Source organism: Siniperca chuatsi, linkage group LG24 (genome assembly GCF_020085105.1).
Source record: "Siniperca chuatsi isolate FFG_IHB_CAS linkage group LG24, ASM2008510v1, whole genome shotgun sequence".
NCBI lineage: Eukaryota > Metazoa > Chordata > Actinopteri > Centrarchiformes > Sinipercidae > Siniperca > Siniperca chuatsi.
The window spans coordinates 18,998,963-19,071,051 of record NC_058065.1 but is presented as its reverse complement, the minus strand read 5'-3'; the positions used below and the strand labels follow the sequence as shown (position 1 = coordinate 19,071,051).

General features: G+C 41.8%; 2 protein-coding genes across 4 annotated transcripts; both read right to left on the bottom strand.

The window, feature by feature from the left end:
- Positions 1–4,231: 4,231 nt before the first annotated feature.
- LOC122872093 lies at positions 4,232–5,928 on the bottom strand. 2 transcript variants are annotated; one of them, XM_044187802.1, is made up of 4 exons: positions 5,727–5,928; positions 5,320–5,568; positions 4,821–5,156; positions 4,232–4,700 (listed from the first exon to the last, which is right to left on the bottom strand). In XM_044187802.1, the coding sequence occupies exons 1-4, from the start codon at positions 5,841–5,843 to the stop codon at positions 4,515–4,517; spliced, it is 888 nt and encodes a 295-aa protein (XP_044043737.1). In that variant the 5' UTR covers positions 5,844–5,928; the 3' UTR covers positions 4,232–4,514. The 2 variants fall into 2 exon arrangements, with proteins under 2 accessions (XP_044043737.1, XP_044043736.1); XM_044187801.1 differs by having other exon boundaries at positions 4,234–4,700; positions 5,673–5,928.
- Positions 5,929–57,704: 51,776 nt separating this feature from the next.
- On the bottom strand, positions 57,705–70,732 carry LOC122872314 (protein downstream neighbor of son homolog). Of its 2 annotated transcripts, none has more exons than XM_044188393.1 (12): positions 70,183–70,732; positions 69,718–69,792; positions 69,422–69,622; positions 69,102–69,280; positions 67,935–68,010; positions 67,647–67,749; positions 65,959–66,067; positions 65,347–65,499; positions 64,994–65,192; positions 63,935–64,004; positions 63,627–63,757; positions 57,705–58,336 (listed from the first exon to the last, which is right to left on the bottom strand). In XM_044188393.1, the coding sequence occupies exons 1-12, from the start codon at positions 70,585–70,587 to the stop codon at positions 58,196–58,198; spliced, it is 1,842 nt and encodes a 613-aa protein (XP_044044328.1). In that variant the 5' UTR covers positions 70,588–70,732; the 3' UTR covers positions 57,705–58,195. The 2 variants fall into 2 exon arrangements, with proteins under 2 accessions (XP_044044328.1, XP_044044329.1); XM_044188394.1 differs by having other exon boundaries at positions 70,147–70,731.
- Positions 70,733–72,089: the final 1,357 nt, after the last annotated feature.

The following is a 72,089-nucleotide window of genomic DNA, read 5'->3' as shown; positions in this document are numbered from 1 at the left end:
AGGGCGAGTGACTTAGGACAACTCACGTGTGCGGACACGGCAGTGCGTATGTCAATGAAGCTGGGTCTTCCGGTAAGCCCATCTCCGCCCAGGCCCCTGCATATATCGAACCATGTTTTTGGCGGGACCTTTGCCCGTGAAAAAAAACCAGATTGTTTGGGGGTCACATTTCTCCCGGATCTCCAGCCAGGTTTCGAGCCAGTTAAACTCTTCTGGCTCAAAGTAGATCTGGGCCGCCCCGAAGTCTCGGTTTGTTTTGTGCTCGCTGACCTGCAAAACACAGAAAACAAACAAATGCCCTGACCCGGTCGGCTCAAACACTTCCAATAAAACTCAAATTATAACCACACATCAGTCAAGACTTTCATTCTTACAGAGAGGACAAAACCAGAGGTGGAGGACTGTCGGGCGTTCTTGGCAGCGTTTACCTCATCCACCGTCATGTTGGTCAGAACCCCTGTGCGGTGACCATAAATGCAGGCCACAAAGGCTGAAAAATAGCCATAAAAACGATACCGGAGCTGCTGGGTATCATCATGCTTCATTTCATCTGAGAGGAGGACATGGCAAACGAAAGAACACAAAAATCAATTCAGCACCTTGGAGAGAGACGCAAACACATGCACACACACACGCACGCACACACACGCACACACACGCACACACACACACACAGTCCATTATGCACACTTACGCAGCAGCTCTCGGATTTTTATTTTGGCCATCTCCCTGCACTTCTTCAGGGTCTCCCTGGAGATGACCTTGGCCAGTTTGTCAGCCTTCACCTTAATTTGGTGAAGGACAACCTTTTTGGTTATGTTGGCCAGGGATCCTCTCACAGCCCTGACTACCCCAGTCATCTGGGCCTTAGTGAGGCGACAGAGGCTTGGTGGGGTCTCCTTTAGGTATTTTACAAACTGATATACATTGCGTAAGTAAAAATTTGCAGTGGTTATTGTTTTGCCGGTAGACTGCAGGTGGCTTGCCCATCTGCAAAAGCACAAGGTTGGACATATTCACTGTTCACAGGCTTGTGTCATAACCGCTCAATAACAATGAATTAGGAAAGCCACACTTACTTTCTCACTTTGTCCGGATTGTCCAAAAATCTCCAGGTGTGCAAATCTTTGCTACCGAAAGCCATGAAAAAAAAAAAGGACTTCACTCGGCTGACATTCGAAAAAGCGTTTTCCAACTGCTTCTGGGAAGAGCAGCTTCCCTCCTGGAAACGCTGGTATTCTTTCAGGTATGTTTCTGTGAATACACATAGAAAACCAATTCCAATTGTCCATTTCAGAAACCACCCCATTCATTTAGAAAACTATGTGAGTAACATTTCTACTTTTTTTCTTACCAATTGAGCCTGGGAAGATTAGGTTTTTCGTCCCAACCAATCGCCCGCTTTTGTTGAACAGCCGACGCGAGACAGCCTGCTGTTCCTTTTTGGTCAGGGATGGCCGGCTTGGCCCTGCTTGTTCCTGCTTAGTTCCAGCCGCCTTATTCTCCTCCTCCTCCTCTCCCTCCTCCTCCTCGTCGTCGTCCTCCTTCTCCTCCTCCTCCTCCTCCTCAGCCGACCGTGCTGCCGCCTCAGGCCCCGGTGCCTGCTGCTGAGATGCCACCTCTTCTTCAGCCTCTCCAGACCCAGACTCCTCCTCTTCCTCAGCCTGTTCTCCTGGACCTTGCTTTGGTTGTCAAAAAAAACCCACAGAAAGAATTCATTTGACCTGAAATTAATTTCAATAAAACAACAGAAAACACGCAGGCCTAGAGCTATCCAGCTTCACTCACCAATCCAGCTGCCTTGGACAGGCATCTATGTTTTGTGGTGAGGCGCTTGTATCTCCTCCGCAAGATGGTCAACTCTTTCTCCAGGTTTTTGTTTTTTTCTTTAAGACACCTGTTGGCATCATACCAGCTTTGCAGCCGCCGGATGCATTCGGGATCCGCACAAGTGGACTCCTCCTCCTGTGGTTCCCCACCCATGTGTACATCGTCCCCCTCTTCTTCTGCCTCCAGATCGAGAGCTGAAACCATGGGTGGTACTGGGTTGCTGGCCCTCAGACCGGCAAGGAGAGCAATAGTTTTTGTTCTCCTGACCGCATCAAGGTAGTTACTTGCCTCTGCTGGGGTCAGCTCTGGGTGGCTGTCAATTAGGTGCCTATCCAGTCTAGTACTTTTATAAGTACAACCAAGGACTGGACAGGCATGATGCCGGATGTTGACCCTGTTAGTTGCCAGGTTAAGCAGGATCCTCCGCTCCTCCACATTTGATATGGAGTGGGATCTGCGCAGGTGGTTCGACATGGCCAAAAAAATTTTGCAGCACAAAGGGCAGTAGTGACTCCCCTTTGGCAGAGTCATGTCTGAAGGAAGAAAAAAAACAACAACAGAAAAACAAAATATTATTTACAGAGACCCAAAAATTCCTACAAGGAGCAAGCACATGTGGAAAGAAAAACTCGTTTTTAACAGGCGGAAAGACACTGGGTAGGAAGCCATCTCCACATGACCTTTAAAATAGATTAGATTACATTTGGGTTTCCAAATGTCAGTTTGACATTCGAGAACATTTTTGACACGGCGTGCTGTCCAAAAGGTAACCCTGACTGACCCATTCTGAGGTATGGCAAATGTGAAAACATGAGGCCATTTCTTACATTTTGACATTTGGCACACTTCTGAATGGGGTTTTGTGGGTTGCCAAATGTCAGTGTGACAAACAAGAACATTTTTGACACGGTGTGCTGTCCACGCTAGATAAATAAAATTGATTTGAATTGAATTCAAATTGAAAATGTGACAGTTGTATTTGTCTGTTTACTTTCAGCTTTGTAACACTTTTTACAGGGGCTTCAAGCAAGTACAAATTCGGGGTCCTCCACCCCCCTTCCCAAAATCATGTTTTGTTTTGTTTTTTAACTAAAAACTATGCATTTTCACATAATTTCTGAAAGACTATTTTCTTCAAAAAACACAGAATCCTTTACATGTTCATTTCAAATTGTGTTCCAATTGATGACAGTTTAAAAAACATATATGCAAGAATATTTTCTTCAGAAACTTTTTATTTTTCTATATACACTGAATATAAACATCATTTAAAGTCCTCTATGCTGCTTAACTGTCCTACCTGTATTCACACATAAATGTATGCCTAAAACACAATTTCCAGGCAAAGAAAGTGTTGAAAAGAGAAAAGGGACTTACTTTCAGAGTGTCTTTAACCAAGGGAAATCAGAAAATCAGCTGTCTTGTGTGGATGACTTCTTGCTGCTATCTGATGAGTTCTACCTACCTTCAACCTGGAGTGAGATTCTTGCTGCTCTGTGATTGGCTCAGAGGCATAGCAACCGGTGCAGATATTTTGTTTGCTCTGTGATTGGCTCAGAGTCTTCTGTTACTCCTGAGGTCAGGGAGAGGACACAAGACACGATGTCACCGCTTGTTAAGAGGTCAAAAAGGCACTGTCAGCTCCTACACTGGTCCAAAATACATATATACTGTCATTGATCCAAATTTTGTGGAGTATACCCTTGTATTTTGACATTTAGCGCACTATGGAATGGGATGTTCAGGATAATACATATATGCTATCATGGATAAAGTTCTTTCCCACAGGTCCTGGGCACAAGAACTCTGTCCAAATATTGTGGAGTATACCGTTGTATTTTGACATTTAGCACACTATGGAATGGGATGTTCAGGATAATACATATATGCTATCATGGATAAAGTTCTTTCCCACAGGTCCTGGGCACAAGAACTTTGTACAAATTTTGTGGAGTATACCCTTATATTTTGACATTTAGCACACTTTTGAATGGGGTTTTGGGGTTTGCCAAATGTCAGTGTGACAAAGAGGAACATTTTTGACACGTCAAAACTTGGTGTCCAAAGGGGGACATTTTTGACACAGCGGGGTGTCCAAAAGGTTACACTGATTGCTCTATTCTGAGGGGTGCCAAATTTCAAATTTTGAGGAATATACCTCTATATTTTGACATTTGACTTAGAATGGGTTGATCAGGTTATCCAAAATGTTAACAGCTAACATGACAAATATATATATTTTTTAAAAGCTGGAAACTATTAAGATTTGTGTAACAAATGTCAATTCATTTTTTCAGTCATCTCGGTATCGTGTGTGCAATCTTGTGTCAATGCATTACGAGGGTAGGTATAAGTGAATAACCAGGAGATCACTGTGATTAAAACAGTAATAAATATTTATTCGAAGAACCACACAGCAATGTTTTTGAACAATCAAATCCAAAATATAAGTTATCAAAATAGATCTTAAATGTCTTATATCTTAATCTTGTTATTAAGGAAGTAAAAATGTAATCTTTTATAAAAAATCTTTTAAAAAACACCTTCAAACTTCAACCATTTCCAGCAAAATATAAATTCTCTTTTGAACATAAAAAAATACCAAAATATTAAATACTTTAAAGAGGTAGTCAAACTATTTACAAAACAGAGGGTGTGTGCATGTGTGTGTACATGTGTGTGGGTCAGTCCTCTTCAGTGGGGCTTTTGGGCTCCTTCTCTGGTGTGCTGCTCCTTTTTAGTTCTCTGAGCGCTTCCCTCTTTGCTCGCGTTGTTGCCCTCTGGGCAGCCTTCAGTTTTTCCCCCAGTGGGCTGAGTTTCACCATTACTTTGGCATATTGTTTATATGCACTGCAATGTTTTTCGGGTGTCTGGTGAGGAAACAAAACAAACGCTGAGTGTCTGGAATACTTTTCAGGCCTCAACTTTCAACAGGACGCAATCAGAATTTTCTTTTTTTTGTTGACAGGGACTGGCACAAATGTACTTACACTTTCAGTCGCTTGTGAATGGGCTCCCTCCTCCTCCTCCTCCTCCTCCTCGTGTTCCTGCTTGTTGTCAGAAGGGGGTGTGCGTTTCCTCTTCCTGGAGCGGGGCGTGGAGCTGGAGGAGGCTGCGGAGGTGGAAGCGGCTGCAGAGGTGGTGGCGGCTGCAGAGGGGGATGCAGTGGTGGTGGAGGAAGATGTGACACCCTCGAAAAGGCGTCGCATCTCATATGACTGCTGCGTGTCCAAGTTCAAAGCATAGAACTTGTCGGCGGTGGAGGTGTTATGGCACATGAAAGTAGCCATCCTCGACCGCACCTTTGCAGCGTGGACATTCTTTGCCTGGAGACAGTAGAAGAGAGGGACACGGAAAGAATGCTACTGTTAGTAAAGCCAAAAGAGTTTTAATGCCATTACTGCGGCAGATGTCAGAATATGAGGAAGTGACCCTTAAATGTTGACATTTGGCAGTGTGTATTAGGGCGAGTGACTTAGGACAACTCACGTGTGCGGACACGGCAGTGCGTATGTCAATGAAGCTGGGTCTTCCCGGTAAGCCCATCTCCGCCCAGGCCCCCTGCATATATCGAACCATGTTTTTGGCGGGACCTTTGCCCGCCGTGAAAAAAACCAGATTGTTTGGGGGGTCACATTTCTCCCGGATCTCCAGCCAGGTTTCGAGCCAGTTAAACTCTTCTGGCTCAAAGTAGATCTGGGCCGCCCCGAAGTCTCGGTTTGTTTTGTGCTCGCTGACCTGCAAAACACAGAAAACAAACAAATGCCCTGACCCGGTCGGCTCAAACACTTCCAATAAAACTCAAATTATAACCACACATCAGTCAAGACTTTCATTCTTACAGAGAGGACAAAACCAGAGGTGGAGGACTGTCGGGCGTTCTTGGCAGCGTTTACCTCATCCACCGTCATGTTGGTCAGAACCCCTGTGCGGTGACCATAAATGCAGGCCACAAAGGCTGAAAAATAGCCATAAAAACGATACCGGAGCTGCTGGGTATCATCATGCTTCATTTCATCTGAGAGGAGGACATGGCAAACGAAAGAACACAAAAATCAATTCAGCACCTTGGAGAGAGACGCAAACACACGCACACACACGCACACGCAAGTACATGGGAGTACACTTGGATAATAAACTGGACTGGACCAAGAACACTCAAGCTCTGTACAGGCAGGGCCAGAGCCGCCTCTATTTTCTGAGGAGGCTTAGGTCCTTCAACATCTGCCGGACAATGCTGAAGATGTTTTATGAATCTGTGGTGGCCAGTGCTATCCTGTATGCCGTTGCATGCTGGGGCAGCAGGCTGAGGGTAGCGGACGCTAACAGACTCAACAAACTGATCCGTAAGGCCGGTGACATTGTGGGGGTGGAGCTGGACTGGCGGTGGTGTCAGAGAGGAGGATGCTGGCCAAACTACATGCCATCTTGGACAGTGTCTCCCACCCGCTCCATGACGTGCTGGTCAAACAAAGGAGTACCTTCAGCCGAAGACTCATCCCACCAAAAAGCACCACAGAGCGCCACAGGAAGTCATTCCTGCCTGTGGCCATCAAACTCTTTAACTCCTCCCTCTAGTGTTAGTCTGTATGACCCTAGGTAATTAAACTGGACATTGATCTTTACATCTCTGCCATACTTGAATATTTGTGCAATATTCTGTGCAATATTTAGTTTTCCTATGTTAGTTTTTCCTATTTATTGATATTGATATTATATATCTTCATTACTGCTGTGCAATATCTTAATAATCTCAATAAGCTACACTTAACTCGACAGTACATGCACCACTACTTATTACTTATTACTTATATTATTACATTGTATTATTATACTGTATTATCATCATCAACCGGTAAACCCACTTGGTACTTCACACTTATTTTATCTTATACTTATACCCACCTGGTACTTAATTTATTTTCTGACCTGTTTTTATAGTGTATTGTATTATATTTTTTGCTAGTACTTTCTCCTGTGTGCACTGACGTAAAGGCGAGCTGCTGTAACAAAGAGTTTCCCTTCGGGGATCAATAAAGTATTTCTGATTCTGATTCTGAACTGCAATATTGCATATCATCAAGACTGACTGGAAATCCACTTGAAAAGCACAGAAGTTTCCCTTTAAGAGTAACCCACTGTCTCGTCAGAGTTTACGAACAGACTGCACAACGCTTGAGGTTGGCAGATTTATGGTGTTTCATTTGGAGCTGTGGACATAGTCTTATTTACAAGGCCAACTTTTCAGTTTGTACCAGGAAAGTTAATACACATGGACAACCTCACAGTGGGAGATACCCCGATTACTAAAGTGCCATGTAAACGCAGTCTGTCCAGTACCTAACTTTACTGTCGACAGAACAGACAACTGCTGCTGTGTGTCCATTTTAAAATAAGCTACTCAGTCTCAGCTTTAATTGACCAAGGTGTATTTATTCTCCTGTTAGAAACTGAACAGTAGACCTAGTAATAAGACTTCCACAGCTGAACATATCAAATTCAACAGCTCAGTAAAACCTGCCCACCTCAAGAGCTGTGCAGTCTGTTCATAAACTCTGGCAGGACAGTACTTTTAATATGACAGGATTTATAAACGTGGAAATAACTTATTGACTTAAATCCACTTGAAAAGTGGTTGGCTGAAAATAATTATATATGGTAGGCAGAAGAGAAATCGGACTTTTGTGCAACTGCGAGTTAACATCAGATTTTTAGAGTCTCAGTAGCTTAGTAGTACATGGACCAGTAGTAGTACATGGACCCTAATATTCCACTAATAATTGGAATAATAGCCCAATCAGATTAAAATTCCTCATGTAACCACCTCAATTGGAAGAGACTGGCCGATTGGAAGAATTTTCACTCGGGTTGAGAGGGGTGGTGTAAACCTTTGATAATCTGTTCAATAGGAAATATTAGTGTCTAACAACCATGTAAATGCTTAATCTGATATTCTCTCTGGTTGGAATAAATATATTCTTTCTGCATGTTTTCCCCACGTGGGGGTAACATTAGGTGACATGAACAAGTTTCTGGGAGGGACAGAAACATGGTGGTAGCTAAACAAAACCGGTCTGTGGCTGATACGTCTTAGCTGGACTGTGCTGCATTCACATGGGATTCAGGCAGATGGACAACACCTTCTGGATGGCACGGCAAAAACAAAACACGCATGATGATATGTTGCTATGGTGATGTCGGCTACACAAAGTTAATAGCTAGCCAGATAGCTCGCTAAGCTAATATAGCATAACACACTCAGCTCTGTGCTGATCACCTAATTTGAACGTCTCGTCCAGTAAAATGATGTCCGGTTTGCCGCCTACCGTCTGCCTGAATCCATGTGAATGCAGCAAGGATTGAAACAGAAAATAAACAGCAGAACTTCTGTTATATTTCTGGCCAATTAGATGCTTCACAGCGGGCGGAACCGAAAAGTTATATTCTTATAAAATGCTTTGGGGCAGGTAAACGCACATCTTATCGGATCACTTTATTTAGCGTCCATGTAAACAGTTAAGTTGGAATCTCTAATCAGGGTTGAAGAAATATTGTCCATGTGGCTAGAATGCACAGGCCCTCATTGCACAAGTGAATGAGTGTCAGATCAAACTGGGCGGTAATAAAGAATTAAAGACTAATAAAGCCATAAACAAGACAAGGTAGAATGTTAGAACGCTACCATATTATTCTTTTAATTCCACCATTTTTGTAAAAACAGGTAACTAACAAATAGCAAGGAGTGCATTTAGTGTGTGAAATACCTGCTTAAGGGTCACCACTGTCAGACTCGGGTCGCTGTCTTTCCTTAGATCTTGAGGGTCCTGTTAAAATAATGAATGAGTATATCAATAAAAGAAATAGACAGCTAACTGGCAACACACCTTCACTGTTAGAATGAAAGCCATCTCTAACAAGACTTAAAAACATAATCTCATCATTCTAACTGTACAGTGCATAAGATTTTGTTATACATTTACATTTACACATTTGGCAGATGCCTTTATCCAAAATGACTTGCACATCTGGAGGTACAGTAGGCCAGGAATCAAACCCCAGTCTCTCAGCAGAAATCTTAACCACTACACTATCAGTCACTTAATTGGTTGCACTGAGAAAGAAAGCACTGCACATCATTAATACTTAAGTTTTCTTAAAATTGCTAAAACGCAATGTACAGACAGTGTCTTTCTCTGATGATAAAAGTGATACTGAGCATTTCTGCAGCTTAGAAATAAAAGTATCATATGAGGGTGAGAAAGCTGCCATTCAGAGCTTGTTTTAATAGTGCCAGTTTAGCTGTTCTGTGCCACTCTATTGTCACCCATTCTATTATAAATCATCAAAAACTGTACTATAACTAACCAAAATATAATCCCCTGACTTTGTATGCAAATTAGGCTGTCAATCAAATGTCTGTGCGTGGAGTCAGTCAACTGGGAGTCTCTGGAGTGCTTGGCAGAGCCGCTGCATGACGCAGCAAAAATTGAAGGAATGAGATGATAGAGTAAGGTGCTTCATGCTCCTCTGATTTTACCAGTTTCTCATTCTTTCATGGTTTTGTGTTGTGGTCAAATTGTGGTCACCGCTACAAGTGTCTGTAATTAGTAGACTGGACTCCATACCGTACCAAATGCAGACACTGTGGGATCAATTATCACTTTTTCCTCCACATTTTTATATTTTTCAGTCTTTGCATGAACTTATTGCACCTACCTATTACTTATTATTACATTGTATTATTATACCATACATACTTATCAACTTCTAAATCCACTTTGGTACTTTAGACTTATTTTAGCTTTTATACTTTATATCTGTGTTGTACTTAATTTATCTTACCTGTATTATAGTGTATTATATTTTGATTTGCTTAGTACTTCTATTCCTGTGTGCACTGATGTGATAGTGAGCAGCTGTAACAAGAGTTTCCCCTCGTGATCAATAAAGTATTTTGGAACTAATTCAGTTATCATTATAAATTAACTTTGTGCACAGATGAATCATTATATTATAATATTTTAGTGGATAGTGGAATAGTTTTAGAACTGAATTAATTTATGCAAACACTAAGAAAATAAACAAAATTTTACATATTAAATTATTGCTGAAAAAGCAAGACCAGAACTTAACAACTACCAATGTGTGGTGCAGCAGTTAAGTGTGGAGTCCAGTCCACTACAGTCAGATACGTGTAACGGTGACCACACATGACTACAACCCGATCAAAGAATCAGAAACAGATAAAATCAGTAAGAATCAGTAATATATTAATTCATACTGGGAGAGGTTAGATTAGCCTAAAGCTGATTTGCTGCTTCATGCAGCAGCTCTACCATTTAGCTGAGAGGCTCCAGCCAGCTGAGGTAGAGCCCAGGTGACTGGCTCCACCCACAGATTTCTGGCTGACATCCTAATTTCAATACAGTATTTATTCTATTCAAAAGCAGTTGGTGTGCATTTGGTAGAATATTAGAACACAAGCACAGTGTTGTTTTAAGTACACCCTTTTTTGTCAAAACAGGTAACTAACAAATAGCAAGGAGTGCATTTAGTGCGTGAAATACCTGTTAGGGTCATTGCTGTCAGACTCAACAGTTTGCCTTCTCTTAGGTGTTGAGGATCCTGTTAAAATAACAAATAATAAATCATTATCTTTCTAATTTCTCAGTGTTTATTAAAAACAAGGAAAGAATGGAAAGGGTAGTGTCTAGTTGTGCGATACCTATGGGTGCAATGTCATCAGTGGTTAGTCTTTCAAGGTCTTTCAGATCTTGAGGATCCTTTGACAAAAAAGACAACAAAGTTAATAAATTGGCATATGGCTGATCTCAACGCTCGCTCAGCCTCCACGCTAAGCAATGCCTGTTGTGTTGGAAGGTAAAAACAGTTAAACGTGTAACCCACCTGATGACGAAGAGCAGAAAGATGCCTCTGTCTCTGAGAGATCTCCAACACTTCCTCTGAAAAGCAGGGATAACAAACCCAAATACTGAAAAAAGACTGTACTCTGAAATTAATCTATATATGATATACAATATATATGTAGTTCCTTCACCATCGGGATCGATTTGGATTTGGTCCAGGCTCATTCCCTTGAAGTCTGACAGTCGGCCTTGTTCCAGGGCAATCAGCACTTTGCTTACTTTAGCCAACTCCAGCGTTCCTTCAGGTCTGTAGTACTGCCTATGGACCCGGATGTCATGGCCAAGAAGATTTGCGAGTATGTCCATCTCATTATCTTTCAGGCTTAGGACCGTGGACAGTGTGGATACGTGCTTTCTCAACTTGGTTGAGGACAGGGTTTCAGGATGCTTGGCCCCACAAAGGATCAAAGTGGCCAGCTTGGACCAGTTCTTCTTATTTGGATCCTTCTCAAGTCTGCTTTGGTATTCTTGTCTGCACTTTTCAAGGTGAGAGGGAGGAGCTGAGGACTGTTCCATTTCCCCTCTTTTAGAGTTTGAAGGGCACGATGATGACACACACACACATTCCACTTTTTCTCATAAAGACCTCTGCTCCTCTCCAGATTCTTAAGAAATTCCTCATAGTCAGACTGAAGAATATCTGCAATCTTCTTGAGACTACGACCCAGTTTCAGAGCCAAGGAGGACGTTTTGTAGACGTTTTTGTCTTCATCAAAGCCAGCCACGTCCTTTACTGCTAAAGTTGAAGTTGGAAGGTACATTGAAGTCCTCAGTTCGTTTCAGTCCGCCAGCTTTCTGTGAGTGCCAAATTAGTCTTCCTATCTCGCATTTTTTGTCTAATGTACCCATGTTTGGTCTTGCCATGTCCATGCTTTACATAAAAATGTTCTCCAAGTCTCAAAATGCTTTTCTCCTCTCTGATGATGTCAGTGACTTCCTTTTGGTTCATAGCATTTACCAGCTCCCAAATTTTTCCGCTAACACAATCTGGGACGGGTTGTGCACTGTCACAGAGTGATTGGATGTGACTTTTGTCTGGCCTAACGCGGCAGCGGCAGATGGCCGCCCACCTTTGAGTTTGGTTCTGCCTGAGGTTTCTGCCTCTTAAAGGAAGTTTTTCCTTGCCACTGTCGCCAAGTGCTTGCTCATGGTGGGATTTGTTGGGTCTTTGTAATTAATATTATAAAGAGTACAGTCTAGACCTGCTCTATAGGAAAAGTGCAATGAGATAATTTCTGTTATGAATTGGCGCTATATAAATAAAATTGAATTGGCTTTGTTGTGCTGCATTTTTGTGAAAGCCTGCACCTGGACATGTGGCTCCATAAGAATTTTCTTTTAAGCAAAGCCTCACAGTGTGTGCAGTACTTAGTAGTCACTTGCTTTCACTGGTTTCCCAGCTTGCTGTCTTGGGATTAATGTTACACTACCAGTTTTCAGGACCTCATTGTTATGAGCACGGTTTCCTTTGTTTCTAATGAGGTCAAAATGCAATTTCCATTCCTTTGTGTTCAAAGGAAAAGTGATTGCTTGTGCTACACCTATTTCTTTGCTGTGTTTGCGTATTAAGTGTCTTGTCGTTGTATGGCAGTGCATGGGACAGTACAGACAATAATGCTTTTTACTGTGAACTCTGGCACCATCTTTCTTTCTTTGCAGCTTCATTACTGTCACATTTTCCAGGTTTGTGTCATCAGAGTTTTCATTTTCTGCTCTCTTACTATCTTTCTTTAAAGAAGTGCTCGGCCATGTCTTTCTTCTACAAGTCCTCTGTGACGTCTTCTCTTTCTTCAGTTTCACCAATGGAACCTTGCTCGCAAGATCCCTCTGAACTGCTTCCATGTATTGAGGCTTTTGATGGAATATATTCATCACCACTGCTTTCAATGCAGCTCATAGAGGCTTCCCATCCATCAGACACCTTGGAGATTGATTCCAGGTATTCTTTGGTAAGCTGGAAATCAAATATACAAAATGCTTATAGCCAAATTATCTGCATACACATTAACCAGGTATGAAAATCTTACATTGTCTATGACACTCCCTTAAACCCTGGGCAACTGAACTAGACAATCAAGCTTTGTGCACCATACAGGGTTAAGGTAAGGCTACTACATGCACTGTCAGAGTTGTGTTAACAGCTACAAGTTTAATAGAGGGTCATAGAGGTAAATCCCATTGACTGTTTTATTTGCTGAAGGATTATTTGGTATGAATGTTAAAGGATTTGGCTGGCAATGTTTTACATTTTTCTTCTGGTCAACAAATATATACATATATGCTGTCGGTTCTTCTCAGGGGTGGTACCTCTGGGTCATCACCACCACCAGAGTGTGAACTTTCAGGGCTGCATATCTCTGTGCTGTTCTCTAAATCTAGGCTTATTTCCTGTGGTGGAAAAAACAATATAAAGCACTGGCAGAAGTAGTTACTGGAATACATTGAAAAAGGATATGAAACGATTTGTAACTTCCAGAGCATTTGCTGAAAGAGGACTTATTTCCTACAATTCCAAATCATTCTCTATTTGTTTGTGTTTTAAGAACAACCTGTGCTTATGAACCCTTGTGGTGTCGAGTAATGGTAAATGCTAACAACACAGCGGTGAATGTATGGTTGGGACCAGGTTTGCTGTTTTTTCTGTGTTGGAACAATGACAGCTTAATTCACTGACACAAACCTGCACATTATGAAAAAGCTAAGGAGCTGCAGACAAGCAAGTATCAAGGGTAGACACATGCTTATAGTTCCAAAAGCTAAGGGTGCTCCGATTGATCGGCATGCTTACGTTTATACTTGGTGAACAGGTGAATTGACTTTTTACTTGCAAAGGTTTTATTATTACAGTAACGAGCGTAGTTGTCCACTAACACCAGTTGTGATTGCAACCAAACCACTTCCACTACTGTTGCTCCCCTTTTTCCTCCACCGTGGAGCCGGCAGCAGTGTTACTTTCACTTTCAGCAATGCTTGTTGTTGCCGTGCGTAACAGTACGACGTCATTACGTCAACAAGTCGGAATGTTGCCATTATCACGATGTGATTTTTAAAAATTAAACCGGTATTATCTTGAACAATATGGCACGCCCTAGAAGACAATGTTTGGCACGTGCAGTTTTAGGTTTGCTGATAGTCTACAGCTTGCACACAACAACTAATGAATTATTTTGTCTCAAACACCCACATCTCAAACATAGTACAATCTCACTGTAGCTGCATGGTCACTGCAGTCATTTCTAATTACCTGGTAGCATACTTGCATTGTAACTGACTAGTAACAATAACAGAGTGAAGTAAACTATTAGAAGGCCTGTCATATGGAACAAGCTAGAATCACTACTTGTTTGACACTTACCAAAATCTTGGAAGCTTCAAGTAGCTCAGATGAAAGTTCTGATAGTGATGAGGTCTCCCACTCTAGGTTTGGACTTCCTGAGGGCTAAACACATAGACAGAGAACACATGCATTACCATTTCTCCAGAACATGAGCTTCATGAAGAACATATAATACCATATGCATATGGTATCATAGGTATATTGTATCAATTACTTCCTAGGCTGCTTCCTACCTGGGAGGCATGCAATGAAAGTACCTAGTTTAATATGAATACTGAGAGACACTGACATATGCATATGTTACATATGACGTGTGGTACAGGAAACTTGTCACCTTGAAAGCTATGCAACCCAATTCAACATCTTGCATCTTGAATGCATTGCAGACCTGTGATTGTTTGAGAAAAGAGACAAATATATTGTGCCACACATAAAAGCACAGATTGCTTTACTTTTAGGGCTGGGTATCATTCAAAAATGTTCAATACCAATACCTTGATTTCAATACCAGTTCCTGTACTTTATAAAATCCATTTTAGGGCTGAAACGATTCCTCACGTAACTTGATTATTAAAAATCAGCGATTCTAATGATTTGCATCGAAGCTTTGTTTAATCCATTTAACTATATACAGCACACTGTGTGAAGGCTAGTAAAGAATGTAGGCTATGTTAATTACGGCTCTATGTAATGGCTAGTTAACAACGTAAATCAGTGTGGTGGCTAGTTACGACGTCCCTAAGTTAGCTAGGATTTGTTCAAGATATTAACCACAGAAAATAAAATGCTGCAGTCAGTTTGTGGAAGCCTGAGCTTCATTCATGTTATTTATTATTATGACAGTCACAGTTCCTGTCCGCTCGTTTCTGCCTCCTACAGAAGCCACAAAGAAGACAGTAAATTACGTTACGCCTGTTTGTTTTTGCATTTCATTAGTGGCACAGTAAGACCTCTTACTTTGTGCTAAAGAGCAGCTAGCCCGGGTCTGACAACAATCCACCACGTCAACTTCAGGAGGATTTCTCTCCGTTATCTGTCGGTCTGTAACGTGAAGCATCACCATTTTTGATACTCGATGGTATCGAAGCAATTCTGTCAGTGCCATAAAGTATCAGTACCCAGCCCTATTTCCTTTCATTTATTACTAACTATTTTAACACTGAATATAGTGTGTCAACGCTTCTCTTATCGCTACTTTTATACGTTTTGTGGTTGTGCTGCAGCTTCTCCTCTCTGTGTCGGTGGTGGAGCTCACAACAACTATGCTTGTCACTGAGAGTTCAATAAAAGCTTCACAAGTAAAAAGCCAGAAAGAGGACTTTATCAAACCACCTGTTCAACAAGCATCAACATGTAGGAAAAGGATATTTTCATCTGCTTTGCCTGCAGTCTGCCATCCACCGCCGGTATGTTTTACACAACCACAGTGCATTGGTTAGGCTAACAGCAAAGTCTTATGAAACAAGCTAAAACGTTTCCTGTATGCAGCCGAACTGTTTCCACCAAGCAGAGAGAGAGTGTGCACGGAGGAGGCAATTACACACTTTGTCAGGAAAATGACCCCACCGATGCAATTTCACACACTGCAATACCATCTATGACCACTGGGTCACACACAAAGTAGTGAAGATCAACCCTATGGGGACCATTTTTTTTTCTTCAAAAAAAAAAACCACACCAGGCATATCAGCTGTATCAGCTTTTAGACTGTTTTCTATTGATTGCAATGCTTGTGCCCGACATATCACTCACGGCGTGAGTGATATGTCAGGTGATGGACCCCACCAGGATAGAAAAACGAACACACACACACACACACACACACACACACACACACACACACACACACACACACACACACACACACACACACAATGATACGACACTGAACAAAGGAAAAGACCAGGACTAAATACCCTAAGGGAGGTGAGACAACGAGACACAGGTGCAAACAATCGAGGAAAGCAAACAAAGACAGGAAGTGAAATCACAAGACACACAAGAAGAGGAACAAACTACAAAATATAACAGGAAATGACAAAACCTCAAACTATAACACATTTGGTGTAGTTTCACTTGTATTGTTGTGAAAGACCACAAATACACTATGATAAACCCTATAGCAAAAGTTGATCATTTTTGTTTTTACTTTTCCATACATTATGTTAATTCGGAACACAATGTGACAACGATATGGTTGAGAAAACAGTTGACAAAAGAAACATATAACCTACATTTAGCATATTTATGTGAGTAAGTTGTTTAATTTTACATCACATTGCATTACTGATTGTTTAAAGTGGATTATTTTGAAGTAACAATTTGGGGTATCATATAATTTAAGATGATACTAATCTGGATCACCATGGTTACAGCTAATAGAATTGAAAGAGTTTTTGTCACTAATTAAAAGACAACTGATTTATTGTGAAGGTCTTGATCTGGCGACCGGAAGAACTACAAGTATGCTGGCTGATTTGTAGGCTTCGTAAGAAGTTCTATGGCGTGTCTCTTGTTGGAATTGGAGTTTATAAATACATTGGTATATTCCCCATAATTTTGGGGAAGAAGTTGTCAGTATTAAACTGTGGGTACTCCTAAAGGTTTTAGGGGGTGGGAAACACATTGGTGTTATCACATTGTAAAAATATAATTATTAAATGGGTGAAAATTGCTTGTGTCCATTTTTGACAGCACCCCCAGTTCTTGGTACTTGGTATGTGCACTTCCTGCAGGGAAACTGGAATATACAATAAATCCGACATAAATGTAGTTCAGCTAGCCTTGCAGTGTCGGCCTGTTGTTAATCGTACAAAGTTTAAATCCTGATTATTGTATAACATTGTTTATCAGACTTGTCAGAGACTCCAGGATAAGTGCACACAACAAAAAGGACACAAAACAATTAATAGGAGACTTGATGATCACAGGTGATCTTACACAATCAGCTGTGTAAGATCCTGCCCCACAGACCCTGTCGTTTGGTGATGGTGAAGGAGGTTCTTCGGCGTGGTTTCTACATCACCAACAAGCCCAATGAGTCAGACATGGCCTCAGACTCTGCAGGTGATGCCGCCACCACTGCCTCGACCACCGCTTCCACCTCAGCAACTGCCATCAACGCCACTGCTACCTCCGCCGCCTCCCCAACCACCTCTGGCGCCTCTTCACCACAGGGGACTGATTCCAGCAACACGTCTTCTTCCTCTTCGGATCAAGACGGAGGGTCAAGAGACCCTTCCTGGCAACCCTTCCTGCACAGAGACCCAAGCTTATCTGACAGGCCTACAGAGGACAGACATGAGTGCAGCCACCATACTAAATTATATCAAGAACATTATCAGGTTTTTGGATTACCTGAAGACACGGCTGGATCTGGAACAGACAAACTCACAGCTCCGTTCCAAGTGCCATTTTTGTTTACTTCTATTATCCTCAGGGTGACATTTTGAATAGCCAGTCTTTATTTTTTTGTTTCATTTAGATACAATCGATTTATGGAGGGCTCACGCAGTGTTACACAGTGCCAGGAGATTTTGAGGGTTGTGAGGGCCGACTTCCTGAACATCTTGGGGCGGTTCATCTCGGGCACCAATATCTCAGACAATGAGAAGACCACATACCGCTACTACTGTGAAGCGGTCATAGTGTTCCGTCACTTTCAGTGCCCAGGAGCTGTGGAAAGCATAACTGTAAGCCCATATATTTGAACAGCAGGAAGGAGTTTGTCCCCTTGAAATGCTGTGATGCTTATTTGGAAATGTTCCTTTCTCATTGTTTTCCAGGTCTCAGAGTGGCTCAACAGAAAGCAAGTTGGTGGTAGGGTTGTGATTGGCATCAGCCAACACAAATCAGCAACGATGCAAATCGCGTCACTTGTGTTGATGCGAGAGGAGGAAGCTGTAAGTTCTTCAGCAGCCAAATTTGCTCACCGTTAATGTTTTAGTGTGATACAAAGTAAATATTGCTTACAATGTTCATTCAATTATTTGTCTTTTCCACCACAGTGGTTCCATGCATACTATGAGCACATTTGGCCTGGATACCTCAGTGACTGTGAAAGGTTTTTCCTGTCCTCCAATGGCAATCCAGTCCATAGTGTCACAAATGATCTCAATCGCCTGCATGAAATGTATGTATCTACATAAATCCGTGTGATGATGTTTAAATATTTACAAGTTCTAATATTTTACCCTATTAACAGCCACATTCTTATCACAATTAACATTTCATGTCACATTTTCTTACTGCAGCTACAACGTGAAACCTGCCACCAGCCAGGTGGTCCGAAGGGCTGCTGAGACAGAGTCAGCAGCCTTTACAGAAAGCCAAAAGGAGCATGTGGCTCATTATTTGGCCCATACTAGTGCTGTGGCCAAACAGCCTTATAGAATGTGGGTGCTGGAAGTTGTAGTTGCCACAGCTACACTGCTGCAATCCTTGGGAAGGTAGGTTTCTTCATCATTGGACATAACACATTACAATTACATCTGACAGTTGTTTACCAAGTTGTCCTAATTTCTAATATTTTAACCTTATTTTCCTTTGTTTTACAGCTCTTCTTCATAGCAATCTCCTGACACCCACCCAGATTCCCCTCAAACAAGCATGGAAAAACAGCCATCGCAAAAACGCTTCTCTGAATTTGTCAGCTCATTCCCTCTTTCAATAGGAGGCCAGCCACCAACAAAAAAACAGAGGATTGATGCAGGGTTTCCAGACAACCGTGTCTTTTATGACAAGTGGCGAGATTGCCAGTATTCTCAGAGGGTGGAATATCTACTGTGGAAGTTCTCTGATCCATAAATTCAACATTGACTACCAAATCAATAAATCTCTCAATCTTGGCAATTTAATTAGTGTGGCAAATGACTCGCCTTTCTGAATTAATTTTATTCTTTATTTTAACATGCTTCACACACCGGAAACCATCAGCTGGGAGGGTAGCAAGGCTGATTGAGAAGAAGGGGTGGAAGGCCAACCATCCAAAGACTGAAGAAATTGTGCAGATGTGGAAACCAGCCTCCAAAGTCACTATTGAGAGTGATAAGGCCATCCTAAGGAGTGTGTCTCGGCAGACTTTGGCCATCACAGACTTTGGTGGAGAGAAAGGCCTAGGTAAGAAAACTTTTCATTATTGATGTAAGGGGAGACAAAAAAAATCACTTTTGGGTTTTATCTCCACCCAGAACCAAAAATATTGAATTAAATATTGAAATCTTGATTAGAGGAGTGGTCGCAACCCGACCCTTTTCCCAAGTCGACATTGTGTGTGATTACCATGGAAGGGTCGTCACAGGTGCCAAGGGGAGAGCCATGATGCAGGAGATAGAGGACACAGCGGGGTATCCTTTTTTCTTCAAGGCTGGGCAGAGGGACCTCTGCATTGATGCCCAGACCTTCCCCTGCGAGTGCCACCCCAATGCAGACACTGTCAGCCGAAGGGTGAACCGTTCTTCCAAGTCGTTCAACCTGAAGCCACTTCATTGTGTTTTGAAGGTGGATGGAGAGGACAGGGACGTCATCCTCTTCAAAGCACGTAGGAACAACAAAGTGGATGAGGAACTCAAGGTTCACTATGGCGTCAATAAGAAGTCCTTCCGAGAAGAGGGCCTGGACCTGACGTGGCTGGATGAGTAGGCTATTCATAGGTGGATCAAACCCCCCTCCCTTCTTGGCCAAGACAAAGACTTTTGACCTTAGACAATAAGACATGGACAATAGTAGTATGTAGAAGTAGTAGCATGCAGATCAGTGCTGATCTTCATCTTCATATATTTGCAAGAAAATGTTTGACAATCGCGGCTATTTTTGACCACAGAGGTCATCAGAAATGACAGCCAACCTCTGACCTTTTGGGTTATTTTTATTGGCCCTTTGCTGCTGCTAGTGAGTGTGACAATTTAACCTAAACACAGAATTGTTGTGAGCTGCTATATATAACTACGTGTTAACTCCAATTTGAACAACTTTTACACAGGGTGTTAGATCAGTCAATCCTCACACCATCCTCATTTGATTATTCCACATAACCCACATTTGTTTCCAGATGCCACAAAGGGGATTTGGCCACCATGTCTTCACAATCTCCATCCTCTTCTGTTTAGGATGAGGGGAAGAGGGACCCTTCCTGTTGAAGGTAAGTACAGTAAATCACACACAGTTAATGCCCAAGTTGATTTTATGATCTCACACCACAAACAATGCTTTTTATTTAGAATTTCATTCATTCCCTATTTCTTTTCTAAGAATGCAGACCAGTGCTGGTCTTTGTATATTTACAAGAAAATGTCTGAAAAGGCCCAAAAATAGCCAGCATATGTCAGAGGTCAGCAGAACAAACCTAGTTTAAAATCTACACATCACAAAAGAGATTTCAGACCCTTCTTACCTTGTGACACAGCAGCACAGTGTGAAATAAAGTGCCTCTGTAGTTTTGCTATTGAATATTGAAGTTGATTTTTGGCTGGAAAGTGACAGTCTCCAGCTGTTGGAGTCTGTCACACACTGTCAGCCCTCTGCATTACTCTTTCTATCTATCCCTATACACATCCACAGATGCCCTCGGACTTTCCCTCCTTTCCCCATCACCTGATTGCCACTCCCACCTTCTCAGCTGCATCTCATTCACTAATCAGCCGCTCTCTACATATACCAAACCACTGCCTTTGTTCTGCTTTCTCATACCAGAACATACCTGCCTGCCCGCTCGCTCACTCGAAGCGTTTGTCTTTCCTAAGTTAAGATGGATTTTTATCTATGTATTTGCATCTGTAGACATTCTGCTTTACTTATTAAATTATATTAAATAAGCTGTTAGAGTGGAATGCTTTTTTTCTTTAAACTACAAACTCCTCTGCTTTTGTTTTTCCCATGAAGTGTCTTGTAACAGCTGAGATCTGATTTTAATTAAAGGATGATTTCACCACTACCTAATGCTGCTGTTACTGGAGTCCAGATCCAGAGCGTCACAAGCACACAGAACTGGAAAGGCCTTCTGATAGCTGAAATTGAAAGGCAAGGGCATTATTACAACCAGAAGATTTCAGGCTACATGTGTTTCTACACAAACAAAAGGGGAGCACATGTGCATAGATTGGATTTCTGTGAGTGCCACCCTGATAGACTGTAGGGCGGTTGATCGACCACGCAAGAAAGCACCAACCTGGGGCCCAGGCTTTACACTGTTGACGAGGATGGAGAATCTAATCCTTTTCCTCGCAAGCAGGAACATTAATGTTCATGGTTTGATTATGGGGTGCAGCAAAAGTCACTTACAGGTGAGAGCTTGGACCTCCTCTGGCTCTCAATATTTTTATTGGATAGTTGCATAATATTTTATGTTCTTGTAGCACGTTTGTGTCACCTATTGACCAAAACAATATTGTGACCTCTTAAAACAGCTATATATTTAGTATGGTTGCACTGCACAGGTGATTCTAGCATGTGTCTGGTCTTTTAAGCAAGAACAGTTTTCATCTTTAATTGTTGTTTTTCTTCTCAGAATGCATATAAAATTGACAAAATAGTAAACACGTGTCGGAGGTCAGCCGAAATGACAGCCAAAACCTGTAGCCATGCTGATTGAACTGGCCAGATCTATTGTATAGGTTAATGGCCCTGTGTGAGACATTTTGACCCAGAAACACAGAATTGTTGGGGTCTGCTGTATATACAACTGTACATTTAGAAAACAATTCACTCCAATCTGACCAACTCGGATAGAGCGCGTTAGACCAGTCAATCCTCACACCATCATCTCTTGATAACTCCAAGTAACCCAATTTCTTTTCTAGACACCACAGACTGCATTTAGTCACGAAGGACTGAAGAGAATTTAAGCTTCCGTTTGATGTACAACATGTTTAATTTGAAGCAGATTTTCCCAGACACAAAACCCTAAAAATACCCTTGATCCAATTGACCTGGGGAAAGAGGAACAATACTTACCTTTGTGCTTAGAAACCTGTGAAGACATGTATACAACAACTTTCTTGGTCTTTACTTTTTTTTAAATTGACATTGTAATATGTTTTATTGTGTCAAACATTGAGATTACAAAACGCCTTCTGCAGTGTGAAAAGCCACATGGACATTTGTTGGACTTTGCTCTTTTTATTTGTACAGTTTGTATAGATACACTTTGTGAATAGTTGTATTTGTGAATTGCATTCTAACCTTGAGACTTGTAGTAATATCTGTACAGCAAACAATGAAGTGGAACTTGAACTGTGTGTGTGTGTGGGGGGTCTTGTATGAACCACAGATAGTTGAGGTCCACTTTGGGATGAAAGCTGCAACAGGGCACTGTCTGAACCATTCTCCCACTCTCTGGGGGGAAATGGGGTTTAGTTGAATTGTGAATCCAAGTCCCCTATACGTATTTTGGGATGCCGAGCATGCCAGGTGGTCCCGAGTCTCTATGACCTTCCCTTCAAGAGATATACAGGTCTGGCCTGGTTCTGTTACCAGTTGTGAGTATTTCCCATGGGAAATCCGCGTCAGACTCGCTTCCAATACCCATAACAATACCTACCCCTAATCAATTAATGTGTAGGTATAAGTAAGAAAAGAAAGAAAACTTTCATTTGGTGTATAACAAGTTTTATTTGAAGCAGGTTTTCTGCTGACCACCTTTTACCACCTTTCATTGGTGTCATGTTGATATCTCAGGAATTTCTCCAACTCCACCAAATTCCTCATATATCAACCTAGAGTTTCTCATACTTTGAAATCTACCCATCATAAAACATATTTTAGACCATTCTTACCTTTTGTAAAGTGGTCTAGTGGCACTGAACATTGAACATCATCATTCAGAACAGGTAAGTGAAGTACTTTTGCACATTAGGACTCTTTAGTCTGACCTCTCACCAGTATGTTTCAACCCACAGATGGCTGGAATTTGTTATTTTTATTATTATTTTATATTTTATTATTATTATTACCACCATCATTATTTTCTTATATATTTTCTTATTATCTGATTGGTTATAAACAAGCAATGACGGAACGTTAACAGGAAGGAACATCCAAACTTAACAAAAACAAAAATAAATGTCTGTATAGGTATGCTTTCTTGGTTTTGATGGAAGATGCTGACAAAACCGATGAACAATCAACCGGTGAGAGGTTCACACTTGTGTGATTTGGTAAAAAAAAGTGTCACTGCATTACGCCCGTTTTACACAGTTCTAGACCACAGTGGTGGAAAATGTTTATAATAACTTTGGCAAGTTTAAATGCACCGCTATCTGCTATCCCAAATATACAGGTTGGGTTATTTCAGAATATAAAGGGGACGATGACGCAAATAGTGACAACAAATCAGACAACAGAAAAAAGAGAAAACATTCCTTGATTGGCTCACACAGGTTTAGCACACCTCTTAGGACACCTGGATCAAAGCGGTTTAAATCACCTAGATCGGACACTATTGCATGGCTAGATTTTTGATTTCTTTTTACAATTCTTATGTATTAAGTTTGAATGTATTTTTATGAATGCTAAATGTAGCAATAACACAACAAAAGTGTTTATTGATTCCTTTTACTATTTTTATAGGAAAGACTGAATGTATTTTTGCGAAGACCAAACGTGTCAATGACAGAACTAATGTATTTTTTTCCAATTTTTTATTCATCATTTATTCCTTAAGATTAAATTGCCTTTCCCAGAATGTTTTAATACAATGTAAAACTTGAATAAAGATGCAAGTATTGATAAATCATGTTGTCCCATGCTTTATTTGAAATTATCATTACGCATCTATTTTCCATATTGCACACATGAAATTATGTTTATGGCATACAAAGTTACTTGTTGACAAATCAACAAACCATAGTGTCATTACAAACAAGATAAGTTCCATACATGTTTAGACATCGTTTTTCGTATATGACATAGAAAAAACACACAATGTTGACCACAGATTGTAGCATGATTATTGACTATTCTAGGTATAGAATCGTAAAATCCGACAGACTTATAGTCAATGTCTATGTTTTAGAATCATAGACAGTCACATCAGTGTCATCTGACACATAACCCCCACTTCATATGGTTCGCTCAGCAATTGGCTTTGCTAATTTTGTCCTGTATCGCCATATCTTATTATTTGGATATACCTGTATCGATGCATTACTAGGCAATGCAATATAAAAGCCGTTCTTGTCCATAGTTCTGACACTGATGTGCTTCAATTCAAAAGTGAACATGTAAGCAGACAGCGTACACATTTTATTGCACGTCAACAATATCCTTTTCAGGGAGCCATGTGTTAAATTTCTCAGGCCAGCCCAACCATTTCACATGGACCAGCTTTTTATGTCCTGATCTTTTTTTGGCCAATATAATATTATTACTAATTGTAACTCTGATTCATAAAATGTGCCTTTCAATGCTTCAACAGCACAATCTGTTAGTCTATATACAGGTGGATCTCTGGCTATGCACTCTGAAACATGTTCAGAAAAGCTTATGAACAAATGTTCACAGATGAGTTATTTTTTACAACAGAGTTTTGATATTCTCACTGTATCCCCCCAAACCAAATTTAAAGGACACCATTCTCTGCGGTTTAAGCTTGTACAAGTTGTTTTCTCATTGTCTTTATTGAATACTGCTGATGGCATCTTTAGACTTGTTATAGGCTTCAACAAGGTCCTGGGCCCTATCAACATATCTACTTAACAGCTGTTAAATATCTCCATATACGTGTCTTGAAGGTTCTGTTAAAATGTTCCACTACACTAGCCTTAGTCTCATTTTAAAGTTGAAAAACTATTGATTTATACTGATCCATTAGTTGTTAAAACTGCTTATCATAAAACTCTGTGCCTGTGTCCGTTAGGAGTTTTACAGGCACACAGCCCTCACTCAGAATGTCTTTTAAAAGCATTTGTAACAGCGGAACCAGATTTGTTTTTAAGACACCTGACCCAGACATATTTAGTATCGTACATCATCGTTTTCTGCAGAATATTCACACATCAACTAGATCAATTGGGAACTGCTTGTCTATTCCACTAACCACTACCCTGTTTCTCTGGAAATGTTTAGCCACATTGGCATGGAGGGTATACACATCTTGCCCCAATAAAAAGCATTTAAGCTTGGGTAGGTATAGGTGTCACTCCTGTACATTCCCTGACTACACTGGGAAGCTTATACACGATTGCCAGCCCTCCCAGGTGAGCGGGGTCATAGTAAATCTTTTGCAACATACTCTCCATAATCAAGATGAAACACGTGATCACATTGTGCTTGTTAATGTCTATTATTTTGTCGTTGTGCTAATTGTATAAAAAATTCTGCATGCAACAATTATATTACACAACAATAATCAGACTATGAAGAATATTTGAATACATCCATCAATTTTTCTAATCTACAGACATCAGATGGATTGACTTGACTTTTGCATTTTGTGACATCGCTCACTTTATCAATTGCCTGATCTAGTAGGGCAGTTAGCTCACATAATGTATTGCTCCCTGACAGCCCTAAACAGAGCTCTCAAACAATTTCCCATGACACAAAACAAAAAAAATATATAGGGTATGGTTACAATTTTTTCAAATACTATAAACCTCCTACTGATCTACTCCTCTCCAATAGTCAAACCCCACAAATTTGAACAACTTTGACAAAGTCCATACATGGTGGTGATCATGGTGTCATACATTTCTTTGATTTTATCCAAGAAGCTCCCCAATGATTTCAGTTCATTTAGAATAGTCTCTGCAACACCCCGGACTCTGGCTTCATTGGTGATGATGTAATTTGAATTCAACAAGTGATGGATGGATGGAATAAATCCAGCGGCCCATTTTCATAAACTGATCAAAGTGCATCTCATAGAACCAATCGGGGATCTCCGACAAACACTCGTGATGTTAATGGCTGGGGTGGGTAATTTGACAGCCGTAGCAGATCTCCTCCCAATACTTGTACAAAACATTATTGAGCAGATGAAAGACAACTGTTTTAACACAGTCTATGAGCGCTCCGTTGGGCTGGTCACTAGCCATGTCTCAGCTCGCTTCTTGTAAGTCAGCGAGTGGGAGATGCTTGAGGTGTACAGACCAGCAGGGATGGTGGAGGCAGAGAAGGGTACCAAGGGCTGCAGGGATGATGGAGGTGACCAGGGCAACTGAGATGCCGGATGTTCTGGAGGGGACTGCAGAGATGTTGGAGACACGGCGGATGTGTGCTGGCCAGCAGAGATAGAGGAGGAGCTCGAGTTCACCAACCAATCTAAGTATTCTGAAAAACAATAAATTATATTAGAAAGACAGAAAAAACACTGTAATATGAAGCTTAACACAATCACATGTGCATGCAATCTATATAACACATATTCAACCTACCATTTGTTATTTGTAGTCAGTGTGTCTGATAATTTGACGTACACATGGATGACAGAAGGCCTGATTGCACACCAGCCAGTATATCAAACACAAGATGTTTTCTAATACATTCATAAGAAGCGTTGATTCTGTCTCTTTTGATAGCTTCGTCAACTTCACTAAACTCTCTTTGCAGAGTCCTCCAAACACACCACTTGATAAAGAATATGTTTAACCCATGAGGTATATTCTTGAAGAGTGAGAGGGAACGGCATGGGCATGAGGCTAGGGATGGAAATATGTATTGACGAACAGGAACATTTTTGACACTCACTCCGAAAGTCGACCGTCAAACGGTCCCGTTCGTCAGAGCAGCCCTTACGAAAATTGACACACGGGAACATTCCTGACATTCGGGTTGACATTCGGGTATAACCTCCCATTCGTTCGTCCTTTCCAAATTTCCCATTCAAATGTATGGGAAGTGTCATGTGGTCCCGCGCAGCGCGCTAGAGGGGCCGGACCTAGTCAGGCGCGGCCCTCTGGGGCCCGGCGACGACATACCGAAAAATCGGAGCTCTGGCGCGCTCGGAAAATAAATCTCTCCGAGCTGTCCAAAAGTCACGGAGGGTGTGAGTTTCGTCGTTTCTCACCCCGTCCGCTCTCGGCGGTTCGAACGGACCCGATTTTCCCCCCCGATGCCGCGGGGGGGGGGATTTGACGGTGCGGGCTCGTTCCGGGCCCCGCCCGCACCGTCCGTGCCAAATATGGGGTCTCTGGGACATTTCTGTGAGAAGTTATGAATTTTTGATGTAATAAACTGAATAATTAAAAAACGGTAGGGAACCGGCCAGCCTACCGACCCGCGTGCGGGTCTTTGGGCACCTTAGCCTGCACGCAGGACCGCCAAATTCACATCAGCTCTTCTCTGCAACCCCGACTTTCAACCGGAAAAGGTCGCAACTTTTTCGCCCCATGCTAAAATGTTGATTTCAAGTGATTTGACCCAAATGTCAAAATTGACACAAGGGACACCTGGCGACCTTTTGACCTTTGTGCAGGTTTTTAGGCACCTCAGCATGCACAAAATAGAAGGTTGTTCCTTATATTTTGACATTTGCCATACCTCAGAATGGCGCCTCAGTGTTCCTTTTTGGACACAGAGTTACGCCGTGTCAAAAATGTTCCCAATTTGTCAACACTGACAATTGCCATCCCGAAAACCCCATTCAAAAGTGTGCCAAATGTCAAAATGTAAGAAATACCCTTATATTTTGAGAGTTGGCACACATTTGAATGCGGTGGTCCCGGATGCCATTTGGACAACCGCTGTGTCAAAAATGTTCCTGGGTGTCACTGGGTGGGGAATGGGCCTTACACTGTGGTTGAAAATGTGAAATTCAGCCTGTGAAGGAAACAGGCTTTTGATTAAGTCCAAAAATAAAGACTTGTGAGAGAGGTATTGTTATGAAATTGACACATGTTACACAGTTTTGGATGCTCGTTAAGACTGACGTGATTGCAACTCTGGAGAATGTTCTGGAAAGAAGTTAGCTAACCAAAGTGTCTGCAATATTGGCACTCAAAATGCTAAAAGAATGACCCGAGACAAGGGGATTGGTGCAACTTTGAGGTCAGTTGTCACAATCTTTGTGAAAATATGGCCAGATGAAAAGCTGACATTTGGGTATTCTGACCACTCCATTCTTAAGTATGGCAAATGTCAAAATGTAAGAATTGGCCTTATATTTTGACATTTGCCATACCTCAGAATGGGCCAGTCAGGGTTACCTTTTTGACAGCACGCCGTGTCAAAAATTTTCTCGAATGTCAAACTGACATTTGGAAACCCAAATGTAATGTAATATATTTTAAAGGTCATCTGGAGATGGCATCCCACCCAGTGTCTTTCCGCCTGTTAAAAACAAGTTTGTCTTTCCACATGTGCTTGCTGTTAGAATAAAAATGTACATAAGTTATCCCATTTATGTTTTGTTCTTAGTAGCCTTTAAAGTACACAGCAATGCTGTGTGTGTATGTGTGTTATTAAACTTGTGTCTGTGAGATTAACAGGAATGCACCCTGCCATCCTATGACCGACAGGGCAGGCTGACACCGCACCAGATGGTCTAGAGAGTAGTGGCTGCCCCAAGGCCGCTCTCACGAGATAGACCTGACAACACCACTTTGTTTCTTTTCTTATTGTAGCAGTATATACTTCCCCCACCCCTTAGAAAACTATGTAACAGGGAATCTCCTAAACTGAATAAAAAAGAGGAGGCTGCATGGATGCACTTCAGAGTGAGTAGGAGATGTAACTGAGTGCATCTATGCTTACTCTCCTCAAGTAAAACTTAAGTTAATGCCTTTGTCTTTCTTTCCTTGTATATGATTTAAATGTTCTAGGTATCTTGAACCTGACACTTGCTCCTTGTAGGAATTTTTGGGTCTCTGTAAATAATATTTTGTTTTTCTGTTTCCTTAAGACATAACTCTGCCAAAGGGGAGTCACTATTGCCCCCTATGTTGCCAAATTTTTTCGGCCATGTCGAACCACCTGTGCAGATCCCACTCCATATCAAATGTGGAGGAGCGGAGGATCCTGCTTAACCTGGCAACTAACAGGGTCAACATCCGACATCGTGCTTGTCCAGCCCTTGGATGTACCTATAAAAGTACTAGACTGAATAGGCACCTAGTTGACAGCCACCCAGAGCTGACCCCAGTAGAGGCAAGTAACTACCTTGATGCAGTCAGGAGAACAAAAACTATTGCTCTCCTTGCTGGTCTGAAGGCCACCAACCCAGTACCACCCATGGTATCAGCTCTCGATCTGGAGGCAGAAGAAGAGGGGGACGATGTACACATGGGTGGGGAACCACAGGAGGAGGAGTCCACTTGTGCGAATCCCGAATGCATCCGGCGGCTGCAAAGCTGGTGTGATGCCAACAGGTGTCTTAATGAAAAAAAACAAAAACCTGGGAAAACAGTTGACCACCTTGCGAAGGAGATATAAGCGCCTCACCACAAAACATAGATGCCTGTCCAAGGCAGCTGGATTGGTGAGTGAAGCTGGATAGCTCTAGGCCTGTGTGTTTTCTGTTGTTTTATTGAAATTAATTTCAGGTCAAATGAATTCTTTCTGTGGGTTTTTTTTTTGACAACCAAAGCAAGGTTCAGGAGAACAGGCTGAGGGAGAGGAGCAGTCTGGGTCTGGAGAGGCTGACGAAGAGGTGGCATCTCAGCAGCAGGCACCGGGGAGAAGGAGGAGGAGGAGGACGACGAGGAGGGAGAGGAGGAGGAGGAACAGGCAGGGCCAAGCCATCCATCCCTGACCAAAAAGGAACAGCAGGCTGTCTCGCGTCGGCTGTTCAACCAAAGCGGCCGATTGGTTGGGACGAAAAACCTAATCTTCCCAGGCTCAATTGGTAAGAAAAAAAGTAGAAATGTTACTCACATAGTTTTCTAAATGAATGGGGTGGTTTCTGAAATGGACAATTGGAATTGGTTTTCTATGTGTATTCACAGAAAAATACCTGACAGAATACCAGCATTTCCAGGAGGGAAGCTGCCCATCCCAAAAGCAGCTGGAAAACGCTTTTTCGAAAGTCAGCCGGGAGAAGTCCTTTGTCTTTTTCATGGCTTTCGGTAGCAAAGATTTGCACACCTGGAGATTTTTGGACAATCCGGACAAAGTGAGAAAGTAAGTGTGGCTTTCCTAATTCATTGTTATTGAGCGGTTATGACACAAGCCTGTGAACAGTGAATATGTCCAACCTTGTGCTTTTGCAGATGGGCAAGCCACCTGCAGTCTACCGGCAAAACCATAACTACTGCAAATTTTTACTTGCGCAATGTGTATCAATTTGTAAAATACTTAAAGGAGACCCCACCAAGCCACTGTCGCCTCACTAAGGCCCAGATGACTGGGGTGGTCAGGGCTGTGAGAGGATCCCTGGCCAACATAACCAAAAAGGTTGTCCTTCACCAAATTAAGGTGAAGGCTGACAAACTGGCCAAGGTCATCTCCAGGGAGACCCTGAAGAAGTGCAGGGAGATGGCCAAAATAAAAATCCCAGAGCTGCTGTGTAAGTGTGCATAATGGACTGTGTGTGTGTGTATGGGTGCGTCACTCTCCAAGGTGCTGAAATGATTTTTGTGTTCTTTCTTTTGCCATGTCCTCCTCTCAGATGAAATGAAGCATGATGATACCCAGCAGCTCCGGTATCGTTTTTATGGCTATTTTTCAGTCTTCGTGGCCTGCATTTATGGTCACCGCACAGGGGTTCTGACCAACATGACGGTGGATGAGGTAATCGCTGCCAAGAACGCCCGACAGTCCTCCACCTCTGGTTTTGTCCTCTCTGTAAGAATGAAAGTCTTGACTGATGTGTGGTTATAATTTGAGTTTTATTGGAAGTGTTTGAGCCGACCGGGTCAGGGCATTTGTTTGTTTTCTGTGTTTTGCAGGTCAGCGAGCACAAAACAAACAGAGACTTCGGGGCGGCCCAGATCTACTTTGAGCCAGAAGAGTTTAACTGGCTCGAAACCTGGCTGGAGATCCGGGAGAAATGTGACCCCCCAAACAATCTGGTTTTTTTCACAGCGGGCAAAGGTCCCGCCAAAAACATGGTTAGATATATGCAGGGGGCCTGGGCGGAGATGGGCTTACCGGGAAGACCCAGCTTCATTGACATACGCACTGCCGTGTCTGCACACGTGAGTTGTCCTAAGTCACTCGCCCTAATACACACTGCCAAATGTCAACATTTAAGGGTCATTTGCTCATATTCTGACATCTGCCGCAGTAATGGCATTAAAACTCTTTTGGCTTTACTAACAGTAGCAATTTTTTCTGTGTCCCTCTCTTCTACTGTCTCCAGGCAAAGAATGTCCACTCTGCAAAGGTGCGGTCGAGGATGCCTACTTTCATGTGCCATAACACCTCCACCGCCGACAAGTTCTATGCTTTGAACTTGGACACGCAGCAGTCATGAGATGCGACGCCTTTTTGAGGGTGTCACATCTTCCTCCACCACCGCTGCATCCCCCTCTGCAGCCGCTTCCACCTCTGCAGCCTTCTCCAGCTCCACGCCCCGCTCCAGGAAGAGGAAACGCGCACCCCCTTCTGACACCAGCACAGAGGAAGAGAGGGAGGTCCCCTACCAGGAGTCTGGGGATTCCTGCCTGGAGGAGGAGCTTGCTGACACAAAGATGGAACTGATGATGGAGGAGGAGGAGGGAGCACATTCACAAGCGACTGAAAGTGTAAGTACATTTGTGCCAGTCCCTGTCAACAAAAAAAAGAAAATTCTGATTTTGTCCTGTTGAAAGTTGAGGCCTGAAAAGTATTCCAGACACTCAGCGTTTGTTTTGTTTCCTCACCAGACACCAGAAAAACATCACAGTGCATATGAAAGATATGCCAAAGTAATGGTGAAGCTCAGCCCATTGGGGGAAAAACTGAAGGCTGCCCAGAAGGCAGCGCTCAGAGCACTAAAGAGGAGCAGCACACCAGCCAAAAGCTCCACCGAAGAGGACTGACTCACACACATGCACACACACTCTGATTTGTAAAAAGTTTGACTGTCTTTAAAGTATTAAATATTGAGTTTTTTTATGTTCCAAAGAGAATTTATATTTTGCTGGAAATGGTTGAAGTTTTAAGGTGTTTTTTAAAAGATTTTTATAAAAGGTTACATTTTTACTTCCTTAATAACAAGATTAAGATATAAGACATTTAAGATCTATTTTGATAACTTATATTTTGGATGTGATTGCTGTGTGGTTCTTTGAATAAATATTTATTACTGTTTTAATCACAGTGATCTCCTGGTTATTCACTTATACCTACCCTCGTAATGCATTGACACAAGATTGCACACACGATACCGAGATGAATGAAAAAATGAATTGACATTTGTTACACAAATCTTAATAGTTTCCAGCTTTTAAAAAATATATATTTGCCATATTAGCTGTTAACATTTTGGATAACCTGATCTCAGAATGGAGCCCTCAGTGTTCCCCTTTGGACACCGAGTTATGCCGTGTCAAAAATGTTCCCATCTGTCACACTGACATTTGGCAACCCCAAAAACCCCATTCAAAAGTGTGCCAAATGTCAAAATGTAAGACATGCCCTTATATTTTGACACTTGCCATACCTCAGAATGGAGCCCTCAGTGTTCCCCTTTGGACACAGAGTTATGCCGTGTCAAAAATATTCCTTTTTGTCACACCATTTGTCAAACATGTTCCTATTTGTCAACACTGACAATTGCCATCCTGAAAACCCCATTCAAAGGTGTGCCAAATGTCAATTTATAAGAAATGGCCTTATATTTTGACATTTGCCATACCTCAGAATGGAGCCTCAGCGTTCCTTTTTGGACATTAAGTTATGCCATGTCAAAAATGTTCCCATCTGTCGCACTGACAATTGCCATGCCGACAACCCCATTCAAAAGTGTGCCAAATGTCAAAATGTAAGAAATTTCCTCATATTTTGACATTTGCCATACCTCGGAACGTTCCCCTTTGGACCTTGGGAGTGCCGTGTCAAAAATCTTCCCAATTGGACGCGGCAGGAATGTCAGAAATGTTCCCGTTCGTCGCAGTTTCTTACTTTTTGACATTCGCCACACGTCAGAATTGGGCTCCGGGGGTTCCCCGGTGTCAAATTGACAAAAGGGAACATTTTTGACACGTCCTCTGACACGGGGCCCGACGAACGGGAACATATCTGACGAAGCTGAACATTTTTGACGTTTTGGATGCAATTTCGTTCGTGTCAAAAATGTTCCCGAATGTCAAACCCCGTGTCAAAAATGTTCCCAAACGTCATTCGGTCTGGTGCCCCATGGTGGCCACCGGCGGTTGTATGACAATTGGGAACACTCGGCCCGAAATTTGAAAAATCGTAGCTGTGGTTCCCGGGGGGCGGGCGGGGACGCCGATTTTTTTCGCGGGTTCCCGGGCCCGAGATGTCGCGGATCGCGTGGTTTCGGGGCCCCAAAAATCGGTCCTCGGTTCCCTAATGCGTGAATGGGAGAGGTTGCTAATTGTCAAAGCGCGCCTAAGGCATGGCATGCAAGGGAATGTCTGAAATTGGCCAAATACCCTACACATGTTAGAGTTCAGTAGAAATGACAGCCAAAACCTAATCACCTGCCCATCCCCCAGCACACACTGTAGCCATACTGATTTGGCTGGCCAGATCTATTGTATAGGTTAATGGCCCTGTGCTGCAGCTGTTTGACAGCAGAATGTTTGTCTTTCTGACTGTGTAACACAGAGTGTGAGACATTTTGACCCAGAAACAACCCAGAATTGTTGGGGTCTGCTGTATGTGCAACTGTACGTTTTAGAAAACAATTCACTCCAATCTGGCCAATTGGGTGTTAGACCATTCAATCCTCACACCATCCTCACTTGATAACTAAAAATACCCCCAATTCTTCTTCTAGATGCCACAGACTGCATTTGGTAGGATTCATCATGTCGGATTGTTCTATGCCCCTGTCACAACGTGTGTGCAAAATCTGGTGTCTCTGGGACCTTTCTATGAGAAAAGATGATCATTCGAAAATACTGAAATTAGCCACTGAAAGGCCTCTAAACACGGCAACCTTTTGACCTTTGTCCTTGTTTTTAACATACAGCCAGAACCACCAAAATTGCCGAGCTCTCTTCACAAGGCCAACTTTAAGTTGGAAAATGTTTAAATGTTGCTTTTGTTTAATGTTTAAAAATGCTTTTTCTTCTCTTAGCCAGAAATCTGATCACCACATTATCCACTGTCTGCAGCGTGAAAAGCCACAAAGTCCACAAGGCCATTTGTTGGACTTTGCTCTTGTCTAGCACCACCCAATGGTCACAGCCTTGATGACACACAGGCAATCATTTCAAAAGAAAAGAAGTATCTTGACATCTTGTCATGTCTGTAAGCCAAAACGAACCCCTTTATCCATAGCCCCTCAGCCTTGCTAGATGGGCTTTTGTCATTTGTTTATGTGGACTTATACTCATGTCAACCAAGAGTTTCTCATGTAGTTTGAAATCCACACATCATAAAACAGATTTCAGACCCTTCTCACCTTTGTAAAGTGGTGTAGTGACACAGCAGCGCAGTCTGAAATTAAGTGCCTCTGTAGTTTTGCTATTGAATACTGAAGTTCATTTTTGGCTGTGGTTTTCTGCTGACCTCTGACCTTTTTGGGTTATTTGAGATGACTTCTTATAAATTACTTCTCCAAACGTATCTCTTCAAAAAAAGCCTTCTTTTTACTATAATACTCTTGTATTGCCAACATATCAGATCTGTTTGATTACCAGTAATTCTCTTTATAGTTGGGTTTTATTTCATTTTATTCTTGCATTTGTAAATGCCTGATTGTATGTGCCTCAGTCCTGAAATGTTTTAACCCAGTTAACCATGTAAAGCGCTTTGTAACTTAATTTTGAAAAGTGAAGTATAAATAAAGTTGATTATTATAATATGAATTCATAACGGCTAATAGTTACCATTAAGTTGCGCGCTCTCTCTCAAAACCTAACACGGCAGCAGCGGATGGCTGCCCACCATCGAGTCTGGTTCTGTCCAAGGTTTCTGCCTCTTAAAAGGAAGTTTTTCCTTGCCACTGTCGCCAAGTGCTTGCTCATGGTGGGATTTGTTGGGTCTTTGTAAATAATATTATAAAGAGTATGGTCTAGACCTGCTCTATAGGAAAAGCGCAATGAGATAACTTGTGTTATGAATTGGCGCTATATAAATAAAATTGAATTGAATTTATTAATAACTGTGCTTACTCTTACCATTTGGCTTCACAAGTCCACAAAGATGAATGAAAGCACTAAGATGAAACCTTCTCCTTATAGTCTCTCCCACCTAAACTATTGTTCTTTTTAAATGTGTTGTACAACCTTTATTTTTCAACATAACAGCCAATCAGCAGTTTTTACTCTACAGGTCGGATTGAATCGGAACCAAAGTCCATCTTTGGCGTTCGGGGGCGCTGAACACGCCTGTCTTGGTCCCAAGTCTCTACGACCTTCTGTTCCGGAGATACACATATTTTCCCAATTTCAGAATTAGATTTTTTTGCCTGTGTAGCACAAATGGGGTTTAGTTAAATTGTGAATCCAAGTCCCCTATACGTATTTTGGGATGCCGAGCATGCCAGGTGGTCCCGAGTCTCTATGACCTTCCCTTCAAGAGATATACAGGTCTGGCCTGGTTCTGTTACCGGTTGTGAGTATTTCTCATGGGAAATCCGCGTCAGACTCTCTTCCAATACCCATAACAATACCTACCCCTAATCAATTAATGTGTAGGTATAAGTAAGAAAAGAAAGAAAACTTTCATTTGGTGTATAACAAGTTTTATTTGAAGCAGGTTTTCTGCTGACTTCCTTTTACCACCTTTCATTGGTGTCATGTTGATATATGAGGAATTTGGTGGAGTTGGAGAAATTCCTGAGATATCAACCTAGAGTTTCTCATACTTTGAAATCTACCCATCATAAAACATATTTTAGACCATTCTTACCTTTTGTAAAGTGGTCTAGTGACACTGAACATTGAAACCGATGAACAATCAACCGGTTAGAGGTTCACACTTGTGTGATTTGGTAAAAAAAAGTGTCACTGCATTACGCCCGTTTTACACAGTTCTAGACCACAGTGGTGGAAAATGTTTATAATAACTTTGGCAAGTTTAAATGCACCGCTATCTGCTATCCCAAATATACAGGTTGGGTTATTTCAGAATATAAAGGGGACGATGACGCAAATAGTGACAACAAATCAGACAACAGAAAAAAGAGAAAACATTCCTTGATTGGCTCACACAGGTTTAGCACACCTCTTAGGACACCTGGATCAAAGCGGTTTAAATCACCTAGATCGGACACTATTGCATGGCTAGATTTTTGATTTCTTTTACAATTCTTATGTATTAAGTTTGAATGTATTTTTATGAATGCTAAATGTAGCAATAACACAACAAAAGTGTTTATTGATTCCTTTTACTATTTTTATAGGAAAGACTGAATGTATTTTTGCGAAGACCAAACGTGTCAATGACAGAACTAATGTATTTTTTTCCAATTTTTTATTCATCATTTATTCCTTAAGATTAAATTGCCTTTCCCAGAATGTTTTAATACAATGTAAAACTTGAATAAAGATGCAAGTATTGATAAATCATGTTCTCCCATGCTTTTTTATTTGAAATTATCATCTATTTTCCATATTGCACACATGAAATTATGTTTATGGCATACATAGTTACTTGTTGACAAATCAACAAACCATAGTGTCATTACAAACAAGATGAGTTCCATACATGTTTAGACATCGTTTTTTTGTATATGACATAGAAAAAAACACACAATGTTGACCGCAGATTGTAGCATGATTGACTATTCTAGGTATAGAATCGTAAAACCAACAGATAGTTATAGTCAATGTCTGAGGAGTTTTGGGTGGGTAACTGCTCTGGAAGCGCAGAGAAGCGTGTAGGACTGCAACTCTGCCTCCTGGTCTCAACTCTGAGTTGTCATGGTTTTGGTCCACTAATAAACTCTAGATTTCTAGCTATGAGAGTTGGTCCATCCAAAGTGGGATGAATGGCGTCTCTCCTAATAAGACCGGGTCTTCCCCAAAAAGTCGGCAATTATCTACAAAGCCCACATTGTTTGCTGGACACCACCTCGACAGCCAGCGGCAGAATGAAGCCATGCGGCTAAACATGTCATCACTGGTCAGGTTTGGCAGGGGCCCAGAGAAAACTATGGAGTCCTACATTGTCTTTGCATATGTACACACCGACTTAACATTAAACTTAGTGACCTCCGATTGGCGTAATCTGGAGTCGTTACTGCCGATGTGAATAACACTCTTACTGTATTTACGTTTATCCTTAGCCAGCAGTTTTATATAGGATTCAATGTCACCCGCTCTGACCCCAGGAATACATTTGACTATGGTCGCTGATGTCGCTAACTTCACGTTTCTCAAAATGGAGCTGCCAATAATCAGAGTTGGTTTATCAGCGGGTGTGTCACTGAGTGGGGAGAACTTGTTAGATAGAAGCCACTGCTAGCTGCTAAGCTAAAGAACGGTAGCTTGCAAAAATGAATAGCATGTAAACTGTGGGATTAGCGAGAAAGTCGTTCAAAGAAGGTGAGAGCTATGAGTGCTTGAGCAGAACTAGTGTACGTTTAAATTTATAGCAGATAGTTAGTCACTATAATGAAGAATTGAACAAAATTAACTGATGAACTAGAGCAGCAGAAATACGCTACTAGTAAAACACAAACACCGGTGACCGGAAATGACCCAATATGCTTACCGCAGCACTTCAGCGGGGATGAAGCTGAAGCTTCAAACTGTATATAATCCAACCAGATTTAAATTGTTTTTCTTACAGGCCTTTCTTGACATTCATCAATAATGCTGCACTGCTGCCACTGAAATGGTGGAGCTTTTGATTTTTTTCTTATTTGTTTCTTTGACACTTTAACCTTAAAAACTGAAGCAAATCCATATTTCTGCATTTTCCTTATTCATTGCCATTTGCTGGATTTGATGAGGTTTTAGAGTTGTACTGGTCAGTAAGTTTAAAATAAATAGTTGATTATTTTTTGGTTTTAATTCATGCATAAGCTTCTAACCCTCTTCTTCTGACATATGTTGAATATTTTTGGTAATTGCAGACTTTCTTGTAAACATACAAACATAAGCACTGATTTGCATACTTACAAAAATAGTAGAGAATGAATGTGATTTTTCATGAAGTATTTTTTGTTGTGTAAGATCATAAAACCAACTTATGTCAAGTAATAAACAATATTTTAAAATACAATCTAAAAAAATCCACACAAACAAATGACAAAGGCCCATCTAACCATAGCCCCTCAGACTTGCTAAAGGGGTTCGTTTTGGCTTACAGACATGACGAGATGTCAAGACACTGTTCTTTTCGGCAGAAGGCGTTTTGTAATCTCAGTGTTTAACATTGTAATATGTTTTATCATGTCAATTAAAAAAATGTAAAGACCAAGAAAGTTGTTGTGTACATGTCTTCACAGGTTTCTAAGCACAAAGGTAAGTATTGTTCCTCTTTCCCCAGGTCAATTGGATCAAGGGTATTTTTAGGGTTTTGTGTCTGGGAAAATCTGCTTCAAATTAAACATGTTGTACATCAAACGGAAGCTTAAATTCTCTTCAGTCCTTCGTGACTAAATGCAGTCTGTGGTGTCTAGAAAAAGAATTGGGTTACTTGGAGTTATCAAGAGATGATGGTGTGAGGATTGACTGGTCTAACGCGCTCTATCCGAGTTGGTCAGATTGGAGTGAATTGTTTTCTAAATGTACAGTTGTATATACAGCAGACCCCAACAATTCTGTGTTTCTGGGTCAAAATGTCTCACACAGGGCCATTAACCTATACAATAGATCTGGCCAGTTCAATCAGCATGGCTACAGGTTTTGGCTGTCATTTCGGCTGACCTCCGACACGTGTTTGCTATTTTGTCAATTTTATGTGCATTCTGAGAAGAAAAACAACAATTAAAGATGAAAACTGTTCTTGCTTAAAAGACCAGACACATGCTAGAATCACCTGTGCAGTGCAACCATACTAAATATATAGCTGTTTTAAGAGGTCACAATATTGTTTTGGTCAATAGGTGACACAAACGTGCTACAAGAACATAAAATATTATGCAACTATCCAATAAAAATATTGAGCCAGAGGAGGTCCAAGCTCTCACCTGTAAGTGACTTTTGCTGCACCCCATAATCAAACCATGAACATTAATGTTCCTGCTTGCGAGGAAAAGGATTAGATTCTCCATCCTCGTCAACAGTGTAAAGCCTGGGCCCCAGGTTGGTGCTTTCTTGCGTGGTCGATCAACCGCCCTACAGTCTATCAGGGTGGCACTCACAGAAATCCAATCTATGCACATGTGCTCCCCCTTTTTGTTTGTGTAGAAACACATGTAGCCTGAAATCTTCTGGTTGTAATAATGCCCTTGCCTTTCAATTTCAGCTATCAGAAGGCCTTTCCAGTTCTGTGTGCTTGTGACGCTCTGGATCTGGACTCCAGTAACAGCAGCATTAGGTAGTGGTGAAATCATCCTTTAATTAAAATCAGATCTCAGCTGTTACAAGACACTTCATGGGAAAAACAAAAGCAGAGGAGTTTGTAGTTTAAAGAAAAAAAGCATTCCACTCTAACAGCTTATTTAATATAATTTAATAAGTAAAGCAGAATGTCTACAGATGCAAATACATAGATAAAAATCCATCTTAACTTAGGAAAGACAAACGCTTCGAGTGAGCGAGCGGGCAGGCAGGTATGTTCTGGTATGAGAAAGCAGAACAAAGGCAGTGGTTTGGTATATGTAGAGAGCGGCTGATTAGTGAATGAGATGCAGCTGAGAAGGTGGGAGTGGCAATCAGGTGATGGGGAAAGGAGGGAAAAGTCCGAGGGCATCTGTGGATGTGTATAGGGATAGATAGAGTAATGCAGAGGGCTGACAGTGTGTGACAGACTCCAACAGCTGGAGACTGTCACTTTCCAGCCAAAAATCAACTTCAATATTCAATAGCAAAACTACAGAGGCACTTTATTTCACACTGTACTGCTGTGTCACAAGGTGAGAAGGGTCTGAAATCTCTTTTGTGATGTGTAGATTTTAAACTAGGTTTGTTCTGCTGACTTCTGACATATGTTGGTTATTTTTTGGTCATTTCAGACATTTTCTTGCAAATATACAAAGACCAGCACTGGTCTGCTGACCTTTTGGGGTTATTTGAGATGATTTCTTTTCAGTATGTATCTGTTTCATTACCAGTAATTATCTTTACAGTTGGGGATTTTATTTCATTGTATTCCTGTATTTTTAAAAGCTTGACTGTATTTGCCTCGGTCCTAAAATGTTTTAACCCAGATTCAACCATTAACCATTAATACCTGCTAATAGTTACCATAAAGTTGCTAATAATTAATAACTAACCCTAACAGTATACTATTCGTATGAATACTGAACACACACAAAAACATCCATACAAGTGGCCTTTTCAAACCTCTTCAGCAACAGAGGTTAACACACTGACATTGCAACACACTCAGCCTCATGAATTTTGTTATATTTATATTTTTTATTTTTGTAAATAGTTTTTTTATTTGTATACAGTTAGCCACCTGTTTAATGAATTTAATAATAATACAAATTCAGGGTTTGACTGTAGGTGTGCACACTCTGTGTATGTTTAATGATTCAAGCTTATTGTTAAGATTTATATATATTTTTTTGTCTGATAAAACTGAACTGTGCATGTCTTGTTCTGGGTGAATGTCCAACAAGCTTGATTTTGAGTGTGAACGATGTGCTTTTGCACATTCGGACTCTTTAGTCTGGCCTCTCACCCAGGGGCTCTCCAGCATGTTTCAACCGTCAGATGGATTCTGGAGAGTCCCTGGGATCACTGAGGCCCGCAAGCCCCCACGTCAAGGAAGAGTCCATGTGGGGGGTGTGTGTTTATTTTATTGTTATTCTATATAAAATTATTATTATTATTATTATTATTATTATCTGATTGGTTTTAAACAGGCAATGATGGAATGCAAACAGGGAGGAAAATCCAAACTCAACAAAAAAATATAGAAAAACAACAATCAATCACTATTTACAAAAATAAAAATATAAATACAACATCAAAAGGTGGCTAACTATATTTACAAAATCAAAAACTATTTACAAAAAAACCCCTGGGAAATTAATACAGGAATAACTGATGGTGAGAGAGAGAGAAAGATATGCAACACTTTTTGTCACTTATAAATTGACAGGTGATGGATGGTGACCTTTGACCTTTGATTTAATATGAAATCCATCCTGGTGCAGAGTGAGGTGTGAATGAATTGGAAAGATGTGGGAGGGTAGGCGGAGTTTGTGTGAACCAATGGGAGAGTTAGCCAATGGGAAAATAGGTTAGGAGAAGCTTGCGTGAGGCAATGATTTTGTGAAAATGTGAACTAAAAAATAAATAATTGAAGTTTTGAAGCTGAATATATGTCCGGATATCCGTTGATGAATGTCAACATGCGGCATCTCTTGCAGCTCCTGTGCAGACTGTGTGAAGGCAGACTAAGGAATGAGGGTATCAGATTTAATGCCATAATATTTCACTCTTGCTGCTCAATCTTCTGTGAAGACAGTTTGAAATTGGCGCATGAAACTCCTCACACAGGGTAAATAAAAACCATATGGGGTGCCCATGCTGTTTGTTGCTCTTCTTGAAGGCAGACTGTGCAAAGACAGACTGAGTGTGGCTTTTATGGCTTTATGATATGCTGAATGCATGTCAACTGGACAACACTTTCATACACAGACGGTGTAGACCCTCATTCGTCCAGGAGTGTTCTATCGTAGAAGGGCTGCACCTCCCTCATCAGGTACTTAACAGTGATGAGGGAGGTGTACATCGTCCAGAACAGAGAGAATCAACTGTGTTTTGCCACCTGTCTGGCTCATCTGTTAAAACCTGATATCAGCGATAGAGAAGCCCTCGAACGCGGTAGACAAATTCAAAATGAAGTAGGGTTACACGATCAGACTGCTGTATCCTTTAGCGACATCCCAAAATTTGAAAGTGCGTTGGACTGTAAAATTACAGTGTATTACAGAACTGAGGATGACGGGGCTCTCCGCAAATTCTTAACAGATAGCCCAAGACGGAGTAAAACCCTGATTTTGTTTCTCTTCCAAAATCACTACTGCGTGGTTAAAAATCTCAAAGCCTTTCTAGGTTCACCTTATGTTTTAACAGCGTGTTAGGCCATACTTGCAACGCTCGTTGCACCGTATGCTTTGACCCTGGTTGAACACAGAGCCCGTATCAACCTTTTGTGTGTGACCAATGCAACAGAACGTGTCGCTCACCTTTCTGTTTGACCAAACACAAAGATCCTACAGAGAGGTCGAGAGGTCAAACATATGCCAGCGCTTGTGCCTTGTACAAAAAAATGTACCAAATGTGCAAGGCTGTACTACTGTGCCATGAACAGTAATGGTAAACAACACAAGTGTCAGACTGCGGAATGTAAAATTTGCAGCGAGAAATTGATCTCATCAGTGCTACATCCAAACGTTATCCCCTTAAACAAAACAAAATGAAAAAGTGGTGTTTTATGATTTTGAAACCTTTGTCAACGAGAACAGCATTCACGTTCCATTTTTAGTGTGTACACGAACCTTAGATGGTAAAACATGGAGCTCTCAGGGCTCTCAGAGAGTTTCTACTGCATTTCAGACAACCTTTGTACAAAGTGTTTATAGCACACAATGCCCGAGGTTTTGACAGCTATCTCCTTATCAAAGCCATGGTCGAACAGGGTTTAAAACCCTCTTTGATTAGTCATTTGGGTCACCGATATTGATTATAAACAAAGATACATTGACTCTTTGTCCTTTTTAACAATGCGTTTATCAGCCATTCCAAAAGCGCTGGGTTTCAATGATAAAATCAAGGGGTACTTTCCTCACGGTTTCAGCTCAGAGACCCATTTGAGTTATACAGGCGAGTACCCACCCCCTCAGTCTTACGGTATTGAGACCATGACAACGGAGCAACTAAAAGACTTTTACAGCAGGTACGAGACGGTGCGGCACGGCACATTCAACTTCATGAAAGAGGCGCGCCTCTATTGTCGAAATTATGTAGACATTCTCGCTGAGGGTTGCATGCTGTTCAGAAAACAGTATATCGATGAAACTGCTGTTGATCCCTTCAGAGTGACCATCGCGTCGGTATGCATGAAGGTGTTTCTTACAAACTTTCTACCACCGAAAACTTTAGCAATCCCCTCTCCAGACGACTACGGGCATCAGTTCAAAACATTTTCAAACGCCGGTATCCAATGGTGGTGTGGTTGTCACACACCCATAAACTCCCTATCCAACATGCTTTAAACAAGGGGGGAAACAGCTGAGGCAATTCTTTGTAGACGGGTATGCTGAGATTGCTTGGGTGAAATATGTCTATGAGTTTCTAGGATGTTTCTATCACAGTTATTCAATTTGCTATCAAGCGCACGACACCTGTCCTTTGACGCGCCGTCCCTTCGGAGAGTTGCAGGCGAGCTGTGAGGAGAAATCACGTGAGTTAGAAGCCATGCACAAGGTAAAACTCATCATCATGCGTGGGCATACGTGGAAGATGTTGAAGAAATCTCATCAGGGGTTGAAGGAGTTTCTAAAACAATAAAATGCTCCACAGCAATTGTCACCCCGCAAAGCTTTGTACGGAGGGCGTACCTCTGCTAAAAAGTTGAGACACACCGCTGCATCGAACGAGACAATCTCTTATGACATCTCTCTATCCTTACTGTAACACCAACTTCCCCTATCCTCTCTGAGGTATGGCACTTTGATAGACAGAGCGATTCTATATTTGCCGACTATATGCACACTTTTCTGAAAGGTAAACAGGAAGCTTTGGGTTACCCGCCCGACACTGTAGATCAGGAAAGCAGAGAAAAGTACATCAGTGACTACCACCATGCAAACCAAGGGATTTTGCTGGAGGCTGATAAAATCAGACCAAACCCTGCTAAAAGGCAAGTGTCTAAATTATGCCTGAACTCCTTTTGGGGTAAGTTCGCGCAGAGATGCAACCAAAGACAAACCAAACTAGTCACAGACCTAGAAGAATTCTTTAACCTCATGTTTTCTGAAAAATATAACGTCAAGTACTTCTCCTTTGTCAATGACAAAGTGGCTTTGGTACAGTGGTCTTACGGAGATCGTTGTATCCTGCTAGCAAATAAGGTAGATAATATTTTTATAGCCGCTTTCACCACAGCCTACGGGCGTTTGATGTACAGGCATTTCGAACAGCTGCAAGACAGAGTCCTTTACTCCGATACAGACATCTCATCAACAAGGTTGTTTTATGCTTAAAAGGCATTATGCAGACGCACCAATGCTGTGAAAGGGTCAACTTTGATAGCATCAAAGACCTGGTTCAGGATTATTTGTAAAACTGTAAAACTCTGGCGAGAGGGCCGTCATTGAAATCCCATAGCACAGTATTGTGCGAGATAAGAAAGGCTTCTTTCTAAAAAACACATCATTCCAAAAAAAGTTCAGAGTTGTATATGATAAGCAATGGCTGCTGAATCTAGGACATACATTGCGTTTTGGTTATTGAGGAGAAAATGTTTTCATCCGTAGAAATTGACTTTGACCCCCGACTGAAAGTGCCTTTTTCTTGTCTGGTCACAGGACCGAGTGACTGTGGCAAGGCTTATTTTGTAAAGTCTGGTTTGGAAAACTGTAATCATGTGATGGATATACTGCCTGATAACATTGTATGGATTTTTACATCGTTTCAACCGTTGTATGCTGAACTGCAAAAGAAGAATAAAAATAAAATTTGTTGAGGGCCTGCCTCCTTCTTTTGATGATGAAAACCTGTTTCCCCCGATCAAAATCATTAGATTATTTTGGACGATGTAATTTTTCAGGCCTCTGACCATCCCGATGTAGTCAGAATTTTTACACAATACAGACATCACAAGAACATGTCTGTCATGATGCTGACTCAAAATCTTTTATATCAAGGTAAACACAGCCGCACCATCAGTTTAAACAGTAATTATCTGTTACTGTTTAAAAACCCTTGAGACAGATTACAGATGATTATAAATTATTAGAAAGTTTTGAAGACGCTACCAAAGATCCTCACGGGTATTTAATCATCGATGTTTTGTGAAAAAAGAAAACCTCTCTTTGAACAGGAATGGTGGTCTGAATCTGCCCAAAGTTTACCACAGTGTATTAGCACCTTGGTCACGCCAATCATATGCTAATCAGGTACTTAACAGTGATGAGGGAAGTGCAGCCAGAAAACAATAGGCCTGATTACTGATTACTGGGCCATCATGGAAACAATTAGGTCAGTTTCAGGTGAAACTAGGCAGAGTAATCAACAGATACTCAGGTAGACTCCTTCCCAGTCCATTTTTCACAATTGAGAATGACTTCCGGATGGGAGCCGAAACGTCTTGATTCTGAAAACAGTGTCCAGATGACTACGACTGTAACCTTTTCTATGATACAACGCTCTGCTGCAAAGATACCTAGCTTTACTCAAAGAAGATGAGAAAGATGATCGTCGTATCACTTTGACTCTAGCCAAAGAATCTGTGGAGCAAGAAGATCAGTGAGAAGACAAACAAGTAACGTTGGATGAAACTGCTAGCGAGGTGCCGCAAAACCTACCTGTTCGCTACTGTAACAATGCAGAGTAAGAAAGAAGAAGAAAGAAGTAAGAAATTAACCAAGAGCGGATGGGCTCCCTCTGGAGAGTTTGTCAATAAGGGAGAGATTGTGAAAGGCTCACACCTGCTAGACCTGTTTAAAAATCTCTCCGTCACGCATAAAAAATCCTGAGAACCCAAGGGATGGACGGGGTTTCTAAATACTTTATGGGAGCTCAACATCCCTTCATCCTTGATGAGTAACCCCTGCGCTGAGCAATATTATAAACTTCAAAAGGGAGGACCGCGTTGGGACGATGACAATGAGGGGTCACTCTTAGTGTTGAAGATAGGGAAAAAACATGCTTTTAGCACCGCGTTGGGATGATGAGATGGAAACATCACTCCTGCCGTTAAGATGCAATGAGATAACTTCTGTTATGAATTGGCGCTATATAAATAAAACTGAATTGAATTGAAGAGCAGGAAAACGAAAAAACATATACCTTCATCCCCTAGCTGGCTTTGTTTGAATAAAAAAAATATCAAACAATCTCCAGATCCATCTTTATTTATAAGTTGTAACAATCTTTAAACATTTGTAAAGAACAGACCGTGTGGTGAGAAGCTCCGGCTCTTGGTAACCTCATACAACTTTGATATTTTTTCACAAATTTTTATACCATAGCATCATTTTTCATCACATCATCTTGATACAAACACATCACATTTTCAAAAGATGGACCGCAGGCTCTTTGGGATAAATAATAAACACAATGTTGACCACACACCGTAGATAGAACGTGATAAAGCTGACGGTTGTGGTATAAAATAGACAACAGTTTTCTAAAAATTGCAAGATGCTTTTAGGGTAATGTGTAGAATCCGAAAGAAAAACAAAATCCGTCTTTTTTGCTTTCCTTGGGAGTCAGGGCCAACCAGTGCTCTCCTGGTTCATGTGCAGGGTGTGTGTTGATGATAAATAAGGCTGGAAGTCTATAGGATTGACGCAGTAAAGGTAACTGATCCGCGGCCCACACTCCGCAAAAGACATCTCCTAGTAAATGATGTAGTAATCCATCCAACAGGTGATTGTTCATATTATCTCTAATATTCCACAAGCACCTGTCGTTTGGAATCAATCTCCAAAATAGACTTATAACAAGCATAAACAATGAGAGTGGTGGTATGGGGCAAAGGTTCTCTGAATCTCATTTCCAGTCTTAAACTTGCATTGGAAACGCACGACAATACATCGACATCTCCACAAGCGTTGAGATTAAAAACGAACAAAGAGTAGCCCCACTGAAATTCCTCCCAGTCGATGCTTAGAGGTTAATCTTTCAAGTGTCTCCCTGTAGCAGTAAACATATTGTAAAACTCTTGGTGGATTAATCCCTGTTTAAATCGAGGTTGGAAAGCTTTGGTGGGCACCTGTCTCCCGTCCTGACACAGAGCCATGTATTCACTGTTGTTGTGAATAAAACTGAAAGGTGACAGATCTGTTTTTCCTCTGAAGGCTTCGTGGTTTACCATGACTATCAATAGTTATTTAGGCATCGTCCCCAGGAAGAGATTTTCCTGGTTACATATTCTGGAATACTCCGGGATGGAGTAGATTTTTATGGACACGTGTGATAAACGGTAGAGCGTTGCCCCTCATTAAAGCCAATGTGTGACCTAAACACACAGCCGGGGAAACGGTGACTTTCTCGACAAACAACGAGGCCCCCAGTATTTTTAAACAGAGAGTGCTGGTGGCGGTGCCCATGAGACAGAAGGCATCGTCAGCTCTGGTCAGCTTAATTCTCAAATCCACAGAGTTCAAGAGAAGCCTCTCGCAGAAAAATATGTCTGCGTGAAGAGGACCTAGCAGGTGAAGCTCTTTAGGAGGGTTTCTATCATCGCTCTGTAAGGGTGAGTTGCACTGGATTGAAATCAGCCTATGCCCCATAATAACGTCACATTGGTTAAAAATTGTATTCAGAGAATAATTGATGAGACCCACTGCAGCGTCGGCAGCTAGTTTTGACCCAGCGGTGATGGTAATTTTCACACGAAGATGTATCAAAGTATTGTTCAGATCCATGTATTTTTCCCCATCTCCGGGGCTAAAAAATTCTATAGGACCTCCGTCAGTAATGGCTGACAAAGGCAGGACTGTGTAGAGCTTTTCATCGATAGACAGTTGCGTCATGGGTGCTGAAAATAAATCCAACTCACCCATAGTGCATTCGGCCGATTTGTGATGTAAAAGCACCATATTTGTTTTCTAAAATATATCTCTGGATCTCGCAACAGCGTGCTTTCCTTTGGACTTACTTCTCCCTACTGATTTTCTCTTTTTTGACCTACGCTCTTTTACTCGCTGCCCAGGAGGTCTCTTCTTCTGACTATAACCATCACACCACCGAATCCTTCTTGAGCCCTGTTGTCCGATCGACCCCCTATTCTACTAACCGCGTGGCTTATCACCTCCGAGGCAATGTGGTTTGCGGCTGATTTAAGATGAGGCTTAGCAATGGCAAATCCTTTTTTCACCAAAGGCGATACAAAACAAAATATTATAGAAAAAAAATTAACCGATTCCTCTCCCGTACATAACAGGCACCCCGTAAAAACCAGGGAGAGCGCCCCGTACTTGATTTTCATAATAACTCACAAAACGGTGAGGATTGAGCCTCTGATGCATCATTTTTTGTCACAGAGGAATTTTTTTGGAAGGTCTAAAATGGAGTTTCACGATAGTCTTCCCAAAGGTAAAATTTACAGGGTTATTTTGATCCATCTTTATCTCAATGTGGATGTTTTCGATGTCTCGCTTGACCACGGTAGGTAGCAGGGTGGATACTGCGTGATGACGTCCCCGTACGTCCCTTCTATAGCGATCGTTCTCAAGAGCGGAGCATGAGCGGAGCGTAAGCGTAAGCGTCAACGACCAGTTGATGTCGTACCACTTTACAATAACAATACATGTGATAAAATCCTCCCTTTGTATCAGCCGGATAGGTAGCCAACTTTTGATTGAAAACAAGCCATTTTCCCTGCTTAACCCCCAACATGTAAGCGGATGAACTGGTAGATGAACTGGTAGATGACATTGACCTCCTGTCTGAAAATCAAATCTCTTTTGAATAGAGCTAAACCCTAAATAAATATCGGAGTCAATTTTACTAAGAAAGGCGTTCAGCTCTGTCTTGAGCTGTTCCAGGTTGTTATAATAACCTCACCTAAACCTCTGATGGGTGAACAACTCGCTCTCTGATGCTTCATCTTTGGGTTTCTTCCTCCATTCAAAATAAGCTTCCTCATTAGAAATGTTATACCAGGTATGGGGGTATGAAATCTGTCAGAGCTACCTCCCACGGGCTTTCTAAAACAATATGCTGCGCGGAATCGACGTGGTAGCTGGAGCTCGTGTTATTTTTAAATACATCGAGACTGGTGTTGGAGGGTAGGACAACGTAGAACCCTTCTCCTGAGATTTGATCCACATTGTAATGATTCAGATTCGACGTACCTATTGTTTTTATACATTTTTCAGGTCGCTTGCCTTGACCCAGCTTTTGAATTTCTCAGGCCAGTTTTTCCAATGCACCAGCATTAGTTTTTTTACCCCTGACAACAGCTCGTCCAAAATTTCTTCCACTTGAAACGCTTTGTTTTTACCAACTTTGACTTTTTGCAACTCTGCTTCGTAAAACGTGCCTTGGATAGGTTCTCCGTCATAATCTCTCAGTTTGTACACAGGGGGTTGGCGAGGTGTACGTTCGGTTACTGTAAACAATTCATCGGTATAATTCTGTTGATATTTTTTATCAAACACTACTCTCAGTTTGGATATTCTCACCAAATCTCCCTCCTTAAAATTCATCTTTAATTTGTTTTTGTCGCGTATGGGAAATGTACCGTACAGGTTTTCAAACACTCAAGAGACCTTTTCTGACGTCACCTGCATAGGCGTCATTTTTATACTTTTATGATAACTGTTATTGTAGCTGTCAAGCAATTCCTGTAAGACGTCCACGTACCTACGGCTGTTTATAGCCGTAAAATACCTCCACATTCGCGTTTTCAGCGTATGGTTAAATCTTTCAATAACAGACGCTTTCAGTTCACTGGCAGTTGCAAAATGATTAATTCCTCGTTTCTTCATCAACCCCTCAAAGCTCTTGTTAAAGAACTCTTTGCCTGCGTCCGTTTGTAATTTTTCAGGGGTCCGGACCACTGAGTCAAAGGCCTTATAGACCTCGACCCCCTGTTTTTGTCTTCAAAGCTCTGGCATAAGCCCGTTTTAAAAATACATCGACAACCGTTAGTGAATAATTGTACCCATCATTGTGTTTGGTCAAGGCCTGAATATCACAAAGGTCTGGCTGTGACCGATTTAGAGGTCGTGGTACAAACACTCTATTTCTGACTAAATGTATCCTGGCCGGTTTATGCAGAGCATATGAGTCCTTTTCCGATAAAAAAATCTTTCACCCATTCTATGTTGACTTTTTTCCCCGTTTCATCCTGCACGGCTCTGCATAGTCGTTCCACTCCCCCAAAACTACCCGGATGTGAGGGCTTATAATACACTTTTTTCATGACACGTTTTTCAGCCATGTTTCCGACCGCTCTCTCTAGGGTTTTTTGAAAAACATCAATGAGACACAAGCTTCTTTAAATCATTTTATTGACTATAAACACACAGCATTTCTCAAAGTACTGGAGGTTAACTTCAACACGTTGATTCCACCCATATGGTAAATATCTTGCAATGTTCTCAATTCATTCCAGGTATTCAGATACATGTTGTTTTGTACACAATAACTCACAACATCTACAAATAAAGTGTAAAGAGTACACAGATGAGACATTTTCATGCAAGAAACTTTATTCATCTCTTTTATGATTTTACAAAAGGTGTCAGACACAGAGCATTTGTTTACTGCTAGCAATGTGTCGCTGAGCCCAATTTTCAACATTTCGAACAACTCTTCCAACATCTTTTCTAGTCTAGCGACTTCTTCTATAAAGAAAAAAACATCGTTATCCACAACATGGGTGACTCTTTTCTTAATCACCTGATCTAAAACATTGATTAACTGATTACCAATTACATGTTTCTCTATATAAGTCACAAGTTTTCTGCAATAATTACCCATTTTTTTAATCACTCAATTCCCTTCCAAAAGTCCGCAACAGTTCATCAGCTCAATCTTTTTCTTGTCTTGACCGATCAGCGCGTCGTACATCTTCTCCAATTTGTGTGTCTTGTCATTTTGAGTTTATGAAGAAAGGCCTCGGAAGCGCTGTGGACTCTGTATGCAGACACGTGGATGTGGTGTGCCTGAATGCCTCTGATAAAACGATCCGTCCAAAGCCGTTTTGTCAACTCATTGTAGTGCCGATGGAAGAAATAATGTGGCATCTCAAACAGACATTCGTGTTGTAGCTGACTCGGATGATCAATTTGACAGCCATTAAAGATTTCAGATCTGTATGCGGTCAGAACCTTGCTCAACAGGCGAACCACCTCACCATGTTCAGCAATAGGTCAGAGAGCACCCCATCAGGTTTGTCCTCTTTCTCGGGAGAGGGGGGTGGTGAGTTGCTTGGAGTTGACGATACCGAAGAAGAAGAAGAAGAGGGCCAGTCAAGGGTGGAAAATGGTGTAGGAGGAGGTAGAATCCAGTCAGGGGTCCCTGGTGGTGAAGGTGGGGGTGTCGTATCGAGGGTAGGGCTCCCGATGGTGCTGCTGCTTCAGGAGCCGTATCAAGCTCCTCTGAGATCGCATGCATGGGCTTCCTCCTCCGTGGGTGAAGGGATCGTCGCATTCCCACCCTCCTCGCGGAACTTGCACCAGCAGCTAGGTTCATCATGCATAGCGAAACAGGTTGGTCGTATCCTAACCTCCGATGGTGCTGAGGGGTCCTGATGGTATCCCGAGTCGTGGGATACAAGGGAGAGACGTGGCTTTTCTCAGAGTCGGAGACGATTCTGTGCTTTCTGGTTGCGGTAGAAGAGGAAGAGACATGCTTTTTTCTGTGTGTGTGTGTGTGTGTGTGAGCTTAATGAATTACAGGGCGGAGTCAAAGGAGGAGGAGGAGTTGGGGGTGGTGTCTTCTGTAAACAGAGTCTTTTTTATCATCAGAATGTCTCTTGATGTCTGACGAGATCAGTTTTTCTGCTTTTTCAGTCATCATTTTCATCCACACCTTGATGGGCAGCCGTAATGATGTCTGGAACACTCTGCATTCGGTATTGAAATATTCCAAAACAAATTCGTCCGAGTGTTCATCTCCTTTGACCACCTGATGGCTCGAATGGTAGAACCATCTGCTAGAACTTTTTGTCTCCCAAATGCTGCAGGGTTACAATTTTTTTCAGGGCAAGCACTGGTGGAAATTCCTGTTTAACCCGCACAAGCGTTTGCATCTGTTTGTCTTTTGTCACAGGTTCCTTTCCTTCATTTGCTCTGAGGGTTGCTCTGAGGTTGTTTGAAACCAACAGATTCAGCACAGACCAGTCCAATGATGTAGGTGTTGCATTTGGAGTGAGGGGGACAAACGTTTCTCCTTTCTCCAGCTGGTGAAAAACAAAGCTCGTTGACTTCATAATTGAATGCGTATCCCCACACACCTCCATCTTTTAAAAGCCATTCCTCCTGAAGCGCGTTGGGGGGAGGTGTCTGGATTTTTAGTGATGCAGAAACTGTTGCACATGCTTTTATCTCCTCACGCCTCGATTATTGTAACATTATTGTTCACTTGTTTTAATCAAAAAACTTTGACACGACTGCAGACTGTACAAAACTCAGCTGCTAGGCTGTTAACCAGGACCGAGAGGTTCGACCACATCACACCTGTTTCAGCCTCTTTACATTAGCTCCCTGTTTGTTTTAGGATTGATTTTAAGATCTTGTTGATTACTTTTAAGGCTCTTCATGGCCTGGCTCCAGACTATATTTTAGACCTTGTAATCCCTTATGAACCTTCACGTAGTTTGAGATCTTTGGGCAGGGGTCTCCTGTCTGTTCCTGAGTCCAGGATGGAAACTAAGGGGGACAGAGCTTTTGCTATCAGGGCCCCGAGGCTCTGGAACAACTTGCCCGAAGAAATTAGGTTGTTTGAGTCAGTGTCTTCGTTAAAGTCTCTTCTCAAAACACATTTTTATCTGAAAGCATATGCTGATTTTACCTGAACTGGCTGTTTATTTTATTGCTTTTGTGTAAATATTTTTTTTATATTTCATATTTTTATATTAATTCATATTTAATCAAAGGTCAAAGGTCACCATCCATCACCCATTGATCAAAAAGTGTTGCATATTTCTCTCTCGTGCTTCTGAGCAACAGCTCTAACCAAGTTTACTGCAGCACTTTAAAAACAAAAAAGTCGACAGGACCCGAAGTGGTAATGCTAATGCTATGCCTACCAGGTTCCCCTTTTAAGGTTGGCTGCTGTGATTGCTGGACGTATGGTGGCAGGGGGCGCTGGCATCCTGGTGCCAGGTTCCCCTGCTAAGGCTGGCTGCTGTGGTCACTGGATGTAGGCGGCAGGGGGTGCTGGCATCCCGGTGCCAGGAGCCCCAGTTAAAGCAAGCTGTCTTGCGAGATCATGAAATCTGTGTCTGCACCACGGTTCGTTCGCACCAATCAGCATCCTATGAGGAAGTACTGGCAACTATGGCATGACCTACGGGCGTGCCCTAACGCTAGATGTGCATTACGACGTGTGTGAGAAGTGACTTTTGAAAACAGTAATGCTAAAGAAGTTAGCGTATATGCTCTAGCATCAGTTATATCAGAGGTGGAGAGTATATCTTCTTTGAAAGAAGAGCAACGGCACTGAAGCTTTCCTTGATGGAAAAGATGTTTTCGCTTTTCTCCCGGCTGCTGATGTGATTGCTGGAGCTGGATGACAGGAGGCGCTGACGTCCTGGTGTAAATTGCCCTGGATGATGTAGGCTGCTGTTGATGGTGTAGAAACAACCTGATGAGAGGTGGAGTGTCCTGGAATTATTGTGTTGGTTGGTCCATCTGAACGTCATTGAGTAAGATATGATGAGAGGTGGTTACTGATGACTCCCATTATTCATTGTTGCTGACATTCTGCTGTCTTGAGCTGAAGGATATAAGTGAACTGTCCCTTTAACATGGGCACTGACATCACAGCATGTTGTTGGGATGTGCGTGGTGACGTTTCCTTTAATTCCTTTATCTTTTAGCATTTTTGTAGAGTGGCAACAGTCCGGTCGGAATTTTACTAAAGAAGGCTGGTCACTGGGGGACCTCACTGGAGCATGGTGACGCTGCTATCGGCTACATGTTGGAAACTTTGAACGTGGTCATCCTGATTGATGATGATGATGAACTGAACTGATGATGACGTGAGAGAGCCCACATATTTAACTGGAATGCAGGTAGTCCAAGGTCTACACAAATCAAGTACTGGGTATCAGTGACATAATGTATCTATAGGCCCACGTATTAAGATAAGCAAACACACAAACTTCAATTTGATCAGTTTTGTAATTTAGAGCAAAAGGAATACTTGTGTAACAGATTATCATTCTCGAATTTGTTTTGGGCAGTGCAAGTTTAACATATTTTATCATTCTTTAGAATAAAACAGAACTGTATTTTAAGAATAACAATGTATATAAAAGCATCATTCTTTCAGTAGTGCAAACAACATTTTTTCTATAATTAATCTTCACATTGGCATGTACTCATTCAAGAGCAGTGCAAAACAGTATTTACATATCTTTTTTTTAATAAAATAGAGCCAGTATTATCAAAGAATTTAAATCATTAGTGCAAAGCCATTTTAGATTTTAGATGGAATCTTCTAAACCAAGGAACAATTAATTATTGAAATGTATGCACTTTACAGCCACTGAACCATGGAAGACATCACACAACAAACTGAACTTGTTAGGAAGGTTATGGGAATGGACAATTGAGAATTAATTGACCTTTGGTAATTTGTGCCACCTACTAGCAGCCTAATTAATACCCCTCATTGGCAACAGAGAGGATCAGGTGGAGAAAGACACTGCAGCTTTTGTTTTGTCAGGAAGCCATATAACCCATCATTTCTTCTCTGAGCTAATCTTCTCAGAAAAGAGTGCATAATGGCATAGAGGTCTTGACCACCTCTTCAAGGAGGGACAGGACATTATTACAAAAGAGGAGGTACACCTCCACAAGATCAGCCTCCTGCTCCAGCAGCATCCCCTTTTAACCTCAGCAATGCTTGCAGGTGCCTTGGACAGCCATCACCAATGCTGATAAAATATTTTTCAGAGGAGTCCAGTTCTGCAGCAGGTGGGTGATTGCAGGATTGAGTGATAGCCATCTGGTCACCACATGGCGCAGGATTTCATGGAACTCAACATCACAAAAGGCACAAACCTCCTTCAGGGTCTTTGGCAGAGATGGAAAAGAAACTGTAGACCTTAAGGACAACATTTTCCACATCAACTGAGAGCTGATCCAGGGCATGTTTAAAACCTCTCTCTCTCGAAACCTAACACGGCAGCAGCGGATGGCCGCCCACCATTGAGTCTGGTTCTGCTCGAGGTTTCTGCCTCTTAAAGGAAGTTTTTCCTTGCCACTGTCACCAAGTGCTTGCTCATGGTGGGATTTGTTGGGTCTCTGTAAATAATATTATAAAGAGTACGGTCTAGACCTGCTCTATAGGAAAAGTGCAGTGAGATAACTTCTGTTATGAATTGGCGCTATATAAATAAAATTGAATTTAAAATTGAATTGAATTAATAGTGTTATGGACAATATTTGCATGGCAGTTGCCCTGGAGGAGGTCACTGTTGGACTTTCTCTTCAATTTCTCTTTCTCAACAAATTGACATTTGTATTGTCTGCACTGAATGCAGACACATGATCCAACATCAGGCTCAGGTTTTCAAGAGAGCTCAGGATGGTATTGATTATTCCTTCAGCAGATTCATCTGGACTTTCAACAAAAATTGATGACCCTGCTTTCTGGAGTGGAAAACTGTACGGCTAAGGGAAACATCTTGCGACTGCCCTTGTTGGAGGCATCTGTTTGTAAAGAGAATAGGAGCGGTTTCTCAGCACTTTTTAATTTCACCTCTTCTACTGCCTTTGGAGCAAGGACATCTGTGACCACTGTCTCTGCTTTTGTCCTCCCACAGGACATCTTCTTGGCAATGCTGGAGTCACCGAACTCAGTGTTCGGTGAGTCAGTGTAAGCGCACAGTCAGAACTGTTGTTCCGCTTCACAGTATGATGTATATGTGCTAGCTCAGCAGCAGTCACCTGTAAAGAAAAAAGGATGCAATTTCACTCTATAGAGTATATGTATAGTTTATGTATATAGTGAACTACCTGAATAGTATATGAGCTGTTTATTGTGTTGTGATGTGTTATTATTATAAATAAAATAGTAAATATTATTTACCACTACTACGTTGTTTACATTATATGAACCGTAAATATGATGTGCTTTCACTTTTATAGTAGCCTACAAATAATCACAGTGTATCAACCAGATTTGGGTTTTAAAAACTGATTAGTATACATAGCATATCAGCCTCTGGAGAGGCCTGGGGTGCAAAGAACTTTGAGAGTGCTCCCCGTGTGCTCCGCAGCTTCTCGCTCCTCCTGTGATTTTCTCCGGATGCATGCTGTTTGATATCACAAATTCCTCTGTGACTAATCGAAAAAACCCGGTGGCATACAATGCAGTTGGCCTTGTACACATTACCAATCACGCTTCCCAGCCACTGGTAATCATTTTCCCATTCCCTTTCTGTATTTTTTTTTTTTTTTTTTTTGCCGGCGGACTATGGTTGTATGTCGCCATTTTAAAATCTTTTCTGAGTGTTGCGTGATCGCGGTTCTGGTGCAGAATGCGAGAGCAAAAGAGGAGAAGGGCTAGATGGGTATTTATGGGAACGCCGGAAGTGGCGTGATTGAGGTGCACTCCTGCTCCTGAAACTCCAAATTAAGTGGAGTCTTTAATGAGGTGGGTATGATGATGACATTTACTCTCATGGTCCATTTTACTTTAACAATGCAGCATTATGCTTGAAGAGACAATGCTAACAAAATAAAAAAGTAGCCAGCCTTCTGTTATGAATTGGCGCTATATTGTTGGGAAGAAAGCAACGTTTATCTATAAACCTAATAAAAACTACCAGTTACCAGCCAGCAGTGACTACTATTTACATTTGAAGGATAATGTAACTGACATTATTCTGAGTTTTGCCACTTCAGTATATATGTCATCCAACCTGCATGAGCTACCATGTGACGTGACTTACGGATGTGTTCACAGCGTTTCCAAAACATAACCGAGAGCAACCTATTCAAAATATTCTCGTCCATAAACTACCATTAGAACATTAATATGATCCTGAACATAACTTAGCCCTTTTAGATGTTAAGGTCATCCATTTTGGGGAGCTCTTATAGCCTAGTAGTTCATTCTCAGCAAAAGGAAAATAGGAGGATGTTGAAATAATTTTCCAGGACATTTGACTTTTTCCTCATCTTTCATGTTTTCCAGGTTGCATGGGAACCCTGATAATTGACCTTGTTTTTAAAAAAACTGTTCAGGGTCAGGCCTGTTAGCACTTGAATGGGAGACCTCCTGGGAACATACTTTTTCACCTCTCTCTCCAAACAGCAGAGGGCGCTGCTGCTTTTTCAATGGAGACAGCCTTGAGAAACAGGTCAGTTGCAGTGTTCCATCCTTGACATCTTTTACTCAGCCCTCTCTTTTTCAGGCTGTGATGCAGCTTGAATTCTAATTAGTTTCAAAACTTCTATTATATACAGTACTATAAATATGTTTTATGTCTGGCCTTGACATCAGGCAGTTACCATCTAATCTGATAAAAGTATGAAACTAGTAACAGCTGTCTATGTGTAATAAAACTAATTTTATTACCATATATTCCAGATTTAAAAAGAACTAAAAAAACAATAATTCCCCAACCCTCAGTAAATTCAACAGACAATGTATTTATTTCCTCAGCATTCCAGTCCTGGAAACCTCAAAACATGTGTCTGTAATGCATCAGTAATTTAATATGATAAAAGATTCGCTTAAAAAAAATGCCTTGGAAAAAATAAATCAGTTTTCTCCAAAATAAAACAAATTACAAGTAATTGAAGTGCACTTTCAAAAAAGCCAATTACAAGAGCACAGCTTAAAAAAAAAAAAAAAAAAAAGATTAAAAATACAGTGCAATGCAATAAAATCAGTTTGTAAAGGCATTTTTAAAAGAAATATACACTCTGAGGAGTACTGGTTTAACTTCATGTGTCTTACGATCATCTTTTGTAAAGTGAAACTGAACAAGAGCAATCTCAACATGGGTAAAACACAATAGTAGAGCAGCTCAGAAGTGCAACAGAACAGAAGTTGCCGTCTCACACGTTCTAGTTCTTAGAGGGCTGATAGTTCCAGGAGCGCACACAGTCTTCCCTCAGTCAGTTCTTCCAGGTGTAGCTGTAGTTGTTCATGTTGATGTGAGTCAGAGCAGTCTTGCCCAGGCTGGAGGGCTGCTGAAGCTGCTGGATGGAAGCAGGATGGAGACCACAACCTGACAGATCCACCGACCCGCCAGTATACTGCAAGCACACAGAGAGACAGCTGGACTGAGTGCATGTTTAGTGAATGACCACTAGGTGGTGTAATACAGCCATATCATGCCACTGCAATTATTCTGTAAGAGATCTGACATTCTTACCACCAGACAAAACTATCTATATTCAGATCTATGCTGCGAGTGGGCAGGGCCTACACCGGAAGACATCAGGGCCACTTCATTTTCTGTGTTCTATTGTTTTCTACTGCCATTTACACTCCTCCTCCGTGTATACATCAGAAGCAGAACTGTTGCCAAGTAGGTTTACACATCCAATGAATTTGTTTTGGTATTTTGATGCAAAACAATAAACATAGTAGAAATCTAAGAAAGATGAAGCAAGTACTGCAGGTCAGGAATCATAAATACAAAATTGACAATAAGTATTAAAAAATATAAGAAAATAAAGAATATGTACATTATGACTTTTTTTAAATGACAGTTTGCACATTCCCATGTAAATATTTTGCACATTGCACAAACGCTTACAGTATGAGTATTCTGTACTATAAGGGGGGGTTGGGTGGCTATGGGAGTCAGTGTCGGGGGGGTCCTGAGCCTTGTTGACGAGGCCAGCAGTAGATGGGAAGAAGCTGTTTTTGTGGCTTGAGGTTTTGGTCCTGATGGACCGCAGCCTCCTGCTGGAGGGGAGTGTCTGAAACAGTTTGTGTCCAGGGTGGGAGGGGTCGGCCACAATCGTCCCTGCTCGCCTCAGGCTTCTGGAGGCGTACTGGTCCTGAAGGGAAGGCAGACTGCAGCCAATCACCTTCTCTGCGAATGATACGCTGCAGTCTGCCCTCGTCCTTGGCAGTGGCAGGATGGACACGATGATGGCGGTGTAGAGGTGCACCATCATTGTCTTTGGCAGGTTGAACATCTTCAGCTGCCGCAGGAAGTACATCCTGTGCGGGGCTTTCTTGGTGAGGGAGCTGAAGTTCACCACTTGAGGTCCTGGGTGATGATGGTTCCCAGGAAGCGGAAGGACTCCACAGTGACAGGGGAGTCACACAGGGTTATGGGGGTGGGCTCTTTCTGTAATCCACAACCATCTCCACTGTCTTTAGAGCGTTGAGCTCCAGGTTGTTCTGACTGCACCAGGGGTCTCATTTATAAGCGTTGCGTACGCACAAAACAGGCCCTGAAAGAGGCATACACCACTTCACAGGCAAAAGTTGGGATCTATAAAAACAAATTTGACGGGAGAATGTGTGCACCTGTAAGTAAACTCGGACCCATGCATACACATTTGGAGACAGGGGAACTTGGCGACAGTGTGAATACTGTGCATATATCACCAAGTAGGATTTTAGTTCTGATATAGTTTTTGCGTAAAATCACTGCAGTGGACACTGCTGTGGGGTACACACACTCTGCCTTCTAACCTTGACTCACCCGGCGCATCTTCATCACCTGCACATATGGATTGTATAAATTAGCAAAGTCTGGAAAAAAAGGGGCAGCTCTCGCACAATCGCTACACTCTATATCCTCATTATCAGTCCTTATCATAATGCAGGCCAAGCATAACAAAACCCACATAAAAAATGGGTTCACCTGTCAAACTTCCACCTTCAAGTGCTATACCAGGGTGGGGGATACCACTGACTGACTCGATCGTTTTGACAAGGTGTGAAGTAACCATGATTTCTGTGTCAGAAAAAAAACAAACATTTTGTCTTCCCAGAATCAGAAATACTTTATTGATTGATCGACCACTTAAATTAATAAAATCTAAAGTTAACAGAAGAGGAGTTATAAATAAAAACCTAAACAAAAATGCTGAAATAGCACAACAAAATTAAATGTGAACTCTTAAACATCAGATCAGGAGGTGGAGTTGCAGCCATCTTCGACTCCTATTAATAGCCTATTAATCAGCCCTAAACCTAAATTAAATTCTAACTCATTCGAAAGCCTCGTTCTTAGTCTTTCACACCCGACCTGGAAAACACGACAGCCAATTCTCTTTGTTATAGTGTACCGCACTCCTGGTCCTTATTCTGAATTTTTATCTGAATTCTCAGAGTTTTTAACAAGTTTAGTCCTTAAAACAGATAAAGTAATTATTGTAGGTGATTTCAATATTCATGTGGACGTTGAAAATAATGTTTTTTCATTATTAGATTTGATTGGCTTTTGTCAGAGTGTACATGAAGCCACTCACTGTTTTAACCACACCCTCGACCTTGTTCTGGTATACGGCATTGAAATTGAACATTTAATAGTCTTTCTACAGAATCCTTCATTATCGGACCATTATTTAATAACTTTTGAACTGCTATTACTGGACTACACGCCATTAGGCAAAAACTCCTCTAGATGTCTATCTGATAGTGCTGTGGCTAGATTCAAGTAAGCACTTCCATCTGCATTTAATTCAATGTTATGTCTCAATATAACAGAGGACTCCTATGCAAATCGCAGCCCCTCCCAAATTGACCATCTAGTTGATTGCGCTGCAAGTTCACAGCAAACGACACTCAATTCTATCTCTCCTCTAAAAAAGAAGTAGAAATAAAACAAATGGTAAATGGACTGTACTGATTTAGCACCTTTCTAGTCATTCTGACTACTCAAAGCGCCACAACAAAGAAGGTTAGCTCCATGGTATAACCCCCAAACCGGCAAATTAAAGCAAATATCGCGAAAACTTGAAAGGAAATGGTGTTCCAACAACCTGGAAGAATCTCGTTTAGTCTGGCAAGATAGTCTTAAAACATATAGGAAAGCCCTCCGTAGTTCCAGAGCAGCCTACTACTCATCATTAATAGAGGAAAATAAGAACAACCCCAGGTTTCTTTTCAGCACTGTAGCCAGGCTGATAGAGAATCACAGCTCTATTGAGCCATGTATTTCTGTAGCCCTCAGTAGTAACGACTTCATGAGCTTCTTTAATGATACAATTTTAACTATTAGAGAAAAAAAAAAATCATCATGTCCTGCCCTCAACCCATGCCACTTTGTCTTCAAACACAGGAACCTTGGAAACAGCTGTAGAGCCTGATGTGTGTTTTGGCTGCTTTGCTCCTGTCGATCTTCTTCAGCTGACTTTGACGATTAATTCTTCTAAGCCATCAACCTGTCTCTTAGACCCCATTCCAACTAGGCTGCTTAAAGACGTTTTACCCTTAGTTAGCACCTCTTTACTGGATATGATCAATCTGTCTTTATTAACAGGCTATGTACCGCAATCCTTTAAAGTAGCTGTAATTAAACCGCTTCTTAATAATCCCACTCTTGATCCAGGGGTTTCAGCCAACTATAGACCTATATCTAACCTTCCCTTTCTCTCTAAGATCCTTGAGAAAGCAGTTGCCAATCAGTTGTGTGACTTTCTAAATAACAATAGTTTATTTGAGGATTTTCAGTCAGGATTTAGAGTGCATCATAGCACAGAGACAGCACTGGTGAAAATTACAAATTACCTTTTAATTGCATCAGACAATGGACTTGTCTTTGTACTTGTCTTGTTAGAGCTTAGTGCTGCGTTCGACACCATTGACCATCACATCTTATTACAGATACTGGAACATGTAATTGGCATTACAAGAACCGCACTAAGCTGGTTTAAAATCCTATCTATCAGATCGATCTCAGTTTGTACAAGTTAACGGTGAGTCCTCTGTGCACGCCAAAGTTAGTCACGGAGTTCCACAAGGTTCTGTGCTTGGACCGATTCTATTCACCTTATATATGCTTCCTCTAGGCAATATTATTAGGAAACACTCCATAAACTTTCATTGCTATGCAGATGATACCCAATTATATCTATCGATCAAGCCAGATGAAACTAACCAGTCAGCTAAACTTCAAGCACGCCTTAAGGACATAAAGACCTGGATGACCTGCAACTTTCTGATGTTAAACTCAGATAAAACTGAAGTTATTGTACTTGGTCCCAAACACCTCCGAGACACATTATCTAAAGATATAGTTACTCTAGATGGCATTGCCCTGGCCTCCAGCAGCACCGTAAGGAACCTCGGAGTTATCTTTGTCTCCCACATGAAACAAACTTCAAGAACTGCATTTTTTCACCTACGTAACATTGCAAAAATCAGGCACATCCTGTCTCAAAATGATGCCGAAAAAATTACTGCATGCATTTGTTACTTCTAGGTTGGACTACTTCCTTGAATTCCTTATTATCCGGCTGCTCGAATAAGTCCCTTAAGACTCTCCAGTTGATCCAGAATGCTGCGGCACGTGTACTGACAAGAACTAGGAAAAGAGATCATATTTCTCCAATATTAGCTTCTCTGCACTGGCTCCCTGTAAAATCCAGAGTAGAATTTAAAATCCTTCAGTTATCAAGCTCCTCTCCTGCGGAATCAGATCCCAGTTTGGGTTCGGGAGGCAGACACCATCTCCACATTTAAGAGTGGGCTTAAGAGTTTCCTCTTTGATAAAGCTTATAGTTAGGGCTGGCTTGGGTGAGCCCTGAACCATCCCTTAGTTATGCTGCTATAGGCCTAGACTTGCTGGAAGACTTCCCATGATGAACCTCTTTCCTCTCCGTCTGTATGCATTTTTATCCCATTACTGCATGTTACTAACTCGACATCTCTCTCCTGTAGTTTTGCGCTTTCTTGTTTTTCTCGTCTCTCCTTCTGTCGCTTTCAGCAGGTATTTCTGCCTCCGGAGCTGCAGGGACTGGATCTGTGGTTGTGGGCCATTTGCTGCCCCCATGTTCCTGCTCGACAACTGCTACTACAGTTGTTGTTATTGGCTCTGTTACTAATACTGACATTATTTTTTCTATAGCTGTAATTCCTATTATTATTATTATTATTATTATTATTATTATTATTATTATTATTATTAATATTAATACTACAATTACTATTCTACCATTTTTTTAAAAATTAAGTAAATAAATAAGTTCTACGTGGTCGTTGCATTGTGCCTCCCCCCACAAAATCTCTCTCTCTTTCTCTCAAAACCTAACACGGCAGCGGATGGCCGCCCACCATTGAGTCTGGTTCTGCCTGAGGTTTCTGCCTCTTAAAGGAAGTTTTTTTCTTGCCACTGTCGCCAAATGCTTGCTCATGGTGGGATTTGTTGGGTCTCTGTAAATAATATTATAAAGAGTACAGTCTAGACCTGCACTATAGGAAAAGTGTAATGAGATAACTTCTGTTATGAATTGGCGCTATATAAATAAAACTGAATTGAAATTCTCCTGTCTTATCAACCAATAATTTCAATAATCAAGGTGGTATACAGGTATAGTAAAGTTTGGTCCTTTCATTATAAGTATATGGCTGTCTTACCTGTTGCTTGGTGGTGTGTGTATTCATGACAGCGCTGGGTATGTGTGTGTAAAGAGCAGCTGAGAAGTTTCCTTTCTGTGCAGACCGAAGGAGGGTTGCGACGGTGCAGAGAGAGGACGGGAGGACAGGCCCTGAAAGAAAGGGAAAAAATAAATAAAACATTCCATTAAACTACATTACAAACTGCCACCTGTAATTGTATGCACTAATGCCCTCAAATGGCAGAACAGCTTACTGCCGTCTTTTGGTACAGTAAATTGAAATATGAAACATGGGCTGCAATGAGATCAGATCCTGCAGCTGTGTACCTGTGATCTCCAGAGTGCTGATGTTCTGGAAAGTAGAACCAACCCTGCTCTTCACATTCACACTGCGGGCCTAAAAAAACATTGGCATATGAGTTAAACATTGCGATAGACGATCCTCCGGCGGGGGGGGGACTATAGTTTTTTTTAATATACTTTTTATATGTATGTATGTTGGATATTAATACTATTTCTATTTTTTGCACATTTGAGCCCATTCGCCGTCTTTAAGTTGTTCTCTAGTGGCGGGTGAACAAAGCGATATTCCCATCGCGAAGCGCTTTGAGTAGTCAGACTAGAAAGGCGCTATATAAGTACAGTCCATTTACCATTTACTACAAAGTCTGCTGCAATTATGCCTACGTTCTCTAACACCTCTCCCTGCTCTCCTTTTGTGTGATCATGAAGTTTCAGAGCGACAGAGACACATAGCGTCCCCGTAACAATAGCAACTCACTCTCGGTCCTGACTGTGTGTGCACGGTGTTGAGGAGAAGGAGAGACGCTGTTGCAAGAAGAGCCGCCGACTGAGATTACTTTGAGCAGCATGTAACTCACTCGTCGCTAGTCTCTTTTTAGAAATCAAGTTGCTAAGAGGGTCTGAACAGTTGCTAAGTCTAGCAAGAAAGTCACAGAGACCGCAATGAAAATGGTGTATGTGAGGTACCTGCGTGTGTGTGCAGGGGCAGGGAAAGCTATGTTTGCCACAAAAGATTCAGTGGTTGTATGAGCTCATAATTCATATGCATATTAAATATTTTGGCAGTAAAAAAAGACTCGTGGCTATAGGTAGGCAGTGGACCAAACCACTGTGAGGCATATGGGGGGGGGGATGTAATCTTTCAAAACTTAAAAAATGCATTGGAGAACAAGATCTGTTAACCGTTATTGTACCAAATACATTGACTAGAGACTAAGGGACAACATTGGTTATATTAAAAAATTTTGATCAAAATAATTACTAGGGGCAATTCAGTATTGGCTGGATATTAGTATGGACATGTACCTACCAAATTCTACGCCCTTGCAGCTGTGTTTATGTTTACTGTGTGTCTCTCCATACCTTCAGTGTGTGCATTGTAGCACCTCTGAAAGCGACGGGAGCCAGCAGTGTTGGGGGTAACCCAGCCTGGGAACCCGCTGCAGCCACTACACTCCTACAGTTGATGAGGAAGTTGATGAGAGTGAAAGTGTGTGATCCCTCCACACACACCACAGACTCCGGCTTGTGATCCAGAGACACAGCGTGACCCTCCTTACGACTACACCAGTAGTCAAGGAGCAGTGACTGGTTGTTGTTACTGTTACAGTATATTACATGAAATCGGACATATAGCTATCTCCATGGGCCTGAGCAAAGTGTAAGAGTTCTAGTTAAGTGGTATGATACACAAACTGACAGTCGGTGGAGGATACAGTTGTATGGTGATGCTGTCTGGCTTCTTGATTTTGTCCTGGACTCCCATCTCCTTCAGCCAGGAGAAGCTGCCATCTTCATCATCATTGTATCCATCATTCTCTCCTTCATCACCTGCCCGACAGGCCTCACCCTCTTTCAGCTCAGAACACCTACAATTATTATCACAATTATATTCAATTCAGTTTTATTTATACAGCGCCAATTCATAACAGAAGTTATCTCACTGCACTTTTCCTATAGAGCAGGTCTAGACTGTACTCTTTATAATATTATTTACAGAGACCCAACAAATCCCACCATGAGCAAACATTTGGCGACAGTGGCAAGGAAAAACTTCCTTTAAGAGGCAGAAACCTTGGACAGAACCAGACTCAATGGTGGGCGGCCGTCCGCCGCTGCCGTGCTAAAATCATCCTTACTATAACTTAGGTTTGACCCATACAGCAAGCAATATTTTTCTTTTTCAGCCCATGCATTCAGTATAGTCCTCCTCAGATATGATGCAGGTTGATTGATCACGTAGTATCACGTGTCATGTTGATTACAGAGCACTACAAACTGAATTTTTTGTACAGTGGAGACAGAAAATGAAAGGAAAACACACTTACTCCTGCGCTTTCTCCTCTTGCTCTTCCTCCTCCCCCTGGTGCACTGTCAGGTTCTGTTGCTCCCTGCTCTTCCTCCTCTCCTCTATTAGAGGGAGACTGAACTCTATACCTAAACAGGTACACAAGATGTATGAAGAGCTGGCAAAGTCATGTATTAAATAAAAAGAAACTGTTTTTGAGCTCCATGTCTGTACCGGATGACATCCAATATCACCACAACATCAATATGAAAAACAAGGCTTGGAGGAACATTTCGTTCACCATGGGTTTATCAGGTAAGCAGCAGTCTGCTAGAGTCACCCCCGCAGATATTCTGTATCATAGCAACCAAAGTGTCTCAGCCTCCAAACAAGTACTTAGGGCTGGGTGCCAAACTGCGATACCGACCGAATTGCTTTGATGCCACACAGTCATTCCCTTCTTCTTCTTTGGATTAGGCAGACTAGATGCTACAATGGCGTATTGCTGCCATACTGTTTGTTATTAATGTTCCTTTAGACATTTATTTATAGGTTTGATATAATCCAATACTGTACTGTTGAGTAGAGTGCGCAGTGTAAAAACAGTTTCTCCAGCTGCTCACAGCTCTTTGAACAGCTTCCTCCTCTTAAGTGAGTAATTGTACCGTAATGTGTAATGTAAGGTTCTTTTGTTAAAATGGATTTTATAAAGTTGGTATTGAAAAAAGTAGCGTTCAGGAACCGGCATCGAAGTCAAGGTATCGGTAACGAAAACGTTTGAACGATTCTCAGCCCTACAAGCATGTTTTCAGCTGGGAAGAAACACTTTGGTGGACATAGCCCCTCACTGTTTATCCATCCCTAGCTAGTTATTTACAACTCACATCAGTTATTGGGGTTGATTATAACAATGGAACTTTTTGTATTTGACATTAACTCACACATTCTGGGATGATATAATAGATGCTGAAATAACTATTTTGCTGCAAATGTCAGATGTTAATTGATACTAAGAAGGTTTACCATTTTGGTATGTCCCCTTGTTAACAGCTTGATATTGTTTATAGGGAACCCTGCACTATTTTTTTTGTATAATTTAATTCAGCTAACAGGTCAATTTTCAACTGCAGCCTAATACATTTATATGCAGGCAATGTTTCTATTCCAAATGTACTGGTGTAATATGTTTTCTAGGCTGCAGTGTTCAGAATTCAGTACTTCATGCAGTATTGATATTTGTGAACGTGCTGCAGGCTTCCGCCACCACCTGCTGCCGTTGGGTAAGTCTAGCAAGTTTTGATGCAGCAGTAGAAGAAGAGTTGTTGTTGTTCACTGCAACAATATGAGTGGCTTGTATCAAAGTTTGAAATGTATAGCACAACCACCAAATGACTGTTGAAGCAAAAAGTGCTCCAACACTCTGCTTTTGTTCGGGATTGTCAACCTCAAACCCAAAAGGAAAAGGAAACGGGAAGGACGGCGCTCAACGCGGGCGGTTTCAAACGTTCGACTCCGCCCACAATGAGCACCGCCACAGATTGCACACAGAAATTCTGGGTACTTGGCTCATTCACCCATTCACGCACACACACAGGGTGCTGGCAAACCATCGCCCTAGCAACTGTGTTATTGTGAACATAAGGTGTAGGATTTGAACACGTCAAACTTCGGTGACTCATAGCCACAGTATTAGTGCAATGAAAAGAAGTGATCTCTGTTAAGACTCACCCTCAGCCTTCATCGCCTCTCTGAGACCCCTGGTTGTAGGAGAGATTAAGGCCGTGATACTGCTAGAGCCCCCGACACCTGCTGCCCTGAACAACACTGTAAACTGCCAGAATAGAACAGATCAGATAAAAGGGAATTCACTGTAAAAAAAAAAGGCTCATTAAAACCACAGTGAAAATGCCAATTTGGATGACCCCCAGTGATAGTATCAAAAAGACACCATGGCAGATATCAATATGCTACTACCCCATCGGAACGTAACTGAATTAAATAAAAACACAAACCTACCTGATAGGAGCAGAGGTAGAAGTAAGGACACAGTCTGGCCTTCAGCAGACTGTAGAGAGATGACAGGCTGACGGCCCTGAGGAAGACATGTGACAGGAACAGGAGTTCTGTTTATGCGCATGTTCAGTCACGTAACTGTACACGTGTAAACTACAGTACATGCAAGTTTACATGCTGACATTAGCATGCTGCCAATCTCAAGGTACAAGCGTTTCCATGCAGCAGGTTTCTTATTCAAGTAGTCCCAAAAACGTGTTCAAGCTGTACCACAGAGAACTAGGAAGCTGCCGACCCTCATTGTGGTGGCAAAGTTTATATATATATAACATAATATAATATTCTATCTATTCCATTTTGTTCTAATATTGTGAAATCACATTATTTTTGTTAAGTTCATTGCTTGTCTCATAATTGTAATTGTGCTTTGGCAACACATGTCAAATGTCATGTCAATAAAGCCTATGGAAGTGAAGTGAAGGGCATTCTCTCGTTCCTCGAGTGTCTGAGTCCATAAGTGCAAACAGGGAGTCAATGTTACTGACGCGTCCACTCGTTCAGTCCACACCGACTCCTTTAAGCACATCTCATCTCCATTTCTTGAAATGGACCTGTCTCTGTTCTGTGAGACAGGCGAGCGATGAATATCTAAAATGCTCCACACGCACAAAAATCCCTGTAGGTGTGGCTTTTAGAGGCTTCCTGCCGTAAACTGGTACAGATATTTCACCCTGGACCAACTTTAAACTCCAACTGACATCAGTCATCCCTTTTTGACAAGACATTTCATGTTTGTACGTTAGACACGAAGGAGCCTTTAGCAGGAGAGCTAATGGGGGTTGCTGTTCAGAGTCTGTCTCTTGTGTTGTGTTGCAGGCTGCTGATTGGCTGCTCTGCCCATGACAGAATGCTGATGCTACTGCTTTATGCAAGACTTGAATGATTGGCTGTGTCAAAATAAGGCTCTGCTTTCATTCGACGGATACCAGGACGGTATTCCGTCGAATGAAAGCAAAACTAGGGGACGTCAGAAAATATAAGGTTCTCCATTTTGGTTTCTGAGGACGAGTGATTTACAGAGCAGATACGTACGCTGTAGCAGACGAAAAAAGCTGCTTAATTTCACTGCTGTGCTGCTAGTGTCGCTGAAACCAATATCTCCAGCCTCACCATTCACTCATGAGACTGTGCTGCAGCGCTGTGTCTTGTGCCCATGGGGTGCTCTTCCCAGTAAAGCTCCTCTCAGCGTTGATCCTGGGGAACAGAGAGATCCAGGGCAGGGAGGGGTGCTGCCAGTACACCAGACTCTGCCGGAAGGCACAACGAAGCTCCGAGCAGGACCTGGGATCCTGCAGGGGGACGGAGAGCATTCACTGAGTGAGTGAGTGGCTTTGGAAGAATTCTCACTAAACGTGACACTACACAGCAAACATTCTCATCTTGAAAGAGAGGACAGTGGCTGTAATGTCATGCGGCTCTGGAAACTCTACCTGTACACTGTGTGGCAGAGTGCTAAAATGAGCTCTGCAGTGCTGGCTGAGCCCCAGAGCTTCCTCCTGGGCTTTGGGGTGCTCGGCCCACGACAGGGAGAGCGGGGAGGTGAACAGGAGGCGAGTCTTCAGGCTCCAGTCTGCCGGGTACTCTGTGCAGATGGGAGGAGATATGGAGGCAGGAGCAATGGCCTGAGGACTCTGGGAAGACAGATGGAAGGGGACATTTTTAACTCGAACAACTGAACACACGTGGCTTTGCTACACGAAGGGGACAAGGACAAGTGCGAACCAACCTTCAGAAGTGGACCTTTAACATCTTCCTCCTCTTCTTCAAACAGAGAGTCATCTTCACAGAAAGGGACACACTCCTACAGCAGAGGACAGACAAGAGAAAAGTCACTTTATTCCGTTTTTTCATACATAACTGGGAGTCAGATGCCACAACAACTACTACCGGGATACGGGACCAGTCTCTGGCCCTCCACATGTCATTTACTCTATGTACTTGGTCTTTAAGATTAAGCTTTCATCACATCAAGTAAAAATAAAGTCATGAATAACAGCTGTAAAAAGACACGCATTTCCATTTTGTTTTCCCGCTCTCTGGACACAACTTAGCCCAGATCTAGGCCCGTAGAAGTTAGCGTTAGTGAGGATTATACGGTCCTGGATCCAGAAGGCCAGACACAACTATACTTGTACGTGTAGGTGTTGTGGCCAACCTTGCTGGAAATATCTCGGTGCTCCTGCTTTTCTACCTCGGTCACCCTTGCACTGAAAGGTAAAACTCCTTGGCACTGTGTTGACACGTCCTCATCTCCCTCCGTCGACTTCTTCATCTTGTAACTGTCCGCAGCTTCTGCATTTCCGTCGTCGTTATGAATGAGAAACTTCTTTTTTGGGCTGTAAGTATTTTCAATATTTGCGAACGGGTTTCTGCGTTTTATCCCACCTCCGGAGCGATTCTGGGTGTTGAAAAGCGGTCCCGGGGAGAAAGGCCGAACGCATGCCGGGGATGAGCCGCTTTGTCCGGGACTGCCAGTGGAACCCTGGCCGCTCGGGCTAGAGAAGACACCGGCGTCGCTTCGGGCTCTTTTCCTCCTCATTCGCATAATTTCAGCCGGTCGCTTGAAGCTGGGCGAATAGCCTGCCTGTTGAGACATACTGAAGACGAATAGTTTGCCAAAAAAGCCAAAATTAAACGACAAATTGTTAAGAACACTGGAGCCGCTGGTGTTGTTGATGTTGCTCCTTCCGCACTGTACAAATTTGGCGCGTAGCGTGCTGACGTAAGTCCCGCTCTTCTTCTTCTTCTTCTTCTTCTTCTTCTTCTTCTTCTTCTTCTTCTTCTTCTTCTTCTTCTTCGTAATGTTTTATGGTTGGCAATCAACGTTATGGTGCATTACCGCCACCAACTGGACTGGAGTGTGGATCGGGACTCTAACTACACCTTCACTAATAATTAAATAAAAGAAAATGAACTGAGGTGAATCCAAAACAACAAAAAATCAAATAAAAAAAACGTATATAACTAATCGCACAATATCTAAATTTTCTCTATCAAATTTGTTCTCCTAAGATAATGAAACAACAACAGATACTTCTCTCTAGAACTTCTTTGTGAAAGATCTCGTAAATCAAACCTGGTCTTTATTTCTTTAAGGTTCGGCGTGGCTTCTCTTCTCTCGGCGTCGTGTTTTGGACAGTAAATCATAACATGTTCTACAGTTTCTTCTTGCTCACAGACTGCACATCTTCCTGTCTGATGTTCTCCTGTTTTACATAATGTTTAATCCTGTGTGGTCAAACCGGATATTACCTGGATATTACTGTTTCCTCTCTCCTGGTTCTCCCTGTTTCCTCCTCACACCGACCTTCCTCTGAATGCTGTCTAACCACCTTCCTGTTCTCTCTTCTTCACGCTGCTTCTGCCGCCTTTCTTTCACCTTCTCCTTAACTGTGGTTTTCATTTCCGTTGTACTAAGGGCTACTGTAACGTCAGTGTGATTAGTTTTTGTGGCTTCCTTTGCACACTTGTCAGCTGTTTCATTTCCTTTGATTGCTACATGTGCTGGCATCCATACAGATGTCATATTCGGCCCCATCATCTGAATTCTTCTTCTTCGATTTTACTAGCGAGCTACAAACCAGCGTTAAAGGTGCATGCCGCCACCTACTGTACCGGAGTGTGTAACATCATGACTAACTAAGAACTAAGAAACGGCGGGAGACAACAAACAAAATAAAATAATAATAACTTTATAAAGAATGTATATTCTAGATAATATACCTGCTTCTTTTAAATATTTGAATAAAGCCCTTTGAACCTGTAAGTGTTTCTCCCCGGTCTCTAACAGACCTGCGGTGCTCCGCTCCCTGCCACTCTGCCTCTCTGCCCTCCAGTCTCTCTCTCTACACTGAACCTCCTACATCCCATCAGCACGTTCAGCACATTCCTTCCAGTTACAAGTCTCACATTTATCTGACACTGACTGTTTCATGGTATACAAGCTAGCACTGAGTCCTGTGTGTCCTGGTCTCAGCCTAGCACAGATAACATCTTTCCTACATTTACCTGATTATTTCTGAAATGAACGTCTGTTCCTGGTTGCTGCAGATTCAGTGGGCTCATATAAACCTTGATTAAAAGATCCTCTCAGACCAG

Coding starts and splice junctions, on each gene's coding strand:
- LOC122872093 (XM_044187801.1), bottom strand. CDS start 5,843: ATGAAGCATGATGATACCCAGCAGCTCCGGTATCGTTTTTATGGCTAT. Junction 5,157..5,319: donor GCACTGCCGTGTCCGCACAC/GTGAGTTGTCCT, acceptor TACTGTCTCCAG/GCAAAGAATGTCCACGCTGC. Junction 4,701..4,820: donor ATTCACAAGCGACTGAAAGT/GTAAGTACATTT, acceptor TTTCCTCACCAG/ACACCCGAAAAACATTGCAG.
- LOC122872314 (XM_044188394.1), bottom strand. CDS start 70,587: ATGTCTCAACAGGCAGGCTATTCGCCCAGCTTCAAGCGACCGGCTGAA. Junction 69,623..69,717: donor TTAAAGGTCCACTTCTGAAG/GTTGGTTCGCAC, acceptor CTGTCTTCCCAG/AGTCCTCAGGCCATTGCTCC. Junction 68,011..69,101: donor CACAGTCTCATGAGTGAATG/GTGAGGCTGGAG, acceptor TGTCTTCCTCAG/GGCCGTCAGCCTGTCATCTC.